The sequence below is a fragment of the Spea bombifrons genome, chromosome 11 (genome assembly GCF_027358695.1).
Source record: "Spea bombifrons isolate aSpeBom1 chromosome 11, aSpeBom1.2.pri, whole genome shotgun sequence".
Taxonomy (NCBI): domain Eukaryota; kingdom Metazoa; phylum Chordata; class Amphibia; order Anura; family Pelobatidae; genus Spea; species Spea bombifrons.
Genome location: NC_071097.1, coordinates 113324 through 174271, shown reverse-complemented (window position 1 = coordinate 174271; position 60948 = coordinate 113324). Strand labels below are relative to the sequence as shown.

The window sequence follows — 60948 nt, the reverse complement described above, 5'->3', positions numbered from 1 at the left end:
GTACAGCAGACATTCCCCAGCACTCTGGAAGACACCTGCACCCGCTGCCCGTTAACTGCCCCTATAAACCTGCCTCCTCCTCAGAACTGCTGCCTCTCGACTACTCTGACCGGTGGCTTTGGGATCCCGATATACATTCTTTTTAAGCCTTTGGACTCTGCGCCGGATCGGCCCCTGCGATGGGGTGTAATCTCTTAAAAGATCTGTTCTCTATATCACCTCCTCAGTCAGTAGCGCATCTCCCTGCTCCTAGGCTCCAGAACAACAAACAAAGCGGGCCCCTCGGTCCCCTTTAACAAACATGTTGCAGTTCTCATATGGTTGATGAAATCAGGGACCGTGAAACATACATGTAACTTTGGCTCCCAGAATAAACCGAGACGATAAACCTGAAATAACCTTTCTACTTATTACATCTCAGCAAAGTTGGCTCTTCTGTCCAAACTGTGGAGACCCCATTATAGCTGTACTGGACCCACGGCAAAGGTTACTACTTTACATGAGAAGAGACCTCCGAGGCTCTGGGAGTTCATGTAACTTTACATCTTCTACGGTGGCCCAACGGAAAGTATCGAGTTCGACTAAATACCCTACAAAAAGTATTAATAGCAGTTTCTACGCTATTGAAACATTCGTCGTATCGGGAGCGGCAGGTTCTACCTTTTGTGAGTTTTTAGATGCTTATCGAAAGCAGACTTGCGGATAAAGTCTTTCCCGCAGGCGTGGCACGTGAGCGGGGGCTTCTTGGCGTGAATTTTCTTGTGCGCTCGCAGATCGGAGTCTTGGGGGAAACACTTTCCGCAATCGGTACACACAGAAGGCTTCCGGTCTACGTGGATGTGCTCGTGTTCTGCAAGGTCGGACTTGTCAGCGAAGCTCTCCCCGCATTCGGGACACAGGAAGGGTTTCTGGTCGACGTGAATCTTCTGATGTAAGTTAAGTTCAGACTTACTGCTGAAACCTTTTTCACAAACGGGGCAGGAGAGCGGTTTCTCCCCCGCGTGAACCGCGCGATGTAGGTCGCAGTCCGCCCGGCTCGTAAAGCATTTCTCACAATCGGGACAAGGAAAGGGTTTGATGTCTGCGTGGGTTTCCTGATGAGCGACAAACTCGGACTTTGAAGTAAAGCATTGGGTACACTGAGAGCAGACAAACGGTTTCTGGTCCACGTGAATCATCTGATGGAGCCTGAGAGTGGAAACGTTAGCGAACCACTTCCCGCACTCCAGACACACGAAGGGCTTGCTGCCTTTGTGAACTTTTTGATGGGCCACGCAGCCGGACTTTTGACTGAAGCGTTTGCCGCATTCGGAACACGCGAAGGGCTTCTCTCCTGTGTGGATCCTCCGATGGGCCACGTACCCCGATTTCTGAGTGAAACATTTCCCACAATCCGAACACGCAAACGGTTTCACCCCCGTGTGGATCCTCTGATGATTTCCGAAACCCGAGATACTGCTGAAGCTCTTGCCGCAGTCGGAGCAGGCGAACGGTTTCTCCCCGGTGTGGATCCTCTGGTGAGCCACATAGCTCGATTTTTGGCTGAAGCATTTCCCGCACTCGGAACATCCGAATGGCTTCTCACCGGTGTGGACCCTCCGGTGGGCCATGTAAATGGACTTCTGCGTAAAGCACTTCCCGCATTCGGAGCAGCCGAAGGGTTTCTCCCCCGTGTGGATTCTCTGATGAGCACTGAGATACGACGAGTTGGCGAAACGCTTTCCACATTCGGTGCACGAGAAGGGCTTCTCTCCCGTGTGGATCCGCCGGTGGGCGATATAACCGCTCTTCTGGGTAAAACGTTTCCCGCATTCAGAACACGAGAACGGCCGCTCACCCGTGTGGATTCTTTGATGCGCCACGAAAACGGATTTCTGGGTGAAACACTTCCCACAGTCGTAGCATTCGAACGGCTTCTCCCCCGTGTGGATCCTCTGATGCGCGATGTAACCCGACTTCTGGGTGAAGCACTTGCCGCAGTCGGGACACTCGTACGGCTTCACCCCTGAGTGGATCCTCTGGTGGTTGATGAAACCGGAGATGCTGCTGAAGCACTTTCCGCACGCCTGACACACAAAGGGTTTCTCCCCCGTGTGAATTCTTCTATGGGCAATAAAGCTGGATTTTTGGCTAAAACATTTCCCACATTCCCCGCACGAAAACGGCTTCTCCCCGGTGTGAGTTCTGTAGTGCGCCACGAAGCCGGACTTCTGCGTGAAACACTTGCCGCAATCCGAACACACAAACGGTTTCTCGCCCGTGTGAGTCCGCTGGTGGGTGATGAAGCCGGAGATGCTGCTGAAGCATTTCCCGCACTGGGAACACGGGAAGGGCTTCTCTCCCGTGTGGATCCTCTGGTGCGCCATGTAACTTGACTTCTGAGTAAAGCACTTCCCGCACTCGGTACACGCGAAGGGTTTCTCTCCGGTGTGAATCCGTTTGTGCGCCATGTATATAGATTTCTGCGTAAAGCACTTCCCGCATTCAGCGCACGGAAAGGGCTTTTCACCCGAGTGGATCCTGAGATGGGCGTTCAGGTACGAAGGGTTGGCGAAACGTTTCCCGCACTCGGAACACGAAAAGGGCTTCTCTCCCGTGTGCGTCCGCTGATGGGCGATATACACGGACTTCTGGGTGAAGCGCTTCCCGCAGTCAGAGCACTGGAACGGCTTCTCCCCTGTGTGGATCCGCCGGTGAGCGACGTACACGGACTTCTGGGTGAAGCGCTTCCCGCAATCAGAACACGCGAAAGGCTTCTCCCCAGTGTGAATTCTCCGATGCGCCACGTACCCCGACTTCTGTGTGAAACGCTTCCCGCAATCGGCACAGGAGAACGGCTTGACGCCCGTGTGGATCTTCTGATGCGTGAGAAAGCCGGAGATGCTGCCAAAACGCTTCCCGCACACGGGACATACAAACGGCTTCTCCCCCGTGTGGACCCGCTGGTGCGTGATGAAACTTGCCTTCTGGCTGAAACGCTTTCCGCACTCAGAACATACAAACGGCTTCTCCCCCGTGTGGATCCTTCTGTGCGCGATGTACCCCGATTTCTGGGTGAAGCGCTTGCCGCACTCGGAACAGGCGTACGGCTTCTCCCCCGTGTGGATCCTGTGATGGTTAATAAAACCCGATATACTGCTGAAGCGTTTCCCGCATTCGTAACACGCAAAGGGCTTCTCCCCCGTGTGGATTCTTCCGTGTGCTATGTAGCTTGACTTCTGGCTGAAGCGTTTGCCGCACTCGGAACACGCGAACGGTTTCTCGCCCGTGTGGATCCTCTGATGGGCGTCGTAACCCGATTTCTGGGTAAAGGACTTCCCGCAGTCAGGACACTTGAACGGCCTGTAGCCCGTGTGGATCCGCCGATGCACGAAAAGGTTGGAGTTGCTGGCAAAGCCTTTGCCGCAATCGAAACACGTGAACGGCTTCTTGCCCGAGTGGACCTTTTGATGTCGGACCAGTTCTGAGCGGTAAGGAAACTGCTTTCCGCACTCGGCGCAGGGGAACGCGCTGCCTTCGCTAAGACCCTTAATCTGGGCTTCGGGGTCTCGCTTCAGCGCAAACATAAGGGATTGGGAGAATTTCTGCTCCTCGCGCGGGTCCTCGCTCTTTATGTTCACAGCTTCCTGCGGGCTCTCGCTCGGAACGTTAACTATGACGTCATCCGCTCTCTGACAACTTTGGGCGAGAGTCAAGAGGCCGAGGTCTTCCAGCAGCCATGCTGTTGAGCTCATTGGGATGGAGTCTCGGCCAAATGGTTCCTCTGCAGGGAAAAACAACAAAACTTCCTTCATTTCCATCCACACAAGGGAGAGAAGCATTTGCCCCGGAGTATGTATGTTTAATCACATATTAACCCTGACATTAGAGACAGTTACACCATGCGGTGGCATATAGCAGGGCCAATCACAGGACACGCAGCACAGTCCATGATTATATGGTCCACAGAAGCTCTGAGGTCACGGCTGCTTCCACCTTTGCAACGGGAAGGAAAAAATGGCGGCTGTCCATGCCATGAGCTACCAGAGGGGTTGGCAGGACCTCATGACCTGCCTGGACATAATATTTTAAAGATATGACCTCATTTGGACGGTGATCATGATGTCATCCCCGCTCCAGTCTCCCATTGTTTCATCCTCTGTACTCTTTGTTACTAACCTGTGAGAGTCACTACGGGCCCCGCTCTCTCGTCAGGCTGACGCGGCACGAAGGGCTCTCCCCCGCTCTCTATCACAGACACGACAGGAGGCGTCAGCTGGATCTTTCCTGTGGAAATCGAGAATCACGTAAAGAAGGCTTCCCGGTGTAACCCAATGTACTGCGCCGCGGAATATGATGGCACTATATAAAACGGGGTGGCCCCGCCAGTGGGAGATCCTCACCCAGAGAGCTGAGGGTCCGGAAATTCTCCATCATCACCTCCCTGTAAAGCTCCTTCTCTTCTCCCGTTAGACATCGCCACTCCTCCTCAGAGAAGTAAACGGCAACCTCCTCGAACTCGCACGACTCCTGGAGGAACACTGCAAATATTACCCCAGGACACACCCCTTGGGGCAGAATGACACGGGCTCCATATTATACTACTAGACCATTGGGAATAGATGGATAGTGCTGGGGGAGGGGTAAATCTGTCACGTCTTTTTACCCCAGTGATTAAAGAACCCCTCGTCACTCTGCATTCAGTAACATGCGCTGGAGGGGGCTTTAAGACATTTGGGCCCCTCCAGCAACCTTTACCCCACTCGTAGACCGCCTCTTCACACACGTCCTACCCGTCCATTCAGCTGGTAGATCATCTCCAAGACGGGATCCAGGACCCCAACGACGTCTTCTGCTCTCTCCTCTTTCATCTTCCAATGGTCCCACCAGTGGGGAGCACTCCAGTGGAGATGGCAGCTCCAGCCGCGCGGGGGTTGGTGTGTGTGTTAATATGACAGGGCAGTCCGAGACCGGCCCAGGAAGACAAATTCCTATAATACAAAACCCAGCAGGAGTTAGGAGTGGAGACACCATCGTCTGCTAAGGCGGAGTCTCTGGCCCAATGTGCAGCGCAGGGGCAATTTCTGGGGGTAATAGAGAGAACGGGAGAAGATCAGATGCCCGGCAATACAGGGCAATTCGTAGCGTAGGCTCTGTCGTGTTGTGTAGTTATGGGGATGTCTGTAAAGAGTGTGGTGTTGTGTAGTTATGGGGATGTCTGTAGAGAGTGTGGTGTTGTATAGTTATGGAGATATCTTTAGAGAGTGTGGTGTTGTGTAGTTATGAGGATGTGTGTAGAGAGTGTGGTGTTGTGTAGTTATGGGGATGTCTGTAGAGAGTGTGGTGTTGTGTAGTTATGGGGATGTCTGTAGAGAGTGTGGTGTTGTGTAGTTATGAGGATGTGTGTAGAGAGTGTTGTGTTGTGTAGTTATGGAGATATCTGTAGAGAGTGTCGTGATGTGTAGTTATGGAGATATCTGTAGAGAGTGTCGTGTTGTGTAGTTATGGGGATGTCTGTAGAGAGTGTGGTGTTGTGTAGTTATGGAGATATCTGTAGAGAGTGTGGTGTTGTGTAGTTATGGAGATGTCTGTAGAGAGTGTCGTGTTGTGTAGTTATGGAGATATCTGTAGAGAATGTGGTGTTGTATAGTTATGGGGATGTCTGTAAAGAGTGTGGTGTTGTGTAGTTATGGAGATGTCTGTAGAGAGTGTCGTGTTGTGTAGTTATGGAGATATCTGTAGAGAGTGTGGTGTTGTATAGTTATGGGGATATCTGTAGAGAGTGTTGTGTTGTGTAGTTATGGGGATGTCTGTAGAGAGTGTGGTGTTGTATAGTTATGGGGATGTGTGTAGAGAGTGTGGTGTTGTGTAGTTATGGGGATGTCTGTAGAGAGTGTGGTGTTGTGTAGTTATGGAGATATCTGTAGAGAGTGTTGTGTTGTATAGTTATGGGGATGTGTGTAGAGTGTGGTGTTGTATAGTTATGGGGATGTCTGTAGGGAGTGTCGTGTTGTATAGTTACGGAGATATCTGTAGAGAGTGTGGTGTTGTGTAGTTATGGGGATGTCTGTAGAGAGTGTGGTGTTGTGTAGTTATGGAGATGTGTGTAGAGAGTGTCGTGTTGTATAGTTATGGGGATGTCTGTAGAGAGTGTGGTGTTGTGTAGTTATGGGGATGTCTGTAGAGAGTGTGGTGTTGTGTAGTTATGGGGATGTCTGTAGAGAATGTTGTGTTGTGTAGTTATGGAGATATCTGTAGAGAGTGTCGTGTTGTGTGGTTATGGAGATGTCTGTAGAGAGTGTTGTGTTGTGTAGTTATGGAGATGTCTGTAGAGAGTGTCGTGTTGTGTAGTTATGGGGATGTCTGTAGAGAGTCTTGTGTAGTTATGGGGGTGTCTGTAGAAAGTGTTGTGTTGTGTAGTAATGGAGATGTCTGTAGAGAGTGTCGTGTTGTGTAGTTATGGAGATGTCTGTAGAGAGTGTCGTGTTGTGTAGTTATGGGGATGTCTGTAGAGAGTGTTGTGTAGTTATGGGGGTGTCTGTAGAAAGTGTTGTGTTGTGTAGTAATGGAGATGTCTGTAGAGAGTGTCGTGTTGTGTAGTTATGGAGATATCTGTAGAGAGTGTCGTGTTGTGTAGTTATGGAGATGTCTGTAGAGAGTGTCGTGTTGTGTAGTTATGGAGATGTCTGTAGAGAGTGTTGTGTTGTGTAGTAATGGAGATGTCTGTAGAGAGTGTGGTGTTGTGTAGTTATGGAGATATCTGTAGAGAGTGTTGTGTTGTGTAGTTATGGAGATATCTGTAGAGAGTGTCGTGTTGTGTAGTTATGGAGATGTCTGTAGAGAGTGTCGTGTTGTGTAGTTATGGAGATGTCTGTAGAGAGTGTTGTGTTGTGTAGTTATGGAGATGTCTGTAGAGAGTGTCGTGTTGTGTAGTTATGGAGATGTCTGTAGAGAGTGTTGTGTTGTGTAGTAATGGAGATGTCCGTAGAGAGTGTGGTGTTGTGTAGTTATGAGGATGTCTGTAGAGAATGTCGTGTTGTGTAGTTATGGGGATGTATGTAGAGAGTGTTGTGTTGTGTAGTTATGGAGATGTCTGTAGAGAGTGCTGTGTTGTGTAGTTATGTAGATGTGTGTAGAGAGTGTGGTGTTGTGTAGGTATGGGGATGTCTGTAGAGAGTGTCGTGTTGTGTAGTTATGGAGATGTCTGTAGAGAGTGTCGTGTTGTGTAGTTATGGAGATGTCTGTAGAGAGTGTGGTGTTGTGTAGTTATGGGGATGTCTGTAGAGAGTGTTGTGTTTTGTAGTTATGGAGATGTGTGTAGAGAGTGCTGTGTTGTGTAGTTATGTAGATGTGTGTAGAGAGTGTGGTGTTGTGTAGGTATGGGGATGTCTGTAGAGAGTGTCGTGTTGTGTAGTTATGGAGATGTCTGTAGAGAGTGTCGTGTTGTGTAGTTATGGAGATGTCTGTAGAGAGTGTCGTGTTGTATAGTTATGGAGATGTCTGTAGAGAGTGTGGTGTTGTGTAGTTATGGGGATGTCTGTAGAGAGTGTTGTGTTGTGTAGTTATGGAGATGTCTGTAGAGAGTGTGGTGTTGTGTAGTTATGGAGATGTCTGTAGAGAGTGTGGTGTTGTGTAGCTATGGAGATGTCCGTAGAGAGTGTGGTGTTGTGTAGTTATGGAGATGTCTGTAGAGAGTGTTGTGTTGTGTAGTTATGGAGATGTCTGTAGAGAGTGTGGTGTTGTATAGTTATGGGGATGTCTGTACAGAGTGCCGTGTTGTGTAGTTATGGGGATATCTGTAGAGAGTGTGGTGTTCTGTAGTTATGGAGATGTGTGTAGAGAGTGTGGTGTTGTGTAGTTATGGAGATGTCTGTAGAGAGTGTGGTGTTGTGTAGTTATGGAGATGTCTGTAGAGAGTGTGGTGTTGTGTAGTTATGGAGATGTCTGTAGAGAGTGTTGTGTTGTGTAGTTATGGAGATGTCTGTAGAGAGTGTGGTGTTGTGTAGTTATGGGGATATCTGTAGAGAGTGTCGTGTTGTGTAGTTATGGGGATGTCTGTAGAGAGTGTGGTGTTGTGTAGTTATGGAGATGTCTGTAGAGAGTGTCGTGTTGTGTAGTTATGGAGATGTCTGTAGAGAGTGTTGTGTTGTGTAGTTATGGAGATGTCTGTAGAGAGTGTGGTGTTGTGTAGTTATGGGGATATCTGTAGAGAGTGTCGTGTTGTGTAGTTATGGGGATGTCTGTAGAGAGTGTGGTGTTGTGTAGTTATGGAGATGTCTGTAGAGAGTGTGGTGTTGTGTAGTTATGGAGATGTCTGTAGAGAGTGTCGTGTTGTGTAGTTATGGAGATGTCTGTAGAGAGTGTTGTGTTGTGTAGTTATGGAGATGTCTGTAGAGAGTGTGGTGTTGTGTAGTTATGGGGATATCTGTAGAGAGTGTTGTGTTGTGTAGTTATGGAGATGTCTGTAGAGAGTGTGGTGTTGTGTAGTTATGGGGATATCTGTAGAGAGTGTCGTGTTGTGTAGTTATGGAGATGTCTGTAGAGAGTGTTGTGTTGTGTAGTTATGGAGATGTCTGTAGAGAGTGTGGTGTTGTGTAGTTATGGGGATATCTGTAGAGAGTGTCGTGTTGTGTAGTTATGGGGATGTCTGTAGAGAGTGTGGTGTTGTGTAGTTATGGAGATGTGTGTAGAGAGTGTGGTGTTGTGTAGTTATGGAGATGTCTGTAGAGAGTGTGGTGTTGTGTAGTTATGGAGATGTCTGTAGAGAGTGTCGTGTTGTGTAGTTATGGAGATGTCTGTAGAGAGTGTGGTGTTGTGTAGTTATGGGGATATCTGTAGAGAGTGTCGTGTTGTGTAGTTATGGGGATGTCTGTAGAGAGTGTGGTGTTGTGTAGTTATGGAGATGTCTGTAGAGAGTGTGGTGTTGTGTAGTTATGGAGATGTCTGTAGAGAGTGTCGTGTTGTGTAGTTATGGAGATGTCTGTAGAGAGTGTTGTGTAGTTATGGAGATAAATTTATTGTGTTAATACCCATGCTGGGGCAGTACAGCACTCTGCAGGAGGAGGGGGGGTCTGCCACTGAGGGGGTATCAAAGTCCTGGTAGGGGTTAATGTTTGGGCTGGGGGCACTGGGCAGGGTATTTGCCCCCCATGGGGTATCAGAATATTGGTAGGGGTCAATATCTGGGCTGGGGGCACTGGGCAGGGTATTTGCCCCCCATTGGGTATCAGAATACTGGTAGGGGCTAATGTTTGGGCTGCGGGCACTGGACAGGGTATTTGCCCCCATGGGGTATCAGAATACTGGTAGGGGTTAATATCTGGGCTGGGGGCACTGGGCAGGGTATTTGGGCCCCCTATGGAGCAGCCCAGGCAGTAAGTGCCCCACACCCATACATACCCGGCCGTCTGCTCCTAGATGCCCGGCTCCGCCTCCACTACCCCTGCCCTCACTGTCACAAAGAGCCAGATTCACGTCAAAGGGCCGAGCCGGGGTGGGAGTGGGGGGTCACGGGAGGTGTAGTCCTTCCTGCCGCGCATGCGCACCCGCGCTTTCAACGGCTCCGCGCGCAGACTAACGCTTGCGTTACCATGGAGATGGATCAGCGCCAATATATATATAGAGAGGGTCGTAAGGGTAGCAAGGAGAAAGTATGCGGCGGCCATGATTACTGTGGGCAAAACAGCTCTCGTCTCCTTACGAAGTAAGGGCAGAGCCCTGGAAATAAATGAAACTCATATAGAGAGGCATTAATGTACTGGGAGTATACGGGAACCCAGTGTGTAGATCTACCGGGAGTATACAGGAACCCAGTGTGTAGATCTACCGGGAGTATACAGGAACCCAGTGTGTAGCTCTACCGGGAGTATACGGGAACCCATTGTGTAGCTCTACCGGGAGTATACGGGAACCCAGTGTGTGGATCTACCGGGAGTATACCAGAACCCAGTGTGTAGATCTACCGGGAGTATACCGGAACCCAGTGTGTAGCTCTACCGGGAGTATACGGGAACCCAGTGTGTGGATCTACCGGGAGTATACGGGAACCCAGTGTGTAGATCTACCGGGAGTATACCGGAACCCAGTGTGTGGATCTACCGGGAGTATACCGGAACCCAGTGTGTAGCTCTACCGGGAGTATACGGGAACCCAGTGTGTGGATCTACCGGGAGTATACGGGAACCCAGTGTGTGGATCTACCGGGAGTATACGGGAACCCAGTGTGTAGATCTACCGGGAGTATACCGGAACCCAGTGTGTGGATCTGCCGGGAGTATACCGGAACTCAGTGTGTGGATCTACCGGGAGTATACCGGAACTCAGTGTGTGGATCTACCGGGAGTATACCGGAACCCAGTGTGTAGATCTACCGGGAGTATACCGGGACCCAGTGTGTAGATCTACCGGGAGTATACCGGAACCCAGTGTGTGGATCTACCGGGACTATACCAGGACCCAGTGTGTGGGTCTACCGGGAGTATACCGGAACCCAGTGTGTGGATCTAGCGGGAGTATACGGGAACCCAGTGTGTAGATCTACCGGGAGTATACCGGAACCCAGTGTGTGGATCTGCCGGGACTATACCGGAACCCAGTGTGTGGATCTACCGGGAGTATACCGGGACCCAGTGTGTGGATCTACCGGGAGTATACCGGGACCCAGTGTGTGGATCTACCGGGAGTATACCGGCACCCAGTGTGTGGATCTACCGGGAGTATACCGGGACCCAGTGTGTGGATCTACCGGGAGTATACCAGAACCCACTGTGTGGATCTACCGGGAGTATACCGGGACCCAGTGTGTGGATCTACCGGGAGTATACCGGGACCCAGTGTGTGGATCTACCGGGAGTATACCGGGACCCAGTGTGTGGATCTACCGGGACCCAGTCTGTGGATCTACCGGGAGTATACCAGAACCCACTGTGTGGATCTACCGGGAGTATACCGGGACCCAATGTGTGGATCTACCGAGAGTATACCGGAACCCAGTGTGTGGATCTACCGGGAGTATACCCGGACCCAGTGTGTGGATCTACCGGGAGTATACCGGAACCCAGTGTGTGGATCTACCGGGAGTATACCGGAACCCAGTGTGTGGATCTAGCGGGAGTATACCGGGACCCAGTGTGTGGATCTAGCGGGAGTATACCGGGACCCAGTGTGTAGATCTACCGGGAGTATACCGGGACCCAGTGTGTGGATCTACCGGGAGTATACCGGGACCCAGTGTGTGGATCTACCGGGAGTATACCGGGACCCAGTGTGTGGATCTAAGGGGAATATACCGGAACCCAGTGTGTGGATCTACCGGGAGTATACCGGGACCCAGTGTGTGGATCTACCGGGAGTATACCGGAACCCAGTGTGTAGATCTACCGGGAGTATACCGGAACCCAGTGTGTAGATCTACAGGGAGTATACCGGAACCCAGTGTGTGGATCTACCGGGAGTATACCGGGACCCAGTGTGTGGATCTACCGGGAGTATACCGGAACCCAGTGTGTGGATCTACCGGGAGTATACACTGTATATATGCGTGTTAGTATATAGTGTCGGCATGAGTGTGTGTGTTAGTATATATTGTTAGAGTGAGTGTGTGTGTTATATAGTGTGTGTGTGTTAGTATATAGTGTGTGTGTGTGTGTGTGTTAGTATAGTGTGTGTGTTAGTATATAGTGTGTGTGTGTTAGTATATAGTGTTTGTGTGTTATTATATAGTGTGAGTGTGTGTGTTAGTATATAGTGTGTGTGTGTGTTAGTATATAGTGTGTGTTATTATATAGTGTGTGTGTGTGTGTGTTAGTATATAGTGTTAGTATATAGTGTGAGTGTGTGTGTTAGTATATAGTGTTAGAGTGAGTGTGTGTGTTAGTGTATAGTGTGTGTGTGTGTGTGTGTGTGTGTTAGTGTATAGTGTGTGTGTGTTAGTGTATAGTGTGTGTGTGTGTGTGTTAGTATATAGTGTGTGTTAGTATATAGTGTTGGTCACTAAAGGCTGCCCTGGGGGTATTTGGTGACTTCTCTGTGGGGTATTATATCATTAACAGTGGCTGCCCCAGGGGTATTACCTACCTCCAATAGCCCAACTCTGCATCCACTACACCCCCTGGAAAGGTGAGGAAAAGAGCCAATGGTCAGAGGAGATACAGTCACGTGGGGAGGGGAAGACTTGGTTACCATAGAGACGAAAAGCTAAGTGACTGCTTTAAAGGGCGGCGGCCATCTTTGTTTTGGGCTCATAAACCCCCTCGGTGTAGATAGATGGGGTAAACACATTAATTCGGGGTCACTATCCGCTGCAACTCTCGACTACAACTCCCATCAGCCTCCTCATCTCCATTCCTATAGAGACAGTTCCTGAAAAATAACGCCATCGCGTGGAACGCACAACCAGGAAGTGCCGTGAGACGCAAAGGCCATCTTCCGCCTCCTAAGCTTCCTGTTTAAAAAAAAAACAAAAAACAGTACAGTGGCCGGTGGGGTATTTGGGGCAAGCTGGACCTGGTCTGATTCTTATGGTTGGGGTTATGGGGCAGGGAGGGCACGGTGTGGGGCAATTATTATGAACTGCCCTGGCTCCTGAGGTAGGTAACCTTAGCAGGCAAAGCAATGGGGGCAACTCTCAGCACCCTCAGCAGGTTTAGTCAGGGCCATTAGCCTGTGATTTGTCTCGTTACAGAGCGACGACTTAAAGCTCCCTTCCCGCCGACCATGAAGCGATCCGGAGACGCGATGGGCGAGAGAGTCCTGGAGCTCGCCCTGCAGATCGTCTCGCTGCTGAGCGGAGAGGTGAGGGCTCCGTCCGCCCGCATTACACCTACGTCCGCATGAGTGATCCTTATCCGCTTCTCCCGACATACAGGATTATATGATCGTCAGGAAGCCCGGTGACCCCATCCCCCGTGTGTCAGACGGACCCCCCAGGACCCGGAGCCCCAGCCCGGTGCCTCCGCCTCACTCGCTGACCCACGAGAGGAACCGCGAGCAGAAGATCCTGGAACTGACCAACAAGATGATGTCCCTGCTGACTGGAGAGGTGAGCGCTGCTGGGAACGGGACGTTATACAGTAACACCGAGACGTGTGTCTGGATGGTGACGGCTCATTGTGTGTCTCAGGTTCCTGTAAGGTGTGATGATGTCACCGTCTATTTCTCCATGGAGGAGTGGGAGTATTTAGAAGGACACAAGGAGCTTTACAGAGACGTGATGATGGAGACCCGCGGCTCTCCGGGTAAGAGGAGGTCACGTAGTATCAACATCCACCTCACCCCAATGTATATATATGATTATCTCGGGACGATGACATGATTTGTCTGCATGTTTTTGGAGCAGTTGGGTTAGGTGTCGGGCAGCAGGTGGAAATAAGTTTAATAACGGTGGGCTTTATCTTCAGCAGATTGCGCGGCTGAAGAGAAGAGTAACGACAGCGGCCACCGAGCGGCAAAACGCCCAAGGAAACAAAAGCGCAGGAAGAGACGAGGCAAGAAGGCGACAAAGACAACAGAGATCCTGCCCAGAGACCGTGACCCGAGCAGGGGCGTCAGTACATCCCCCGAACACCCTCAGCCGGAAGATACGCGCTCCACGATTAAGGAGGAACCGGCGTTCTGTAAGGAAGAGACCCTCCGAGACACAGATGAGAAGCCTCCTCGGACGGTCTACACATCAGCGCGCGTCAAGGAGGAAGCACCTCCACGGGAAGACGTTTATGCCCACCGAGAGCGGACGTGGACGGCGGTCCCGTCACACCGTCTCACCGAGTCGCGCTGGCTCGCTGGGCAGGACCTCCCTGACGCGTATACGTCTCCCGGCTACGTGTACAGCGCTCTGAGGGAGGAGATGGGTCTCTACGATGGCGGGAATCTCTTTGAGATGCATACCCCAGCAGGACACTCTTCTGCTCTGATGGCCGAGGACTCTTGGGAAGAGAGGGGTCCTCAGTCAGTGCACCCGGTTGCTCGCATTAAGGGGGGGCGTATGGATGTCTCTACCCCCGTAAGACTCACGCCGACAGGGCGCACGTCTCCTCGAGTAAAGGAGGAAGCTTTGTCTCCCGTAGATTCGGAGCGCTCTACGCCCATGGCTTACTTCAGGGGCTATCACAGAATGAACAGCGCTCTGCAGAAGAGAGCCAAGACGTTCCTGTCTGCGAAGGGGCAGGATCACCCCAGAAGGGGCAGTAGGTCGGCCGGCCCTCAGGAGATACCCCGGCCGGCGGACAGGACGTATAAGTGCCCGGCGTGCGAGAAGCGCTTCACGAGCAGCTCGGGGCTGGACAAGCATCAGACCGTCCACGGGGGGAAGAAGTTCTCGTGCCCAGCGTGCGCAAAGCTCTTCTTCTACAAGTCGAGCCTGGCCATCCACCAGCGGCTCCACACGGGGGAGAAGCTCTTCGCGTGTCCCGTGTGCGGCAAGTGCTTCACCAACAACTCCAACCTGGTCGTCCACCAGCGCATCCACACCGGCGAGAAGCCCTACTCCTGCCCCGAGTGCGGCAAGCGCTTTGGCCACAAGGGCCACCTCAACCGGCACGCCAGGATCCACGCTGGCGAGAGGCGCTATCTCCACGACGACGGCGGCCTGATGAGTGACTGGAGGCCGCGCAACGCGGGCTGCTGGTCTCAAAAGCTCCAGGATGTTAACCCTTTCTGCTCGGCCGACAGGAGCCTCTAACCTTGAGAAAGGACACGTCAGATTAAATCGGGGAGGAAAAAAAAAAAAAAAACTCTTTTTCCAGCTAATTTATTGAAATGTACGACCGTATCATTTTATATATTAAATGATGTCATCCGTTTTATTTCTACCCATTTTAATGGCTGATTTATTTGATAACACTAATAACAACATTTGATTTATTAATAATAGCAGTAATAATAATTAAGTTAACCCTATTAGCCTATAGCCGCACAGGTACGTCCTGAGGAGTTGTAGGAAGATCACTGATACGGGGTCCCGGGAAGTCCAGGGGAACCATTGCCATCCGGTAGACGTCGCCGACGACACCCAATGGAGGGTCGCTGTAGGACAAATTCCGTGAACAATACGGTGAGCCCAGTGATGTCACTATGACATCACTGCCATAGATAAGATGTATCTCGAAATGATCTCCATCCGTATGTAACAGTACTCAAAACAATAATAACCCCCCCTTCTGTTTACTGCCCCCAAGCCGGAACTATTAACATACTGCCCTATCGGGTGCTGTGTGGGGGACCGATGTGGCCTCTGTCTCTAACCCGTGGATGTTGGGAACATAAATCAGGGCGTCGATCAGCAGCAGTCCGGGGCGAGAAATTCTCAGAAAATTGCAAAAAAGAAACATATTATTAATTTAGTTTTTTTTTTTTTACACACCCGCGCTCACAATGATTGTTTCTGTGCGTTTCTATGGTTTCAAATAAAAGCCGTATTTGTTTGTCAGAAGAAGGAAGTGTAATTTGTGCGGGTTCATCCAACACAGAAATGGGGGAAATATCTGAATTTAACCCAATAATGGTAAAAATAGCAAAAAAAAAAGAACCACAAGCCTCACGAGCCCGTTTCCCAGTAGACCCCACCCACAGTGCCCCTCCCCGTTGACGCTCCTCGTGGGTGGCGCCCATGAAGTGTCTCGTTACTCTGTCTCTTCTTCTTCATCCTTGTGAATCTTCTGATGCCGCTGGAGGCTCGAGCTGCAGGAATAGCTCTTTGTGCACCTCAGACACGGGAAGAGCTTCTCTCCGCGGTGGACGCTCTCGTGCTTCGCAAGATCCGACTTGTGGGCAAATTTCTTCTCGCACGTGGAGCAGGCGAACGGCTTCTCCTGCGTGTGGATCCTCTGGTGAACGACCAGGTTAGACATGTGTATGAAGCACTTCCCGCAGACCGCGCATGCATACTGAGTCCTCCCCCTGTGAGCGCTTCGATGTATGGCCAGCTCGGCCTTGGCAGCGAAGCGGTGGCCGCAGTCCCGGCAGCGGTAGGTCCTCACGGCGGCGTGGCTCTTCTGGTGCCGGGCGAGGTGGGCGCTCTGTTTGTAGGACTTGCCGCAGTCGGCGCAGGCGTACGGTCTCTCGCCGGTGTGGACCCGCTGGTGTCGGAGGAGGTTAGAGTATCTGTCGAAGAACCTCCCGCATTCGGTGCAGATGAAGGACCTCTCTTCACGGTGGGACCTCTGATGCTGCTCAAGATCGGACTTGCAGAAGAAGGCCTGGCCGCACTCCTGGCAGTCCCAGAGTTGGTTTCCAGCTGTGTGGCTGTAGGAAAAACATTCAAAATGGCCACCATAACCATAGGATCCCCCCATGGATTTCTCCGCAACCTCGTGGCAGCTCGGTGGCAGCTCTGCGCTGTCCTCAATAGTCTCCTCCTTAATACAAACGGTCGAGTACTCGATCACACACTCGTCTTGGCCGGTACACGCCACGGGGTCTGGGGCATCTTCATCCTCCACCTTTACGGTCACTGACTCTTCCAGATGGTGGGGGGTAATGCTGGCACTTTCCATCCTGCCCCAGGTGGGGTAAGTACTCGGCCTATCGGATTACTGCCTGATGAGGGGTATTTCTTCTCAGGAAGGCATCTGTTGGAACAGGAAATTTGGGGATTTCTCAGACTCTTTAGCCAAGAAATAGTTAATTAATTCCTCCCCAGCCCCGGCTGAGACTTACATGACCCCAGCAAGCCCTTAATGTATTACAGGCTTTTACCCCCTCATACCCCAATATTACACGCTTTTACCCCTCATACCCCAATATAACAGGCTTTTACCCCCTCATACCCCAATATAACAGGCTTTTACCCCCTCATACCCCAATATTACAGGCTTTTACCCCCTCATACCCCAATATTACAGGCTTTTACCCCCTCATACCCCAATATTACAGGCTTTTACCCCCTCATACCCCAGTATAACAGGGTTTTACCCCCTCATACCCCAGCATTCCAGGACTTCACCCCCCTCATACCCCGCTATAACAGTGTTTTACCCCCTCATATCCCGCTATAACAGGGTTTCCCCCATCATACCCCAGTGTATCAGGGCTTAACCCTCTCATACCCCAGTATAACAGGGTTTTACCCCCTCATACCCCAGCCTACCAGGACTTCACCCCCCTCATACCCCGCTATAACAGGGTTTTACCCCCTCATACCCCGCTATAACAGGGTTTCCCCCATCATACCCCAGTGTATCAGGGCTTAACCCTCTCATACCCCAGCATTCCAGGCTTTTACCCCCCGTATAGCACACTGGATGGTGGGATTTAGAGGAATAGAGGGCATTCAGACTACAGCTCCTATCACCCTCAGCCCCACCTGGAGATTGTGAGGTGATGTCCCTGCACCCCGGGCACAGCCCTGGGCCCTCAACGACACAGTCAGCTCCCCTCTGGCGTCATTCACAGTCCCATGACGTCACTAGCGCAGTACGAACACTCCATTATCATAAATACGGGTCTGCAGCACGTCAGGCTCCTCCTCTCATCAGTCCTAAATCCCGCCCCCTAAACGGCACTCTACGACGTTAACTCGTCTCACAGTCGCAGGCCATTTGCCCTCCTCCAATATGGCGCCGTGCAGTCTGCTTTGTCCCGTGAGGTCACATCCGCCTCCGACGGCATTACTGACAGTCTGACTGGCAGAAGTCAATGACCTCACAGTATCTGCATCATTGGGTGTAACTGACTGACTTCTGCTTTCTACATTTTCACTTACAGAGTCTGTAGCGCAGTACAATGGACCCTCACTCCCCCCCAGAGCTTAAAGTCTAGAGGGGCCGGGGTGCTGAACGCTGGCTGTTAATTATTAACCCCTTTATTATAGGCGACAGGTGGTATGGTCCAGACACCTGGTGCGTGCGTGGGGGGTAATAGTGATTGCCCTCTATCAGGGTCCGGGGCACGGAACGGTCAGGCTGCGGCGCATGCTGCTTAGGGCTGGGCTGTGTAAGAGGCGCGCTCCCAGTCCGTGCCACCGCTGGTGATGTCAGGGGTGTCTCTACAACGCAGTGGTGGACCCTCCGCTCTCTGGGGGAGGATCTCCCACCCGCGGGGCAGGAAACACCCCGGGGTAATAAAGCTCATTAAATACCTCTCGTTATACCCAGGACTGGTCAGGGGGACCCCTCCGATTATCTTCGGCATCGAGAGGGGCCACCAGCAGCCCGAGGAGAAGGATAGGCCGGGTATATATATACAGGACAGTTATAAATGCGGCGGTATCAGTGACTTTATACCCCATGGGGCGGGGCTATAAAGTGGAGTAATATGTCTGAGATTGGGTAAATTATGTGTTAAATTATTTTCTACCGTAAATGGTGCGGCGTAACGGGCCCTCCGCTCCTCACTCCTGCCGAGGGAGCCAATCACGGTGTAGGAAGTACGCCAAATGTACACAGGGTGTCTTTTTAGAGAAAATCTTGCGGGAGAGAGAGTGCTGGAACTGCATGTGTCTCCTGCTAGAGAGAGGAGCGGGGGGTGGGGGGTTAATTATACAGAGAGGATCCCAGAACCCCCTGACTAGGGTAACACCTTCTAACCCGTTCAGTCCCCTTAGGACGTATAGGTACGTCATAGCGGCAGGGAGATGCCAACTATCTCTTCCGTAACTGGTCGCTGCTGACACCCACCCTGCTGGCTGATTGCTATTATTGCGATCTGTGGGCCCTTGCTCGCTGATCGGACCCCTGCTCGCTGAGCCCCTTAACCCTGTCACTATAAATAAATAAAAAAAATCACTACCCCATGGGGTATTAAAAAATGTGTGATATGGGGTAATATGTAAAGCAGATCGCTGTTCTTTATGTATGGGGTTAACTTTCTGTTTATTTGCTGCGAGGGTTCTGATTGAATCAAAATAGTGTGGCATTGAGAGGGTTAATGAAGCAGACCAAAGCCGCTGCTGTGTTGCCATGGTAACACGCAGAGAACACCTGATGCTGGTGTTACTTTACCGCGAATGCTGCACTTTCCATACCGTTCACGCGTTACCATGGTAACCGCCGATTCCCCGTGTAAACTGTTACACGGCATACGTTCCTGCCCTCATCCAACATGGCGCCGAGCGGGCGCTCCCATCCAGTGACGTCGCATCCGCACTCAACAGCGGGGCTCGGGTTCTGCGCGCCCGTCTCTATGACGACTGAACACAGCGACGGCCGCAGAAAAGGAGTAGTGGAGACGGGGCCGAAGCGCGGAGGTTAGTGGCCTTCTGCTATACAGCTGACGTCACTGGCTGATTTCCTTCAGGGGCCGGATGGGCCCGGGAACGAGCAGTAAATATATAACTAATAAACGAGCTAATGTCTCCACTGCAGGCTGTCTCGCAGTGCGCACGGGAATACAGATATAAGTGCTCTGCTCCCAAGAGCTTACGCTCTAGCCATATGACCTGATAGACACTCAGGGTGCACTTAGAGCCCGTTACTGGTGTCCGCAGGGGGCCCCAGGCGGACAGTAGGGGCACCTGTCTGCGGGAGGGGATCAGTGTGATGTCTGTGACCGGCAGCCACCTCGCACGTCGGGTACCGTGCCGGGCCAGTGATGTCTGTTACCGGCAGTCGCCTCATACGCCGGGTACCATGTTGTGTCGGTGATGTCTGTCACCGGCAGCCACCTCACACGCCGGGTACGGTGTCGTGTTGGTGATGTCTGTCACCGGCAGCCGCCAAACACGCTGGGTACCATGTCGGTGATGTCTGTCACCGGCAGCCGCCACACATGCCGGGTACCATGTCGGTGATGTCTGACACCGGCAGCCGCCTCGCACGCCGCGTACCATGCTGCTGAGTGAGACATCTCCGCGTTTACCCCAGTGTGATGCATACCTGTGATGCGTACGTGTGATGCGCTGACGTTATTTGGGGTAATAACCGCTGGTTACAACACGCAGGGCCCGACGATGAGACGCCTCCAGCCATGTCTGCGTTAGAGCGAGGAGAAGAGCTGCACGCTAGAGACCACCAGGCAGCGGAGAGCCCGACGGATACCTGCGTAGGTCAGTAGCAAACCCTCTCACTACACACCTCCTCTGGGAGACAATTCTCTATACCAACTACACCTCAGGGAACAAGATGCTTACGTAGAAACCCAGAAACTGCTGGACATTCGGCCCCATCCGGCCCATCTAGACAGACATTGGTCTCATCTTAGATTCAGGAGCCGTATGTCTATGCCATACATGTTTAATACCCGCACTGTATCACCATCTACCACTTCTGCCAGGAGGCTGTTCCACTTATCTACCACCCTCTCAGTAAAGTAAAACTTCTGTCCATTCCATCTCAGCCTCTGACCCTCTAATGTTAGATTCTGGCCACTGGTTTCTTATTCCTCCACGTACGCAGCGTAGAGCGTAGTGGAGGTAATCTGGAGCGTGACGTAAGGGATTTAACGCTCGGACATTGTCTTTCAGATGCCTCCGGAGGGATGTATGACGGACATCACGTGATGCAGGACGTGGAATGTGTGGTGATAAAGGCAGAGGAATCGGATATAGAGGAGGAGGAGTCCCCTGGAGTCCCTCCCCCGCGGATCCCCTCCCCCGAGAAGCCGTTCTCGTGTAGCGACTGCAGGAAGCGCTTCATCATGGAGTCGCGGTTCCGTAGACACCGGTGCCAGGCGGAGAAGGCCTTCGCGTGTCCGGCGTGCGGGAAGCGCTTCATCACCGAGTCGCGGTTCCTCGGCCACCGGTGCGTCCCCCCCGGAGAGAGGCCCTTCTCCTGCCCCGAGTGCGGCAAGCGCTTTGTCAAACATTCGCACTTCCTGCGACACCAGTCGATCCACACGGGGGAGAAGCCCTTCGTGTGTTTCATCTGCGGGAAGAGCTTCCGCACAAAGAGTTACCTGGTCACGCACCAGCGCACACACACGGGCGAGAAGCCCTTCGCATGTCCCGAGTGCGGGAAGAGCTTCCGCGCCAAGTGCTACCTCATCATCCACCAGCGGATCCACAGCGGGGAGAAGCCCTTCCCCTGCCGCGTCTGCGCCAAGTCCTTCGTCAGCACGTCGGACTTCGTCAGGCACCAGCGGGTCCACACCGGGGAGAGGCCGTTCGCCTGCGTGGAGTGCGGGAAACGCTTCGCCACCAAGTCCAACCTGGCCAAACACGAGCGGGTCCACACCGGGGAGAAGCCCTTCTCGTGTTCCGAGTGCGGCAAGTTCTTCACGTGCAGCACCAACCTGGTGATCCACCGCAAGATCCACGCGCGGGAGAAGGACAGGAGTCTCGCTTCCCACCAGAAAGCTCACGCCAAGAGACGGCTCATCTCCGACAGTCCTGGGGGGGAAGGACCGGGCCACGATCCGGACGGGGACAGCGGCGTGACGCCTCGGACCGGCCAACGGGAGCCTGGCGAGAACCCGGACGCAACTAGCCTCGTGGTGAAGGAGGAAGACCTCGGCCACTCGTCAGGCCCTGCCGTGGATACCAAAGATAATCGGAGTCCGTGGGCCGCCGATACGACGGAGACCGGCGACAGTCAGAGCCTCACAAACGCCAGAACCCTCCCGGAAGAGACGTCCTTCCTGTGCTCCGACTGCGGCAAAAGTTTCAAGTATCACGGAAGTCTCATTTTACACCAGAGGTCTCACGAGGAGTACCGGCGCGCCCGTGGTTTGCGTGTGGGGGGCTCGTTAGCAGGGGGCGGGATAGGCGCGGGAGGCCCGGAGAGGGAGGTCCACCCGTGTTCCGTGTGCGGAAAAGGCTTCAAGTACAAAGCCAACTGTGTTCGGCATCAGATGACTCACGCCGTAGTGAAGCATTTCGCCTGCGCCGAGTGCGGCGCGTGTTTCGGCGAGAAGCTGCACCTCCTTCGCCACCAGAGGAGCCACGCCGGGGCCAAACCGTTCTCGTGCCCCGACTGTGGCAAATGTTTCAAGTTCAGCGCCAGTCTTCTGAAACACCAGAAGCTTCACGCCGGGGAGAAGGCCTTCCCCTGCCCCACGTGCGGCAAATGCTTCTTTAAGAGATCCAACCTTCTCCGGCACAAAAAAAAACATGGGGGGGAGGAGCCGCTGCCCTGTGCGGGGGAGGAGCCGCTGCCCTGTGCGGGCAGCAGCTCCTCCCCACTTAGTCAAAAAACCCAATCTGGAGACTGACCAGCATATTTTTGCCCGGGGGAGGAGCGCTGCGATGCGAGCGAGAGCCGTCTCTGATGGTAGGGCCCGGAGTGCTTCCTGTACCCCCCCACCCCGGGTGTTTGACACTGTAACATGTCATGCGCTTATTACATCATCAATCGACGTGACGGGGATGGAGCTCCAGCATAGAAGATGCTTTTCAGGGACTTTCAGTTGACTTTTTTCAAAGTCCCCCGATTATATATTAAATAATCATGACATCATGTTTCTGGATTCTATTTATTTGACATCATAACCACACCGAGTGCTTCCTAATACCCAACACCTGCCCTGTATAATATATAGTTCAATGGGCGGGGAGACTGATTTATCTATACATTATACAGGGTTCCCGGCTCGCTGATTTATCTATACATTATACAGGGGGCCGGTCACTGATTTATATATACATTATACAGGGGGCCGGTCATTGATTTATCTATACATTATACAGGGGCCGGCTCGCTGATTTATCAATACATTATACGGGGGGCCGGTCACTGATTTATATATACATTATACAGGGGCCGGTCACTGATTTATCTATACATTATACAGGTGCGGCTTGCTGATTTAACTATAAATTATACGGGGGGGGAGGTCACTGATTTATCTATACATTATACAGGGGGCGGCTCACTGATTTATCTATACATTATACAGGGGGCCGGTCACTGATTTATCTATACATTATACAGGGGGCGGCTTGCTGATTTATCTATACATTATACAAGGGTATACATTATACAGGGGGGGGGCTCGCTGATTTATCTATACATTAAACCGGGGGTGGCTTGCTGATTTATCTATACATTATACAGGGGTATAGATTATACAGGGGGCCAGCTCGCTGATTTATCTATACATTATACAGGGACCGGCTCACTGATTTATCTATACATTATACAGGGGCCAGTCACTGACTTATCTATACATTATACAGTGGGCCGGTCACTGATTTAGCTATACATTATACAAGGGCCGGTCACTGATTTATCTATACATTATACAGGGGCCAGTCACTGACTTATCTATACATTATACAGTGGGCCGGTCACTGATTTATCTATACATTATACAGGGGGCCGGTCACTGATTTATCTATACATTATACAGGGGCCGGCTCGCTGATTTATCTATACATTATACAGGGGGCGGGTCACTGATTTATCTATACATTATACAGGGGGCCGGTCACTGATTTATCTATACATTATACAAGGGCCGGTCACTGATTTATCTATACATTATACAGGGGCCGGCTCGCTAATTTATCTATACGTTATACAGGGGGCGGGTCACTGATTTATCTATACATTATACAGGGGGCCGGCTCACTGATTTATCTATACATTATACAGGGGGCCGCTCACTGATTTATCTATACATTATACAGGGGTATACATTATACAGTGGGGGGGCTCGCTGATTAATCTATACATTATACAGGGGTATACATTATACAGGGGCCAGCTCGCTGATTTATCTATACATTATACATGGACCGGCTCACTGATTTATCTATTCATTATGCAGGGGCCAGTCACTGACTTATCTATACATTATACAGGGGGCCGGCTCACTGATTTATCTATACATTACACAGGGGGCCGGTCACTGATTTATCTATACATTATACGGGGGGGGAGGTCACTGATTTATCTATACATTATACAGGGGGCGGTCACTGATTTATCTATACATTATACAAGGGCTGTCACTGATTGATCTCCCCTGGCAGCAACCCCTTTACCATCTGAGAGTGACTCCCTTACCGTTCATTCTTTAAAATGCCCTCCTCCTCCGTGGTCTGACGATTCTTGCCACTGATTGGCTGCTTGGCGCTCTGGATGCTGAGTGGGGATGAGTAGATCACGTGAGTGTGATGAGTTCTGCTGGCGTGTGTCGGTTAATTTAAAGGGACGTCGCAGCTATTGTATGCATGAGATTTACCTTTAACAGGTTATGCATTGTGTGTCGTGGGAAGGATGGAGCAGGACCACCAAGATTATAAAATATATATAAAACTATGTTTCCTGTCAACTTGTGGCTCAAGGGGTGGGGGTGGGGACCCTGACCATGGGGCATGAGGGGACGACTGACTGCATAAGCTGACCTTCAACTTCTTTGACTCAACAAAACCTGCCACCAAGACCATGTCTCTGCTCATTGGTGGATCAGGAGGCGTTCACCGTAACCCGCCACCAAGACCACGTCTCGGCTCATTGGTGGATCAGGAGGAGTTCACCGTAACCCGCCACCAAGACCACGTCTCGGCTCATTGGTGGATCAGGAGGAGTTCACCGTAACACGTCACCAAGACCACGTCTCGGCTCATTGGTGGATCAGGAGGAGTTCACCGTAACCCGCCACCAAGACCACGTCTCGGCTCGTGAGTAGACAGGGAGGAGTTCACCGTAACGCGCTGCATGACTCAGTTCGTCAGAGGATGGCGACCTATCCACCCATGTCTCTGCTGCTTGGTGGATAGGAAGGAGTTCACCATAACCCACTGTCCACATGCAGAGCAGTTTTTTTCCCTGTAACTTTATTTATAAGAGACGGACGTACAATACTAGGAGCAGCAGAAAGACACACGTGGGGAGGCCACACCGACGACGACGGCAAAGCGAGCCACATAAATTCTTCTTATTACAATTGTTATTACAGGAAAGACATGAGGAGGATGCGGAGGAGTCCACGGGGCACAGACACAGATAAATAAGACATAAAGTAACTTCCTCCAGAACCGGACATGCAGCTGGCGTAAAAGTGATCGTGGGGACCCACTAACCAAAGCCATAAAATCCTGTAGGGGCCACGCTGCTCACATGACCCCGGCTCATCCAGTGGCCCTGGATCTGTCTGTTCCATACACATATTGGACCACACAAAGAACAGCGATAACAATACGGCTGCTCCGAGGCCACCCCACGGGGCTCACGCGATATGGACGTCCACCATGTTTCTCCTTTGATCGGATCATTTCTGATCAGTATACGAGGACGTACTTCCCTTCGGCGTGAAGCCGCGCGTGCTTAGAGAGCAGCGAGTTGGTAACGAAGCACTTCCCGCATTGCGGACACGCGAACGGCTTCTCCCCCGTGTGGCTCCTCTGGTGGCGGAGCAGCTTGGAGACGTAGCTGAAGCCTTTCCCGCACTCGATGCACATGAAGCGTTTCTGCTCCTCGTGGAACTGCTTGTGCGAGGCGAGACTGGCGTGGCACTTAAAGCACTTTCCGCACTCGGGACACGAGAAGGGCTTGGGCCCCGCGTGGAGCCTCATGTGCGTGACGAGGTTGGAGTTCCGGGTAAAGCATCTACCGCACTCGGGGCAGGAAAACGGCTTCTCCCCCGTGTGGATCTTCTGGTGCGTGACCAGGTTGGAGTTGCGGCTGAAGCATTTGCCGCACTCGGGACACGGGAAGGGCTTCTCCCCCGCGTGGCTCTTCTGATGCGTGACGAGCTCCGCGCTGCAGCTGAAGCACCTGCCGCACTCCGAACACGTGAACGGCATCCCTGCCCGGTGGATTTTGCGATGCGTGACGAGGTTGGCCTTCTGGCTGAAGCTCTTCCCGCACTCTGAACACGCGAACGGCTTCTCCCCGGTGTGGATCTTCTGATGGGCCACCAGGTTGGTGTGCTGGGTGAAGCACTTCCCGCACTCCACGCAGGAGTACGGACTCTCCCCAGAGTGGACCTTCTGATGGGAGAGGAGATTGGCCTTCCGGCTGAAGCACTTCCCGCATTCGGGGCAGGGGAAGGGCTTCTGGCCCGCGTGGGCCCCCTGATGCGCCACCAGTTTAAAGCTGCACCGAAAGGCTTTGCCGCATTCCAGGCAGGGAAAGGATTTCCGCATGGCGCACGCTTTTCCGTTTCCTGTTTTCTCTCTGATCGCCTCACTTTGGTTCCGGATGATTCCTTCCCCTCCAGCCGCGAATCCGCCGATGACATCATCTGAAAGCAGATTGGTTGGAAGTTACACGGAAGCCAAAAACCCAGGCATCAGCCCTATCAACCCCCTTCACTAATAGGTATAATATATGGACATATTACCCCACCATAAAGCCCCGCCCCCTGGGGTATAACCCTCTGCGTGCCCCGGATTTATTACTGACCTGCGAATATATACCCCGGCCTCTCCTTCTCCTCGGGCTGCCGGTGGCCCCTTGCGTACGGCTCTTCCCCCCTCTCGATGCCGGAGATGATCGGAGGGGTCCCCCTGACCAGTCCTGGGTATAAAGAGAGGTATTTAATGAGCTTTATTACCCCGGAGTATAAACACCAAAGTATTTCCTGCCCCGCCGGTGGGAGATCCTCACCCAGAGAGCTGAGGGTCCGGAAATTCTCCATCATCACCTCCCTGTAAAGCTCCTTCTCTTCTCCCGTTAGACATCCCCACTCCTCCTCGGAGAAGTAAACGGCAACCTCCTCGAACTCGCACCGGCCCTAAATGGAGAGGAGCAATTAAGAGCCTGTGTATGGGGTAAAGGGGGGGCATGCAGGGCAAAGGGAGGCAGTGAATTCTCGGGGCATCATACAATATGCTTTGGGAGGGGTATAAACATGGCGTATGGATGGTGTAATGAGTGAGGACAGGGGGTATTTTCCTGTTACCTGCCCCCTCGCGGTGTCGTCCATCTCTGCGGGGCGGCCCCAGGTTTTCCCAATCATCCTCTCCGTGCTATCGTGAGATCGACTCGGGGCCCCTCCGAATACCGGCCCCTTGCAGGAAACGCATCAGGGCAGGCTGCTGCCTCATACAGGAGAAATGCCCCATAGACGCAGCTCTGCTGGGGTAAGAGACATCAACACACACAATACACAATGGGGGCAGGTAGTGGCATAAATGGGCAACTCAGAAGAATTTGGGGGCGGGGCGACACAAATTACATGATCGAGGAGAGCTCCGGGTTATACTGCCAGCCGATTGGTTGAATGGTTGAACATACTACCCTGCCCTTCTCCCCGTCCATCCCTCTTTACACGGCCCCTCTCCCCCGCCCACTCCTATTTACCCTGCCCTTCTCCCCCTCCCCACTCCTATTTATCCTGCCCTTCTTTCCCTCCCCACTCCTATTTACCCTGCCCCTCTCTCCATCCACTCCTATTTACCCTGCCCTTCTCCCCCTCCCCACTCCTATTTATCCTGCCCTTATATCCCTCCCCACTCCTATTTACCCTGCCCCTCTCTCCATCCACTCCTATTTACCCTGCCCTTCTCCCCGTCCACTCCTATTTACCCTGCCCCCCCACTCCTATTTTCCCTGCCCTTCTTTCCCTCCCCACTCCTATTTACCCTGCCCTTCTCTCCATTCACTCCTATTTACCCTACCAATCTCCCCATCCACTCCTATTTACCCTGCCCTTCTCCCCCACACTATTTACACTACCTTCTTCCCCCACTCCTATTTACCCTGCCCTTCTCCCCCACACTATTTACACTACCTTCTTCCCCCACTCCTATTTACCCTTTCCTTCCCCCCCACACACTTCTTTTTACCCTACTTTTCTGCCTCCATCCACTCCTATTTACCCTGCCCTTCTCCCCATCCACTATTTACCCCACCCACTCCTATTTACCCTGCCTTTCTGCCCCGCCCACTCCTAGTTACTCCGCCCACTTCTAGTTACCCTGCCCTTCGATCCACCCTCTCCTGCCCCCCCCGAACACCATTAGAGAACTCCCATCACTCTCAACCAACATGGCCAGCGATTATCATATCGCACATCATTTCAATGACCTCATTAGTAGCGGACTGTGACGTCACCCAAAAGCACCGAGTGATTACTGGTCACAGTTTGCCACTTCCATAATAAACCAGAATATTAACTGTCCCCTAATTACCCCAGCGACCAGTGCCCCTAAACTCCTCTTACCCTCCTATGCTGGAGGCTTCGCTCCGTCTTCACCAACACTTCTATAGCCGGGGGCGGCGCTCTGCGATGACGCCAGTGAAGTCGCGGTGATGGAAGCCGGAAGTATTAGAAGTGAAGTAACATGGAGCGCATGCTCATCGGCGCCATTTTGGATGAGGGCAAACCGCCAGTGGCTAAATCAGAAGAGCAAAAGGGGGCATAAAAGGACGTGTAACCATGGCAACGTGGGATTATTATGGGAAATGGAGCAGAGGTTTTCTGTAATGATAGCATACTTGCCAAGTATCCCTGTTTATCCTTTCCAGTCCCACCATCTGCCAAGACTTCCCATTCAGGTTGGGCAGTCTCACCATACATGCAGAGTGTCCCTTTAATGTGTGAAGTCCCTCTCTCAAAGCCCTGAGTCTCTTTCCACCCTCCGATACCCCTCTTTCCTCCCCTGCTGCCGCTCCCCTTGTGGCCCCATCAGCACCGCTCCCGAACAGCTCTCCATTAATATTAATCGAGAAACTGTTACCATGGCAGTGCTGGCCATTAACCCTTTATAACCCGCCCAGAGAACAGGGCATTTAGTTTCACTTTTTCAGGACTGGAGGGGTCTTACACCGATTACAGGGATACCCCACATACCTCCTCGACAGGGTCACATCTACCCCTCGCTGTATTCTTTTCATACCTCCCCACTTGCCCAGAGCAGCCCCGATTTTCCCTCTGCGGGGGAGGGTCTAACGAGACATACCGGGCGGGTTTCATACACTAAATATCAGGGGCATTAGAAGAATATGACATCACACACACCAGTGTGATGCCACCATGCAGCTCCGCCCCTGTGGTAAAGGGCAATGCAGTATGCTCTGCCCACAGGAGTGCAGCCTGTGAGACGCTGTCGGCCGGACGCTCCACCCCCGGAGACGCCTTCATTCACGACGCCCGCAGGGCAGCAAAACTATTACAAATGTGCAAAATCCTAAGTATTTGAAAGAAATTTTTTTTATTAAAAATCCTAATTTTCAGTTTCTCCGGGTGATTTATTAACGTTAAGGAATCCCACCTCCTTCTTTTAAGAACGCCCCCCTTAAATACGTCGCTATATGTCGCCTTCATTTGCGGGCTCCTGTAGCCCAAGCAATTTCTCATTGGGTTCTCTGACTTGTGACATCATCAGCGGCCTCTAGAACGTGCTGCGGACATTTCACTAGATAGGAGAGAGAGAGACTAACGTGTCCATCAGGCTAAAGTCCATCTCTTTCGTACATACGGAGATGTCTCGGAGTGAGAGGGAGCATGCAGGGAGAAGCACCGTGGCTGGAGGTTCTAGAGCCAGAGATCAGGAGTGAGTATCCCGTCGGGGGGTGGGGGTGTATTTGAGGCGACGGGGTAGGGGTAAAATTGGCGGAACAGCGCCTCGCTAGAAAGTAGCAGGGTGTCTGCCTTCCATGAGGTGAAGTCTCCTTGCCTGTCTATATATGGGCCTGGAGAGGCTTCTCCGATGTCCACTTGTGATCCCAGCTTCACGCAACAAGGCCCCCCAGCCACAGTACAGTCACCCAAAGTGGTGCACCTTCAGCCGGTCGGTTTCATCCAGGACCCAGTAGATGGGGCAATTAGGAAAGGCCGGGGGGGGGGGGTTGGCTTGCGACCTGCTTTCCGCGCCGGCGGTTATTTCTCCCCGGGCTCCTTGTGGATCTGCTGATGTTCCAGGAGATCTGCGTAGCGCGTGAAGCACTTCCCGCACACGGAGCAGATGAAGGACTTCTCCCCGCTGTGGGTCGCTTGGTGGGCGTCCAGGTCGGGTTTCTGGGCGAAGCGTTTGCCGCATTCAGAACACACGAACGGCTTCTCCGCCAGGTGGATCTTCCGGTGGGACACGAGACAGGAGCTCTGGGTGAAGCATTTCCCGCACTCCAAACATGAGAACGGCTTCTCTCCCGTGTGGATCCGCTCGTGCGCCACCAGGTCGGATTTGCGCGTGAAGCACCTCCCGCACACCGAGCAGCCGTACGGCTTCTCTCCCGAGTGGACTCTCATGTGGGCCACCAGGATGGTGTTACTGATGAAACATTTCCCGCATTCCGAGCAGGCAAAGGGCTTCTCCCCCGTGTGCACCCGCTGGTGGATCACCAGATGGGAGTTACACACGAAGCGCTTGGCGCACACGGAACACGCGAAGGGCTTGTCGCCGGTGTGGATCCGCTGGTGTATGGCCAGGTTGGAGCTCTGGCTGAAGCATTTGCCGCAGTCCGGGCACGGAAATGGCTTCTCCCCGGTGTGGAGTCTCTGGTGTCGGACCAGGTGGGAGTTGCAGAAAAAGCCCTTCCCGCACTCGGGACACGCGAATGGCTTCTCCCCCGTGTGGTTCTTCTGGTGGGAAATCAGACGGGACTTGCTGACAAAGCACTTTCCGCATTCCGGACACGCGAAAGGCCGGTCCTGCCCGGATTTTGTCTTCTGGGGGCCGACGCGAGACTTCCTGGTACGAGGAGACTCTCCCGGTGCTCGAGAACCTTGTCTTCCCGCGTTCTCACGCGTTTGGCTACCTGGAAGGAAACGAGAGAGCCATGATGGGAGAGGGTCCCCTAATTCCTGATGGGATGTCTAGAGAGTCTTCCCTCACCTGTGCCGATGTCCATCGGGATCTCCTCCTCCTTCACCTGGACTATCAGGAGCATCTCCTCGTCCTTCGACGCAACCTTACCTTCCTGCTTTATCTCCGACTGAATGGGAAACCAATGAGAGTTAAGAGCCCCGGAGAAGCCGGATAAACCCGTGGCTCACATCAAATACAGCCAATGCCGCCACATTCACGGCCCCACTATGCAGGGGTGGGGCGATGTGGGGGAGGGCAGTACTTCTGCTGGGAGGGGAGGTCTCCTTTTTACCCCACCGCTAAGCAGGACAATAAGGTGTTAAGGTGGGTTAAATTGTTGGCCATTTGCCCCGCCTGACATCATCAGGATTATTGCCTGTTATTGGACTAGCAGAAAGTACGATGTTACATCATCACCCGTAGACTCCTCCCCCGAGGGGTTGCCGTTTACCTCGCTTTGTCTCTCGTCCTCCGTTTCAGAATGCCGCTCCTTCCGTTTGCTTCCTGAAAAGTAAAAGGTTCTGTAAGAGATCCCAAGTCCGGAGTTGACGCGATAAACCCTGGAACCGGGAACATGGCGGCTCCTGATAGGGACCCCCGGTCACCAGATACCCTTCCCATGGCATGCCCCTCGCTAATGCATGGAGGGGATTGTCCAGAACCTTTCTCCACCCCCCAGCAATTGGTTGTCCAAGAGACGAGTTTGCAAGGGGGATGTCTCCATGTGAAACCGTCCGGGGGGGGGGGGGTCTCCCTGAGGGTCTCACCCAGGAGCCCAATGTTAACCCTTTCATATGAAAGCTTCTACGGCTCCCGGACACCCTGAGGTTTTCACCTGAGCTGATACGCGTGGGAAGCTCCACCGGCGGCTTCCCGCTGGGCGGCGGATCCTCTGCGTCTTCTGCCTAAACCACACAAAAAAAAAGTCGCTGAAATCGGGGCTGCAGGGATACGTGGCCCCGACACGGGCAGCTCTCCGGTGTTACCCTGCGATGCACGCGGCGGTAGAGGTCATACGAGCCGAGACAGCAGGGAACGGCAGAGAGACCCGGGGCCTCTGAGAAGAGACAGACCCGGGGCCTCTGAGAAGAGACAGCCCTGGAAATGCACAGTATGGGTCCCCTCATCTGAGTGCAGCGAGACACGTGGGCCTGACCGGGAGCGGTCTCTTCCAAAACACTGTCCCCGAGCAACGTGTCCGTGCCTCTACACCCTCAATCATGCTTTAGAAAAGTGGAACAGCCTCCCAGCGGACGTGGTAGAGGGTAATACAGTGAGGGTATTAAACATACATGGGAAAGGCACATGGCTCCTGAATCTAAGACGAGACCAACCAAGGGGGGGCGGTCTACTGGCAGGTTCTGGGTTACTACGAATTGGTTGGCCTTCGGGGCCACTCTCTATGGTTATTTACTGTGGGAACGCATTGCGTTACCTGATCGCCGGGTGCATCGCTGTCATCTTCGTCCGAGGACGCGGGGCCCCGCGCTTCTTTCTGAGGGCCCGGCCTGTCTATAGGAACCAAAAGTGGGAATAATCAGGAAAACGCGTGAGCAGATTCCATATTACATCTTGCGGCCAATCACAGACTGCCCCTGCCCCATGTGAGCGGGGCCCTCAGGAGCCCACCATTCTGGCCAGGAACGCTGTATAAATTCACATTCGGCTAGATCGTCAGCTCAAAGGCCGACTCTTCACCTCCTGCTGCATTTATGAACCCCCACAATTAATTCAATCATCCCCCCCTAGATGGGACAGGACGGGCCACCGGGCCGTGTACGCACTACTGACCCGAACAGCGACGCGCGTGGCTTCTATTGGTCGTGGAGTCTTCGCCGTCGGAGCTGCTCTGCTCTGATTCGCTCTCCTTACCCTCTGATCGAACAGGAAACGACAGGTTAATATTAATCAAATTACCCGAAAGGGGCGTGAAGTGACGCGTCGGGGTAACCCAGGAACGGCCTCTAATGCTCCCGGAGACGCGCTGCCATCAGAGACACCGTGAAGGAGAATGACTGCAGGTGGCCCCTGGGAGCCACTCGCTCACCCAGGGGTCACAACCGACATCCCCGCCCCCGATTACTCGTTAATGGCCTCCTAATACCATCAGGGCAGAAACGTAAGGATCGTCGGCCAACCGCCACCCGAGTACCGTTACCTGGTGTACTGAGCGGCAGCTCCTCATCCTCTACCTTGACCACATTGAGAAAGTCTTTGTCATCATCCAAACTCTGCCATTCCTACAGACAAACAATGACATCATCACCACCACAAAAGAACCTGAGCAACGGCATCATCACGCGGGAGCCTGAGCGACAGTCACCACCACCCCACAGGAACCTGATCAATGACATCATCACATGGGAACCGGAACAATGACGTCATCACCACATGAGAACCTGAGCAATGACGTCATCACACCTGAGACACACAATGAGCCGTCGCCATCCAGACACACGCCTCGGTGTTACTGTATAACGTCCCGTTCCCGGCAGCGCTCACCTCTCCAGTCAGCAGGGACATCATCTTGTTGGTCAGTTCCAGGATCTTCTGCTCGCGGTTCCTCTGAGAGGTCCTCTGAGAGGTCCTCTGGCGGGTCCGGGGGGTCGGGCTTGGGCTCCGCGTCTTGCGTCCGTCCGGGTTCTTCACAACGATGTAATCCTGAATAATGATTAGGAGGAGAAGCTGATAAGCATCACTGGTGGAACAGACCGGGTCACCGCTTCGCGCAGGTCCCGCTCAGACCAAAGCAATCCATCCCTAAACCCCACGAGCCGCTGGCTGGTCGGCAGGCGGAGACACTCGCCTCTCCCGTCAGCAGGTAGACGATCTCCAGCATGAGGTTCAGGATCTCCTCAGCCATGCGGCTCCTGTCCAGCTGGGCCGGGGAAGGCGGAAGACCGGAGGCGGACGTCTTAGAAGTCATGATTTGCTGCATTCAGAAAGAGAAAAAGATACTTAGGAGACCCAGGGCACGGACGAGCCGTCACTGGAGACATCTCCCGGGGCAGATCTTCACGGAACCCCCTGGAGGGTAATAACTAGAAGACGTTTATATGGGGCGTGCGGGGCGGCTTCACCCATCTAATCGTTACGGATCAGAAACATAATGGTGCCACTTTTAACCCTTTATAGTCATTTCCACTGCGCTGCTCCTGGATTACCCCCTGCCTGCCCCCCTGGCACTCTTGAAGGGACAGTCACATAAATGCCCCAGGCACCAGCTGGGGAAAATGGAACCCATACAAATCATATGTTAATTAGATTAATTAATGAGGATAATAGAATAGCAGCAGAGCTTCATCTCCATGCATCATGCCAATCAACAATGACGTCATCGTGTACTGCTCTGAGACCAACCACCTCAGGGGCTGACTATAGAGCGGTACTGAGTATAACCTGTCTTACTACAGCTCCTGCACACACCTGGCAATCTTCTCCCGGTGGCAGAACCCTGCCTCCACTCCTCTAGCTCGAGAGAATGTAGAGCCGAGTCCCGGCGAGCGTAAGAAAACGAGGCCTAGAGAGCCAAGAGCTAACGGCTTCACGCATGCGCGGCTCTGGTTGGCTGCCCTTTGGAGGATGCGCGGACCTGGTTGGCAGCACACTGCGCATGTGGCCGACGGAAGACTTTTACTATAGAAACGAAGGAAGCACTTACATGTCACCGGAATCGGATGCTGTGTCCGCCATCTTGGATAATGGCAAATCTCCTGTAATTATGCCGACAATATAAAGGCAGGGCTAGGAGATATAGGCCACCACCGACCGTGCAGCGCTGACCCTGACCGGGAATGCGAGGCCATCCATAGTGGCTGCCTCCGGGCCTCGTTATGTGGCATATGAGTTATTAACAGCCATTGTACCACAACAAATAATTGCCCCGGGGCAGATGCATCGGCGTACTGCTTAGTTAACATGTGTTTCTGAATATTGCGTTTTATCTCAAGGAAGCTGCAGCTGGGGCCGCAAAAATGTAACTCTCAGACGGCCGCATTCACGTCATCAGGAGGCTGCTGGCCTTAAAGGGACAGGAGCAACTCGCCATCGTCCATCCAGCCCTCGGGGGAGAAGCCAGGAAATTAAAGTGAGAGGCAAAGGGACAATTAGACAGGGGAGAGGGGCAACAACAGCAAAGAATATTAAATACGTTAATGTGAAAAATCTGCCACTCACGGGCTGGAGCGAACCATCATCAGGGGTTAAACAATAAAGATTTGTTCCAGCCTTCTGTGCTCATATTTGCCGATTCTAGCTCCACACTTGCTCACCCTAACCCTCCTTAGTAAAGGCCTGAATGACATCTGTGCCCCCAAACAGCTTGTTTGTATCATCAGTGCCCTAAAATAGCTGTTCTGTGCCATCTTTGTCCCTAATTGTTTCTGTGTCACCTTTCTCTGCAAATGGCTTGCCTGTGCCCCAACAGCTTGCCTGTACCATCTTTGTCCCCAAATAGCTTGTCTGTGCCCCAACAGCTTGCCTGTACCATCTTTGTCCCCAAATAGCTTGTCTGTGCCCCAACAGCTTGCCTGTACCATCCTTTTTCCCCTAAGTTTGCCTGCGCCATACATAACCCCCAAAGTGCTTGCCTGTGCCCCAACAGCTTGCCTGTGCCATCTTTGTTCCCAAACAGCTTCTCTGTGCCCCAACAGCTTGCCTGTGCCATCCCTTTTCCCGTTTGCCTGCGCCATGCATAACCCCCAAAGTGCTTGTCTGTGCACCCAACAGCTTGCCTGTACCATCCTTTTTCCCCTAAGTTTGCCTGCGCCATACATAACCCCCAAAGTGCTTGTCTGTGCCCCCAACAGCTTGCCTGTACCATCCTTGTCCCCAAACAGCTTGTCTGTACCATACATGCCCCCAAACAGCTATGCCATCTTTGCCCTCAACTACTTGTTTGCCCCCAAACCGCTTGTCTGTGCCATCTTGGTGTTGTGGAGGGGGGATCTATAAAGGCCCGAGGTGAATGGTTTGGGAATGAGGTGTGACAGCGTGTTAGGCCGGCTATAATAACATCATATAGTCACCTCGCACACTGATTATTATTACACGGGCAGAATGGCGTCCATATTACGCACAGTGCGTCCTAAAGCATTACAGAAGAACTCACATTATGGAGCGTTCGGCATATGGGAAGAAGGGTAGCGGGGAAACGGATGATGGGAATTGTAGTCCTTGACGGTTAATTAGCTATGGCAGCGCCTACACATAACAGCGGAACGGAAACCGGGCGAAACCGTTCGAGCGCAAGCTGTGAGGTGAAGTGAAACACTGGTTCGGGAAGTGACGTAACTGGAACGCATCGTAACCTGTACAGTGTGGAATGCAAACTCCGGAAGCGCTCTGAAACGCATGCCCTGTGCTGTTGTACCGGGGAGAATAGAGAGGGATTCTGCCACCGGGGTAGAGGGGATGTCTGTCAGCTGGCCGTGGGGTGTAACTGGGGGATGGATGCGAATTGGGTGTGGGGTAACTAGGGAGTGACTGCCTCGGAGTGTGTAGGGGATTCTGCCTCCTGGGTGTGGGGTAACTAGGGAATGACTGCAGCAGAGAGTCTAGGATATTCTGTCCCTGGGTCTGGGGGGGTTCTGTGACCCAGGTGTTGGATAGCTGGGGTTTTTGTGACCTGCGTATAGGCTAACTGTGGGTTCTGTGACTCTGGTATAGGGTAACTGTGGGTTCTGTGACTCGGGTATAGGGTAACTGCGGGTTCTGTGACCCGGGTATAGGGTAACTGAGGAGTTTACCACCTGGATATAGGAGGTCTAACTGGGCGATGTTGTTTTCTCTTTAGGTTGATGTTGCTGTGAACAGACAACATGATGGTCATGGAAAGCCACCCAAACACCAGCCATTTTTCCAAAGATGTAGATCCTGTTGCTGAGAAGATGTTAACCCTCGCCGTGGAGATTATCTGCCTGCTGACTGGGGAGGTGAGGGGTCAGGGCAAAATAGCACATTTAACCCAGGGAGGGGAACCGGTGACAGGCTGAGATAATTTGGCATACGGAGGGCCCTATAAGAAGATGTCATTTAAGAATTAAGAATGAGGCACTAGACATTGGGCTCATTCTTCTTTGCATTGAGATATTTATTTTTACAAACAGGATTATATGATTGTGAGGAAGCCCGGTAACCACGTTGCCCGGGGACCCCCCAGGACCCGGAGCCCCAGCCCAGTGCCTCCACCTCACTCGCTGACCCACGAGAGGAGCCGCGAGCAGAAGATCCTGGAACTGACCAACAAGATGATGTCCCTGCTGACTGGAGAGGTGAGCGCTGCTGGGAACGGGACGTTATACAGTAACACCGAGGCATGTGTCTGGATGGTGACGGCTCATTGTGTGTCTCAGGTTCCTGTGAGGTGTGATGATGTCACCGTCTATTTCTCCATGGAGGAGTGGGAGTATTTAGAAGGACACAAGGAGCTTTACAGGGACATGATGATGGAGACCCACCAGCTCCGCGGCTCTCCGGGTAAGAGGTTTAATCCCTGCGGTCTGTGTGTAGATATTAAGGCATCGTCACTGTAACAAATAACATGTAAAATGTGAGGTCCGTATAATAAATACTCGGCAATAAGGCAACCGCGAGAGATCTCAGGAGCTGGGGCCGCTGTTACCCAACAACATGTGAGAGTCACGCCGGGGAGACAGCGGGGAGCGAGTTTATGATCATGAGAACTGTCACTGATTAAAGCAGATCTGCCCCTTTCCTCAAATCCTCCATGTTTAATCTCTATCCGCTAAACCCACGTAATCCACAGATTACAATGAGAAATAAGACATTTTTTATTTCTACTATCAGATTACATAATAAAGTAATTTAGGTTGAAAAAAGATCTATTTCCACCAAGTAAAAAAACAAAAACCCAACCACCGATTCTTTCAGTTTTTAATCCAATTTAGCCATTTTTCTGATTTTTTTTTTTCCTCCCCTCTCAGGGGGTAAAAAATCCCTTCCTTTGCTGTGTATGAAATCTTCACTCTTCCCATCTCTGAGGACGACCTCTCGATCTATGTGCATTTCTGTCAATGTCATTTGGGAGGTATTTATATCGGCCCAGCATTTATACAGCGTTATAATATTCCCTCTAAGACGCCATTTTTTTCTAGCTTATACAGATGCTGCTTTTTTAGTCTCTCTTAACAACAAACCTCTTACAAACCCCTTATTCATTTTGTGGCCCTCCTTTGCACCAGTTCCATAATGTCCTTTTGAACGACCAGTGCCCAGAACTGCACGGCATATTCGAGATGAGGTCTTTCTATGCAAAGATGGTATCCTCCTCCCGTGAATCAATTCCTCGTTTTATGCATTCCAATGCCTTATTGGACGTTGCAGCTGCTGACTGGCATTGTGCACCGTTTCCAAGTCTGTCATCTACTATTATTCCTAAATCCTTCTGTCAGGGAGATACCATTTAAAGTATATGATGTGTTATTATTCCCATAATGTATAACTTTACGTTTGTCTGTATCGGACTTTGTTTTCCATGTGCCTGCCCAGCCCCCCACCACGTGCCTGCCCAAATCAACTTGTTTGGGAAAGCGGCTGCTTCACTTAATTTGATCATTTCTCTCCGACAGACGCATCCGAGGTCAGTGATCGAGCCCCTAATTCTCTGCTGCACTGTAAGACGTCTCATTCTATTAACGATGACGGATCCCCCTCAGACGGAAATGCCTCAGCCACAGAGCACGACGGGGGGGATAATACGTCTGTCCACGTAAAGGAGGAATCTGCTTCCAATGAAGATTATTGGATCCCAACCGAACACAAGGAATCTACTTCTACTGATAAAACCCAAACCAGTAACACACATTTTCGGCGTGAAACACCCCCCGATGAGGGTACATATAGCTGCCCCGAGTGTCAGGAACGGTTTACCAGTGACTCTGATCTTATTCAACATCAGACCATCCATAATAGATCAGCGGCCTCCTCTCTGGACTGCGGTGAAAGTTTTACTTCCAAATCCGAACTCTTGTTGCACCATCAAATTCAAACCTGGTTGAAGCCTTTTTCCTGTGCAGAGTGCGGGAAGTCTTTTAGCAGGAACGCTCACCTTGTCCGACACTTTAGAACTCACACCGGGGAGAAGCCCTTTTCCTGCGCCGAATGCGGGAAATGCTTTAACAGGAACACACACCTTGTTCAGCACTTCAGAATTCACACCAAAGAGAAGCCATATTCCTGTCCCAACTGCGGGAAACACTTTAACAGGAACTGTCACCTTGCTCGACATCTCAAAAGTCACATCAGGGAAAAGCCTTGTTCGTGTTCCGAGTGCGGGAAGTCTTTTAACAATAAGTCGTACCTCACTCAACATCTTAGAGTTCACTCTCGGGAAAAGCCTCATTCCTGTTCCCAGTGCGGGAAATCTTTTAACAGGAAATCACATCTTGTCCGTCATGTCAGTATTCACACCGGGGAGAAGCCTTATTCCTGTTCTCAATGCGGGAAATGCTTCAACAGGAACTCAAACCTCCTTCAACATCTCAAACTTCACACCGGGGTGAAGCCGTACGAGTGCGCGGCGTGCGGGAAATGTTTCGCTAAAAAATCAAACCTCGTTAGTCACCAGAGAACACACACGGGGTAGAAACTCTTTCTCGTGTAATGAACGTGAAAGGCGTGTTACCCAGAAATCAGATCTCATTAGACATTAGTGGGTTCGTGTCGTAGACAAATCGTATCCAAGTTGTACATCATTAAAAGGAAGAAAGAATAATAGAGATGGGTTATGGGCTTGAACATCAACACTTCACCTTACAGAAACAAGTGATTTTATGGTCTGGCTCACACAGGCAGGTTTTGTTTCTGATTTGAACCGATTACATAAAAAAAGGAATTAAGAGCCTTTTTTGCCAATTGAAGAAAAAAAAAACGAGTTGCAAAGTGAAAAAACTGCTGTGCGTAAAAGAACTTGCTGTTATAAGGTATTTTCCATTAGATCTGTGTTCTAATTTCAGAGAAATTGTTCAAGCCTATAAAATAAAAACATTCAATATGTCAGGGAAGCCTCTGGGCTCCTGGAGGGCCAGCCTCCTCCCTACAGACTATGGGCCCTGGCCTTGGAAGGGGTTCTGTTTTTGGGATGGTGGGTACAGGTATTAGGACTACTTCTTCCCCCTGGTACAGAATGCCACGTTTCCCCAAGTACAAGAGACTCTGGAGAGGGCGGAGCTCGGACATTTGGGGTACCTGCGTTTTGGGAGGGGGTTTATGTCCTGACCTTCATCAGGGGCGCAATACAAATGTGGGACGATGTACGATTTATATCAATGGATATCGCCTGTATTCCCATAAGGCTTGCGCTCACATTCTACAGAGTCTTCAAAACGGTGCATATGGATTAGAAATCCCAAACCGGATGAGGGACGCTAACAGAAAGAACACAAAGAGGGAGACCGGACATGGCGTAAAAGAAAATATCATAACACCTTTACTATCATACTGCGCGTGGTCAGCCCTAGAACACTTCAGTCTTAATCACCCAGCCAGACGTAAGTCTATGGAGGAACAGACTTCATTTACATTGCCATAAAGCATCAGCTCAGTGTGGTGTTTCAGCCAGGATATATCACGTGATTGACAGCAATGGTGGTCTGCAGATAGAGGATGCTCCTTTTTGTGGTCACATGTTGCAGTCAGTAAGAGACAGCTGACTCTATTCTTGTAAGGAAAAATTCAAGGTTCAGAGTTAATGTGTCAGGATCCACAGCCTGCAGTCACGGGAGCAGAGATATCCTGCAGGCAGAAGCTGGGATCTGTTTATGGCAGTGTGTACGTGTATGCGTGTGTATGTGGGGATATCTGTGTATGAGTGCATGCAGTGGTGCCTATTAAGTGTGAAGTCATTTTTCAGATTAAATGGTTAATTAATCGGCTCTGGTGTTTCTTCTCCAATACAGACTGACTCCTCTGAACGCGTCACCAAAGGGTTAATCATAAATGTCTAACATTACTAAGGGGTATGATAAGAGTGTGATTATGGTTAACAAACGTGCTGAAACCTGGCTAGCTGCCCGCCTTAAGTATTCATGCTGCCAGCAGTATGGAGTCTACACATCTCTTGCACATCCATGCTATCACACCCATTAATTCCCTTATTCACAAACATTCATTGCCTCGTTCACAGGTACTCATTTACTCCCTCATTCACAGATACCTATCATTCACATATACTCATTCATTCCATCAATCAGATACTAATCATTATTCCCCCATTCACAGTTACTAATTCACACATACACATTCATTCCCTCAATCACAGATACTAATCATCTATTCCCTCATTCACAGATATCAATCATTCAGATACTCATTCATTCCCTCAGATACTAATTCATTCCATCATTCAGATATTCATTCTCCCATTCACAGATACTAATCATTTATTCCCTCATTCAGATACCAATCATTGATTCCTGCATTCAGATCCTCATTAATTCACATTGATTAATTCCTACACAGAAAGAAAGGTTGGAATGCAGCACTCAGTAGTGAGATGGTGCAGAAGCCAGGGTACCACCAAGTCCTTCAATAAATCCAAAATAAAGAAGCAGAGGCTCAGCACTCAAATGATAAGGTGAGTTTATTTCACGCAGGCAACGTTTCGACACACAGGTCTTTCTCAAGCGAATGTATTTGGATAAGAGGAACAGTGGTAAAGAAAGCTTAGTCTGTCCGTGGTGTTGAGGATCAGTGAATGGCAGGAGACGGTTAGTAGGGTTTGGGTTAGGAGGAAATTGCAATTATCCAGGCGGGAATTCACAAGGGGAGCGGGTTACCTCAATAACAAGACAGGACTCGTAGTGAGGTAAAACAGGGACTCCTTATTTGGGAAACACACAAGCATATATACAGGTTAGGTGAGAAACAAACCGTAAATCATGTCCACATCTTCCCGCCCAGCCAGTCCGGCGCCACACTCAGGCCACGAGCCCCGCAATGTCCATACAGCTTTGAACCGTCGTTTTAAGGCTGATCCCGGGTTACTGATGGAGCTCGGGGGTCCTGATGATTTCCTAACCCCGAGTGGCAGCCGTTCAAAGTTCCACCGGGACGAACCGCAAGGTAGCCATGGGCGAGTTCCGTAACTGCGCCGGCTAACCACCGCTCTCCTGGAAGTCCCGTCAGCAGGGAATCTACAGCCGGCTCTCTCCCCGGGCCACCCCTGGTCGGCACCCCCACCACCCGTGGGTATAAATATATATGCTTGTACGCAATACAATCAGAGATCTTATTATACAAACACGCCTGTCTGCGTGTCTGATTTCTCTCAAGCCGCTCGATAAAGATATCATATAATTTGGAACCCCACGGTATAGAAGTACTCGGAAATTCCTCGGCAGTAAATTGGTGCTGAAACCAGGGACCTGGTGATATCCACGGCATCCGGACCTCGAGGAGGGAGAACAGGAAAGGAGGATGATTTTTTTTCTCCATACAATTTAAAATATCATTTTAAGTTTCTTTCTTCCACTTGCTTTTCCCCCCCTTCCCGAATATATAAACATTCAATAATCCTTCACAGAAATTCTTGATACTACTTCATATATTTAGACCAATAGCTTTTTCCAACTTCTAGCCACCCCGTGTCAGTTTTTTCATTTGACCATAGTTTGTCAGATACCTGATTTAAAGCATTCATACAAGACTCGGCCTCGTCTTGACACTCTCTGCCAAACATTCGTCTTTGATTCCAGACCATGGTCTCTCAGCCAACTCTTATTGTTTCAATTGAACTTTTTCCAAATAATAATAGTTGACAGGACCCAGCCTTTTTAACCAAACACTCACCTGAACTGAAGGTAAACTCCCAGTGAGGGCAAAACAAAGCGGAGTAAGAATAAAGTCTCTTACTGTGCTGCAGCTGATTCCCCGTCACTGCTAAAGGCAATCCAATGTGTGGAGAAAATAACAAGGGGAAACATAGAAAATCAGTAGAAATAAATAATTTTCAAGAAAAAAGGCTCGGCCAGTGAGTCAGGAGCAGGAACAATTCAGCTGAGAGCAAAAAAATAAAATATATCAGCATTTCCCACACTCTGAACAGGAGGCTTCTCAAATTCTGAGATATATAATGAGGCCTTTCCTACTGCTAATAACGTTTTCCACACATGTCCAAACTCACAGAAATGATTTCTCTCCCCTATGAGTCCGCTGGTGGGCTACAAAATGTGACTTTTGTTTGAAACATTTCCCGCACTGGGAACATGAAAAAGGCTTCTCCCCGGTGTGAATTCTGAGATGTTGAACAAGATGCCACTCACTGTTAAAAGATTTCCTGCACTCAGAACATAGAAACTGTTTCTCTCCTGTGTGAGACCGCTGGTGGAGGGCAAAACTCGAAGAGTGTGCGAAGGATTTCCCGCACTCGGAACAGGAATAAGGCTTCACCTCGCTGTGAATTCCGACGTGTCGACCAAGGCTTGACTTACTGCTAAAACATTTCCCACACTCAGAACATGGAAACGGTTTCTCTCCAGTGTGAGTTCGCTGGTGGTAGGTGAAACTCGAGTAATGTTTGAAACGTTTCCCGCACTCGGAGCAGGAATAAGGCTTCTCCCCGGTGTGAGTTCTGACATGTTGAACAAGTTCCCAGTTACTGTTGAAACGTTTCCCACACTCTGAACAAGGAAATGGTTTTTCACCTGTGTGAGTCCGCTGATGGCGTACAAAATGTAACTTTTGCTTGAAACATTTCCCGCACTCAGAACACGAGAAAGGTTCCTCTCCAGTGTGAGTTCTAAGATGTTGAACACGATGCCAGTTACTGCTAAAACGTTTCCCGCACTCAGAACAGGAATAAGGCTTCTCATCTCTGTGAATACGCTGACAAGTTTTCCCACTGTCCAGAGAGGAGACCGCTGATCTATCATGGATGGTCTGATGTAGAAGAAGATCAGAGTCACTGGTAAACCGTTCCTGACACTTTGGGCAGCTATATGTACCCTCATCAGGGGGTGTTTCACACTGAAAATGTGTGTTACTGGTTTGGGTTTTATCAGTAGAAGTAGATTCCTTGTGTTCGGTTGGGATCCAATAATCTTCATTGGAAGCGGATTCCTCCTTTACGTGGACAGACGTATTATCCCCCCCGTCGTGCTCTGTGTGTGTATCGGGGGCTGAAACATTTCCGTCTTCATCTGAGGGGGATCCGTCCTCATTACGAGTCGATGTGAGCTCTGTCTGTGGAGACTCCGCCGGGTCACAAATGTCTGTCTCTTCACATGAGGCGGATAACTCCTTAATAAAATGAGACGTCTTACAGTCCAGCGGAGAATTAGGGGCTCGATCTCTGACCTCGGATGCGTCTGTCGGAGAGAAATGATCAAATTAAGTGAAGCTGCCTTATCGCCGAGTATTTATTATACGGACCTCACATTTTACATGTTATTTGTTACAGTGAAGATGCCTTAATATCTACACACAGACCGCAGGGATTAAACCTCTTACCCGGAGAGCCGCGGGGCTGGTGGGTCTCCATCATCACGTCCCTGTAAAGCTCCTTGTGTCCTTCTAAATACTCCCACTCCTCCATGGAGAAATAGACGGTGACATCATCACACCTTACAGGAACCTGAGACACACAATGAGCCGTCACCATCCAGACACACGCCTCGGTGTTACTGTATAACGTCCCGTTCCCAGCAGCGCTCACCTCTCCAGTCAGCAGGGACATCATCTTGTTGGTCAGTTCCAGGATCTTCTGCTCGCGGTTCCTCTCGTGGGTCAGCGAGTGAGGTGGAGGAACCGGGCTGGGGCTCCGGGTCCCGGGGGGTCCGTCTGACACACGGGGGCCGTCGCTGGGTGGGACACAGTCACTGGGCTTCCTCACGATCATATAATCCTGTATATCAGGAAAGATATTAAAATATCGATGAGCAAAGAAACATCTGAGCTGCAGTTTGTGGACATAACGCCATCCATGTTCCGGCCCCAGAGACACCGACCCCTCACCTCTCCGCTCAGCAGGGAGATGATCTCCAGGGTGAGGCTCAAGATCTTCTCAGCCACCGGATCCTTGTCCATGTTCAGTCCTAAACCGGACTCTTTCCTGGGACACCGTGTTTGGCGCTCAGACGCCTCCCTGTACCACAAATTCTAATAACGTGACGGCAAAAAGACAAAACCCCCAAAGAGAGGGCAGCAGCCGTCACATCACCCGGCACAGGGTCACTGTATAGGACTGCCCCTCCCCCAGCATTTACCTGCGCAGACCTGCCAGGGGTTACAAGGAGAGTGTCAGCTCCTGGGGCAGGCTGACCACCCTCCTGTCAGGATTGCTGGGATTGGAGTCAATATAGGGGTTGTATCTGTGTCCACCCACTCGGATAATGGGCATTAGAGTCATTGTTTAATTAGTGATTATCATTGGCTGTCAGAGCCCAGTACATGATGGGAGGCAGACAAAGGGGCACCTGGATGATAAGGATTGCACTCTTAATTTTTCTTTTGTGTGAAAGGAGACCGTTGTGTGATGTGAGTTGCAGTTACTTTGTGTATTATGAGGTAGAAGCTGGGTGTGTGTGGATTATAATGGGGTGGTGAGGATTATAGGAGTTGTATTTCTCTTTCTACAGCAGTCATGTGACATCTCCAGACCCTAAGCTATTTGTGCAAATCAGACACTTGGGTCCAATCCACCTTCACCCATTACGCAAGGACTCCAATTACCACTATCCTAACGATTGGACAAAGAGACAACTCCCATCACTCCTACAACCGCTTCACCTAACAACCAACAGGCCAACAATACCTCCAATCGGGGGGATCGTCACGGGAGAACATACGGTGATTACGGTCTGCAACTTCTCGATGCACAGGAAATACAGCACGCGTTTGCAACGCAACTGGAACGCAAACCCGGAAGTTGTCTGAAACGCGGAAGTAACGTAAAACACTAAAGACCGTAGCAACGCATCCTGTGGAAGTTACCAACTCGCTTCCGGTTGTCGGCGCTTCTGGAGCTGCGTAACCGCAGGAGCTGACGCTTTCCCTGTAGCCCCTGGTAGGTCTGCGCAGGTTAATGCTGGGGGAGGGGCAGTCCTATACAGTGACCCTGTGCCGGGTGATGTGACGGCTGCTGCACTCTCTTTGGGGGTTTCTCTTTTTGCTGTCACTTTATTAGAATTTGTGGTTCAGGGAGGCGTCTGAGCGCCAAATGCGGTGACCCAGGAAAGAGTCCGGTTTAGGACTGAACATGGACAAGGATCCGGTGGCTGAGAAGATCTTGAGCCTCACCCTGGAGATCATCTCCCTGCTGAGCAGAGAGGTGAGGGGCCGGTGTCTCTGGGGCCAGAACATGGATGGCGTTATGTCCACAAACTGCAGCTCAGATGTTTCTTTGCTCATCGATATTTCAATATCTTTCCCGATATACAGGATTATATGATTGTGAGGAAGCCCAGTGACTGCGTCCCACCCAGCGACGGCCCCCGTGTGTCAGACGGACCCCCCGGGACCCGGAGCCCCAGCCCGGTGCCTCCACCTCACTCGCTGACCCACGAGAGGAGCCGCGAGCAGAAGATCCTGGAACTGACCAACAAGATGATGTCCCTGCTGACTGGAGAGGTGAGCGCTGCTGGGAACGGGACGTTATACAGTAACACCGAGGCGTGTGTCTGGATGGTGACGGCTCATTGTGTGTCTCAGGTTCCTGTGAGGTGTGATGATGTCACCGTCTATTTCTCCATGGAGGAGTGGGAGTATTTAGAAGGACACAAGGAGCATTACAGGGACATGATGATGGAGACCAACCAGCCCCGCAGCTCTCCGGGTAAGAGGTTTAATCCCTGCGGTCTGTGTGTAGATATTAAGGCATCTTCTCTGTAACAAATAACATGTAAAATGTGAGGTCCGTATAATAAATACTCGGCAAGAAGGCAGCCGCGAGAGATCTGAAATCTGCTTGTTTGGGAAAGCGGCTGCTTCACTTAATTTGATCGTTTCTCTCCGACAGACGCATCCGAGGTCAGAGATCGAGCCCCTAATTCTCCGCTGGACTGTAAGACGTCTCATTTTATTAAGGAGGAATCCGCCTCATGTGAAGAGACAGACATTTGTGACCCGGCGGGGTCTCCACAGACAGAGCTCACATCGACTCGTAATGAGGACGGATCCCCCTCAGATGAAGACGGAAATGTCTCAGCCCCCGATACACACACAGAGCACGACGGGGGGGATAATACGTCTGTCCAGGTAAAGGAGGAATCCGCTTCCAATGAAGATTATTGGATCCCAACCGAACACAAGGGATCTACTTCTACTGATAAAACCCAAACCAGTAACACACATTTTCATTTCTGTTCCGAGTGCGGGAAATGTTTCAACAGGAAGTCAAACTTTGCTCAGCATCTCAGAACTCACACTGGGGAGAAGCCTTATTCCTGTACCGAGTGCGGGAAATGTTTTAACAGGAAGGCACACCTTCTTCGACATCTCAAAACTCACACGGATGAAAAAGCTTATTCTTGTACCGAGTGCGGGAAATATTTTAAGGACAACACAAATCTTGTTAAACATCTCAGATATCACAGCGGGGAGAAGCCTTTTTCCTGTTCAGTGTGCGGGAAACGGTTTACTGTAAATTCAAGCCTTGTGCAACACCTCAGAATTCATTCTGGAGAGAAGCCGTATTCCTGCTTGGACTGCGGAAAGTGTTTTAGGTTTAGTTCGCAGCTTCGTCGGCACCGAAGAATTCACACCAGCGAGGAGCCGTAACCGTGTGCGGACTGCGGCAAATGTTTTACCAAAGAGTCACATCTGATTTGGCTCCGGATCTCACAGGGGGTAGAAATGGTCTCATGCTATGAATGTGAAAAGTTTTAGCCAAAAATCAGACCTCATTAACCTCTTGAGGACCAGACCTATTTTCCTTAAATTGTTGGTTAACGAGAAGAGCTCTTTTTGACATTTCTGGTCTGTGTGTGTTTAACTTTAACTTCCCTCTTTCTCGTTTAGTTCACAAATCATATATTGTTTCTCCAAGGAGAAGTTAGGCTTTCTTTTGATACCATGATTTCTTTTTATTTTTTAAGAACTATTTTTATACCCAGAATTTTCTCCTCACCCATTTAGTGTACCCACACATGTTATACATTGTTTTTTTTCAGGGCAAGATGGGCTTTCTTCAGATACCATATGTTTTGATCATATCATCTTATTTACTATAAAAAAATAATAAAACATGGTGAAAATTTGAAAAAAACACCTTTTATGACTTTTCTTTGAAAAATCTTTTACTCACCTACAAAAGGAAGTAAAAAAACTAGCTAAATAGATTCTACTACTTGTCCTGAGTTTAGAAATACCCAATGTTTTATTGTTTTTTTGCTGTTTTTTGTAAGTTATAGGGCAATAAGTACAAGCAGCGTTTTATGATTTCCAAACCTTTTTTTTTCCAAATCTGGTCGTTCTGCCTCCATCTCCTCTTTGGAACAACTTTGAAGCCGGTTAACTCAATTAATCCCCATCAAACCATATATTTTTGAAAAAAAGACACCCCAGGGAATTTCAAATGCTGGTATTTTAACCCTTTCTATGCACTAATTATACAACCACACTTTGTCAAACTTTGTAATAGTAATTTTTTTTTATTTTTTTTTTCACACGAATTGTAATTTAGTTATAAATATAAAGGTCCTGGTATATGTCACTGTCAAACACCCCAATATGTGTTCAGCAACATCTCCTGAGTACAGCGATACCCAACATGTATAGGTTTGTCAGATTGTTTGGCTGGTAAAAGGCTACTTTTGGGGCATGCGTAATTCTGGTAGTCATTTGGTCATTCTGCCTCTATCTCCTCTTTGGAACATCTTTGAAGCCGACTACTTCAATTTACCCCATCAAACCATATATTTTTGAAAACTAGACACCACAAAGTATTTCAAATGCTGGTATTTTAACCCTTTTATGCATGAGATGCATAAAAGGATCCTGCCTTTCCCAAAATTAAATTTTGTATTTTTTTCCACACAAATTGTGCTTCAGGAATGAATGCATAGCTCCTGGTATCCATCACTATCAAACAACCCCCTAATGTGTGTTCAGGAACATCTCCCGAGTGCAGTGATACCCCACACGCATGGGTTTGTCGGGTTGTTTGAGATTTAAAATCCCACATTTGGGAAGTGTGCTTTTTTTCTCTATTTTGGTCAGTCTGTACCTACGCCCTATCTTTGAGCCCGGCCACTTGGTTATTTGAAGTGCTTTTATTTTAACTCTTTCTATGTTGAGATTTTTTTTTAGAAATTTTAGCACTTGCTCAAAATAATAAGCTTTTTTTTAATTATTTTTTATTTATTTATTTTACACATTTTGATGGTACTGGATGGTTCCTCTGGTGACATCACTGCATAATTATTTTTAAATGTTAGCACATTTTTTTTCTGTGCTTTTTTTTAAAATATTTTACTAATCACATTGTGATTAGAAAGCTCGGCTCCATTGACTTGCATGGTTGAATGCAGTACCTTTATTCAACCTGCAAGTGGAGCCAGAGTTCTCTAGAGGGTCTGGAGACCATCTAGCGAACTTTTTCAACTTTATTATTTTTTTTCACATGGCGGCCGCCATCTATTCCAATCTATATCTGGGTAATTAAAATCTCCCGTGATTAAAACTTCATTCCTATTTGCAGTCTTTTCAATGTGAAGTAGCATAGACCAGGGGGAGAGCATTCCAGATGATAGGGGCAGCCCTGGAGAAATCTTGTAAGCGGGCATGAGAGCTAGAAATCAGAGGAGAGGATAGAAGGAGATCATTGGATGAGCGGAGAGACCGGTTAGGAGTGTATTTAGTGATGAATGAGGAGAGCGGTTAGGGGTGTAGTTAGAGATGAGTGAGGAGAGACCGGTGAGGAGAGTATTTAGAGATGAGTGAGGAGATGTAGGGAGGGGAACCGCTGTGAAGGGCTTTGAAAGCAAGTGTGAGGATTTTTATATGAGTCCTGAAGCGCACAGGCAGCCAGTGAAGAGACTGACTGAGGGGAGAGACGTTAGTAAAGCGATGTGAGAGGAAGATAAGTCTGGCTGCAGCATTCATGGTGGATTGTAGATTACTCTGTCCCTTCTAAAACCCTGTAACCTTGTAAATTAACTGACTGGTCGTAGGTATCATCCCACCACGTTTCTGAGATACCGATCAAGTCGTATTGTTCGTCATTTACCAATATTTCCAGCTCCACCCAATTTCTTTGCCAAGCTTCTCGCATTTGCTAAAAGTCATTTAAGGTTACTACCCATTTTTGGTTTATCGGTTGACAAATATTTAATGACAGCAGGTTTTGTACTATGCAGCTCCGTATTGTTTATGCTAACCCCACCACTGTTCTCACTCCCTTTTCCCATAGTTAGACCCCCTTCCCAGTCTACTCCAGCTAGCACTTAATTTCTATGTTTACCGCCCCCCCAGAACCTAGTTTAAAAGATCATCGACACCTCTAGCCATCCTCTCCCCTAGCACTGCAGTCACCTCTTCATTGAGGTGCCGTCCATTCCTGCTGTAGAGTCTGTAGCCGACTGCAAAGTTCTCCAAAAACCCAAACCCCTCTTTCTTACACCACGCTCTTAGCCACGCATTGATCTCCCTAAGCTCCCGCCGTCTCCCTGATGTAGCGTGTGGTACCGGTAATCTTCCAGAGAACATTACCTTGGAGTTCCTTTGCCTAAGTTTCTGACCTAGTGCCCTAAAATCATTTTTAAGGACCCCCCACCTGCCCTTAAGTTTGTCATTAACAGCCCCTCCCAACAATCTGTCTACCCGGTCTGCACTATATTTAACCCGAGCACCCGGGAGACAGATAAAATGACATCACAATAATATGCTGGGGGCGGAAACACCTTTCTCATCATATAGGATACATATAACATAACAATACGCTGGGGAGCGGAGACACCTTTCTCACCATGCAAACCCACACAGAATACTAATTATGACATCACAATAATACGTGGGGGAACGCGGGTTTCTGGGTGATTACGGCACCCCCCCCGGATCCCGCCAAGGCTCTGCGCAGAATGCAGTGTCAACCTGTGTAACCCCCGTTATACCCTGTAGCTCAGCGGTGTCCAGTTCTGGCCCCGAGGGCCGCAGACAGAGCTGGGTTTTTAGTGATTTCATTAAATGATATTAATTATTTGGATGGCGCTGCCTGTGAATGATCTGCAATCCCCACTGTAAATATGAAATTTAAATTAACACCATTTTGTATTAAATATACATGTTGTTGTAGACGCTTTTGCCAATGTAGACAAGTCTTGTTAATGATTTCTTTCTCATCCTTAAGTAACGAGATAACATATGTTTACCTGTCTGTATGCTAGGACGATATTTACTCTGTGTAAATAAGAACTTTTCACCTTAGTCTGTGTTTGATGTGGATTAGTTGTACCCGCTATATGCTGCGTGTTACATTTTTCTTTGTGAATGGTTTTGTAGCAGTCTACCTGAAATAGTATTTAAACGGCTCGCAACAATGAATAAATTGAGAAGTGACTGAGAACGAACACCTTGTGTATGTCTGAATGATTTACTTCTCCCAGATATCTGCGCTGCCACTCTGAAGGGTCTGCAGATTTACTCAAGAGCTCCCGGGAGGCTTTCGGCTCAAGAGAGGTGTCCCCCATAAGAGGAGGGGCGAAACATTTTCACCCACAATCCCTATCTGTGCAGCTCAGGGCCTGGAGATGTCACATGACTGCTTTATAAATAGAACTACAACTCCTATAATCCTCAGCACCCCTTTATAATCCACACACACCCAGCTTCTGCCTCACAATACACACAAGGTCTGCAACTCCCATCACACACCGGTCTCCTCTCACATAAAAAAGGGAAAATTAGTGCAATTCCTAACATCCAGATAAGCCTCCACTTGTCTCCCATCATGCAGTGGGCTGTGACAGCCATCAACAAGGACTCCAACTCCCACTATCCGTGTAGCTGGACAGAGAGACAACTCATTCCGCCAACAATGACTCAAATCCCAGTAATCCTCTCAGAAGAGCAGCCGGTCTGCAGCTTCTCAAGACACAGGAAGTATTGCAGGGGCTTGGAACGCAAACCCGGAAGTTAACTGGAACACAAAACCGGAAGTAATGTACTACATTGATGCTTGTTGAAACGCAGGCTGGGGAACCTAAAATAATTCTCTAACTTACTTCCGCTGGATTTGGGCGGCAGCAGCCTGACCCCGGGAGCTGACACTCGACCTGTAACCAGTGGCAGGTCTTTATGCGGGTAAATGCAGGGGGTGGGGCAGTCTAGGCCCAGGAGCTGACACTCTCCCTGTAACCCCTGGCAGATCTGTGTGCTGACAAATGCTGGGGGAGGGGCAGTCTGGGCCCAGGAGCTGACACTCTCCCTGTAACCCCTGGCAGGTGTGTGTGCAGGTAAATGCTGGGGTTCTGGTTATACTCAGCTTTGTAACCATACTCAGTAGTGATCTCCGGTGTGGCCACTTTCTCCTTGATTTCTCTGTTTCCCTCATTCCGGGGCAGGATATAGCGGCCGGAGCTCCGTCTGAGGTCTCTGTTTTCTTCCAGTTAGACCCGGCCAGTCCCAGAGGCAGCTGCCGAGGGCCCTGATCTTGTCGAGGGGCCAACACTCCATCCTCAGTAACCCGGAAGCTGATAGGTGAGTGTCAGTCACGGAGGAGACCGTCCTATACAGTGACCCTGTGCCGGGTGATGTGACGGCTGCTGCGCTCTCTTTGGAGGTTTGTCTTTTTGCCATCACGTTATTAGAATTTGTGGTACAGGGAGGCGTCTGAGCGCCAAACGCGGTGACCCAGGAAAGAGTCCGGTTTAGGACTGAACATGGACAAGGATCCGGTGGCTGAGAAGATCTTGAGCCTCACCCTGGAGATCATCTCCCTGCTGAGCGGAGAGGTGAGGGGCCGGTGTCTCTGGGGCCAGAACATGGATGGCGTTATGTCCACAAACTGCAGCTCAGATGTTTCTTTGCTCATCGATATTTCAATATCTTTCCCGATATACAGGATTATATGATTGTGAGGAAGCCCAGTGACTGCGTCCCACCCAACGACGGCCCCCGTGTGTCAGACGGACCCCTCGGGACCCGGAGCCCCAGCCCGGTGCCTCCACCTCACTCGCTGACCCACGAGCAGAAGATCCTGGAACTGACCAACAAGATGATGTCCCTGCTGACTGGAGAGGTGAGCGCTGCTGGGAACGGGACGTTATACGGTAACACCGAGGCGTGTGTCTGGATGGTGACGGCTCATTGTGTGTCTCAGGTTCCTGTGAGGTGTGATGATGTCACTGTCTATTTCTCCATGGAGGAGTGGGAGTATTTAGAAGGACACAAGGAGCTTTACAGGGACGTGATGATGGAGACCCACCAGCCCCGCGGCTCTCCGGGTAAGAGGTTTAATCCCTGCGGTCTGTGTGTAGATATTAAGGCATCTTCACTGTAACAAATAACATGTAAAATGTGAGGTCCGTATAATAAATACTCGGCAGTAAGGCAGCGCGAGAGATCTCAGGTGCCAGCCTGGACTCTCTGCTTTTGGCAGAACCCAAAATCGCTTGCATTTTGGCGAGCAGTTGTGTGCAATGGCATTCAGTATAACAAACAGAGTTATACAAGGAATGCCCTATTACGCAATCCGGTATTCCCTTCCTGTAGGTGTCAGTGTTGACACATCCCGGAAGTTTCTTGAAACAAAGGAGGCATTCTGCTGGGCGTTCCCATTGCTCCCCCGGCTGGCTGATCACACGTATTGCAATCAGCAAAGCAGGGTTTTGGAGCTGTGCTTACTGACCAGGAGGAGAAGTGATGTCACCCAAAGGGTAAAAACAATTAAAAAGATAAATTAATAATACTAATATTTAATAATAATAAAAAGGTATGTATAAATAGGACATATCTAAAGGATGGATGTGCCCCCCCCCCCAAAAAAAATCTCTATGTGGGGTGTGACTGTAATAAGATGTTGCTGGATATAAATCAGGTCTTTGTTCAACTGCTGCGCCCACAGTATAGAAGATTTTTTTTTTTTTTTTTTTTTTACGCAAAATTGAAAGAAAATTCTTTTAGTACATTTTTGTGTATTATTACTAATAATTTCCCACTTCTCCCGAACAGAATGATGTGTGATCTGTGCAGGTTCTTTAAATATGGAGAATGGGAATTATAGATTAACAAACATATGGTAAAAATGAGAAAAAGTGACCCTGGTTCTTCTGGTTATGAAATCCCCACTACTGATTGGGTTTGTTTTAACCCAGGACTGTGCACGCCTGTGTGGGCAGGCAGGGGTCATCCGATCCAAGGATACAGAAAAGACACTTTCAGTCAATGGATGATATCATGCATATATCATTGGTTAATTAACCAATCAAAATACATGCATAATAACCAGCAATAAAATAATCTGCTTACCTTGTGCCAGCGATGTCATCAACTACAACACTGGGCTGTTTATTTATAGGTTCCTTTTTTGTTGTAAGGAGGAGAAGCTTTATTTCCTCCTCCCTCTGATCTGTCTGTACTGATCACACCGTCATCAACCAGCAGGCCTCCTTAGAATTGCATTGCTAATCGCAATATGTGTAATCGGCCACCAGGGGGAGTAATTGTAAATGCCAGCAGGGTCTGTTCTCTCCTTTCGTCCAGTGACCTTCTGGTGGGTATCGGCTTTGACACCTACTGGAAGGAAATGTCCAATGACATGATTGAGGATTCTACAGGCTCTTGTGTCAAGTACCACTCTTACACGATGGCTTCTGCCAACAAGTCACTTGACAGCCTGATCTGATGTGACAGTCAAGAAGTACTGGTATGTCCTAAAGAGAATCCTGCACCTGCCTTGTGGATGTACCTGTACTTCCATAGGGGATAGAGAGGGTTAAAAGCATTTGTTGCTTTTCTGAAATCCTCTTGTTAAATCTCTGTACGCTAAACCCACATAATCCACAAGTTGAAGTAGCAAACATATATATATATGCGTATGTGTGTGTGGGTGTATGCATTATATAGGAAACCCCTTGTGACGGAACCCTCCATCACTGGGGCCCCTGGAGAGGCCTGACAGCCAGCCTCCTCCCTTTTGACTATGGGCCCTGACTTTGTGAAGACTTCTGTGGCTACTCCAGCAGTATCATCTCATCACTAGCTGAGGGAATTATCACCAGCAGACAGCCAGGATCTGCAACCAGGGAGTGACCGCCATTGTTTTAGTTTAATGTTGTATAAGTCAGTCTCACCCCCCCCCCCCCAGTTCCATCACCACAGACATTTACCCCGGCCATTCCTGGAACTGATTTCGGCCTTTATCTGAAAGAGACTCTGAAATCTACTTGTTTGGGAAAGCGGCTGCTTCACTTAATTTGATCATTTCTCTCCGACAGACGCGTCCGAGGTCAGAGATCGAGCCCCTAATTCTCCGCTGGACTGTAAGACGTCTCATTTTATTAAGGAGGAATCCGCCTCATGTGAAGAGACAGACATTTGTGACCCGGCGGAGTCTCCACAGACAGAGCTCACATCGACTCGTAATGAGGACGGATCCCCCTCAGATGAAGACGGAAATGTCTCAGCCCCCGATACACACACAGAGCACGACGGGGGGGATAACACGTCTGTCCACGTAAAGGAGGAATCCGCTTCCAATGAAGATTGTTGGATCCCAACCGAACACAAGGGATCTACTTCTACTGATAAAACCCAAACCAGTAACACACATTTTCAGTGTGAAACACCCCCCGATGAGGGTACATATAGCTGCCCCGAGTGTCAGGAACGGTTTACCAGTGACTCTGATCTTCTTCAGCATCAGAACATCCATAAAATAACGGTGGTCTCCTCTCGGGCCTCAGGGAAAACTTCTTATTTTAATCCTATGCCCATTAAGCATCCACCTATTCACATCGGGGAGAAGTCTCATTCCTGTCCCAAGTGTAGGAAATGTTTCAACACTAACTTGCAGCTTGTTCAGCATCTTAGAATTCATGTAGCAGAGAAGCCTTATACCTGTGTTGTGTGTGGGAAATTCTTTAATTCTAGCTTGAACCTTGATCAACATCTCATAAATCACATGCGCGTGAAACCTTATTCCTGTACAGAGTGTGGGAAATGTTTCACCAGTAACTGGAACCTCGTGCAGCACCTCAGAATTCACACCGGCGAGAAGCCTTATTCCTGTTACGAGTGCGGGAAACGTTTTACCGTGAACTCAAACCTCGTAAGACATTTCAGAATTCACACCCACGGGAAGCCTTATCCCTGTCCGGAGTGCGGGAAATTATTTAACTGTAACCCACAGCTTGTTCAGCATCTCAGAACTCACACTGGGGAGAAGCTGTAAGAGTGCTCGGACTGCATCAGATATATATATTACAAAAATAAAATCGCAGGTGACTCAGCAGCAGAGAACACGCAGGGCAGAAAACCTCTTGGGTTTCAGTGAAGCACCGCTTCTCCGGGTCGCGGGTGCGCTCACCATCACCGGCGGGTGCGCTCACCATCACTGGCGGGAGCGCTCACCGAGGTCAGTGGGCAGTTGCGGCCGCATCCCACAAGGGAAGGCTCCAGGCAGCCGGAGCGCAGATGTTCCCAGGTTCGATAACGAGGATCATTAAGGTTCTGGTTAAACTAGAATTTTCCAAATAAATCACATCAATCTAATCAAATCCTCACCCAAACAGCCTCTCCTACTGTCTCATTTCCCTCTCAACTTATTAATAGACTGTACGCACCCAGAGTGGGACTGTTTGTGATTTATTATCCTTCTTTCTTTTTCTTCGTTATTAGTATTAGGTTAAAAAAAAAATTCAAAAAATATTGCACAGTTTTCTAATATGAAACCAGCTTGGCTTTTTGCTCTATTTTTATGAAGGTTGCGGTGAGTATTTGACGGCATTGCAGGGGGCAGGGTCTAGACCACGCGTAGAGGGGCGCATCCTTTGCACAGTTCTTTGAACTTCCTCTAGAAACATAGAAAGTGACGGCAGATAAGAACCATTCGGCCCATCCAGCCTGCCCAACAATATCATCTATATTATCTCTCTATGTACGTGTAATACCATACATGCGGGGAATCTGCTTCTGGTGTGTAACCGACTGCCCTGCTGTGAGAGAGGCTCGCATAGTGGAGATCTTGTCTGTGAAAAGTCGGGGATACGCATGCATGCGGGTTTACCTGACTGGCTACAACCCCTGGCTGCTTCCTTCTCCCCCTATGGCCACCAGGAATGCAGACCCCCTATGGCCACCAGGAATGAGGTGAAAATAGTGTTGAAGACAGCAGGGAGCTCGTGACGCTGTAACACAGCAATACAGAGCTTTACAGTCCTGACAAGGACAGCACTGAGACTCACCCCGATAACAAGACAGAACTCGCATTGAGATATAATAATCGTATCAGGAGTATAATCCCATCAGCTAGCGGACAGCCCGGCGCCTCCTCCAAGGAAACCCTTCTCCTGAGCCAAACAATGGAGGAAGTATTGGAGAGGGGAAAGATTAATTAACGGCAGGCCACTAAAGGTCTAAGCATGGTGCACTTTATGCCCCGCCCATCACGATTACCATGGTAACCGTGCATTTTGCTTTAGGGTGTAAACTTTGTGGAGTTTAGTAAATTAAAATAAAAAGGTTTAAGAATTTAGGGTGAGCTCCAAGGAGGAAATTTTGAAATATCTTGTCCTGGATGAGAGATGGGAGTAAATGGACTGGATTGGGTCAGCGCTCCTCATAAGGGTCAACGTCCAAAATGTTTTAATCTCACGGGGGGTCGGAGGGGTGCCAGGCCTGACCTTTGCCCCCTTGGTCAGCTGCCTCACGCAGGGCAGCATAAAGGTTAGTTTGAGCTGCTCAATAAAGTAATCTAGGAAAAAGCATAAAATGATCGGCTCACTGGCATAGGAGTCGCAGTAAAAGGGGGGTTTCTGGGTCTGACATATTTGGGGGCTCCCAGCATTAGTCGGGTTCCTTATGTTAGCAGGTGAGACCTGGGCATCGTCATCCGTCACCGCACACTATGCCCGACCTCTCGCCTCCAGATCACAAACATGGAGGAGAAAGGCAGAACATCTCAGCAGTGTCCAGTTCTGGCCCCGAGGGCCGCAGACAGAGCGGGATTTTAGTGATTTCATTAAATGATAAGAATTATTTGTTATTATTACTCCTTTATAATCCCCACACACCCATCTTCTGCCTCATAAAACACACAAGGACTACAACTCCCATCACACACTCGTCTGCTTTCACATAAAGCAAAGGAAGAGTTTAATTCCTATCATCCAGATAACTCTTCACCTGCCTATCATGCACTGGGCTCTGACAGACATTAACCGCCAAACATGAAGCACTAAATACTCCAACTCCCACTATCCGCGATTCTAGTAAAACAGACAACTCCCATCATCCGTATGCCAGTTTGGGCTGAAAACCAAACGGCCACCAATGACTCTAATCCCAGTAATCCTCACAGGAGAGCAGCCGGTCTGCAGAGTCTCGACACACAGGAAGTACTGCAGGGGCTTGGAACGCAAACCGGAAGTTAACTGAACCGCATACCCGGAAGTAACGTAAACTCTGGCGACTGCGGCATCGCATCATGGGGAAGCTCCAGGAAGTTTCCAACTTACATCTGGTATCGCAGCTTAAGGAGGAATCTGTTCCCAGGAGCTGACACTCTCCGTGTAACCCCTGGCAGGTCTGTGTGCAGGTAAATGCTGGGGGAGGGGCAGTCTGGGCCCAGCAGCTGACACTTTTCCTGTAACCACTGGCAGGTCTGTGTGCAGGTAAATGCTGGGGGAGGGGCGGTCCTATACAGTGACCCTGTGCCGGGTGATGTGACGGCGGCTGCACTCTCTTTGGGGGTTTTGTCTTTTTGCCGTCACGTTATTAGAATTTGTGGTACAGGGAGGCGTCTGAGCGCCAAACGCGGTGACCCAGGAAAGAGTCCGGTTTAGGACTGAACATGGACAAGGATCCGGTGGCTGAGAAGATCTTGAGCCTCACCCTGGAGATCATCTCCCTGCTGAGCGGAGAGGTGAGGGGCCGGTGTCTCTGGGGCCAGAACATGGATGGCGTTATGTCCACAAACTGCAGCTCGGATGTTTCTTTGCTCATCGATATTTCAATATCTTTCCCCATATACAGGATTATATGATTGTGAGGAAGCCCCGTGACTGCGTCCCACCCAGCGACGGCCCCCGTGTGTCAGACGGACCCCCTGGGACCCGGAGCCCCAGCCCGGTGCCTCCACCTCACTCGCTGACCCTCGAGAGGAACCGCGAGCAGAAGATCCTGGAACTGACCAACAAGATGATGTCCCTGCTGACTGGAGAGGTGAGCGCTGCTGGGAACGGGACGTTATACAGTAACACCGAGGCATGTGTCTGGATGGTGACGGCTCATTGTGCGTCTCAGGTTCCTGTAAGGTGTGATGATGTCACCGTCTATTTCTCCATGGAGGAGTGGGAGTATTTAGAAGGACACAAGGAGCTTTACAGGGACGTGATGATGGAGACCCACCAGCCCCGCGGCTCTGCGGGTAAGAGGTTTAATCCCTGCGGTCTGTGTGTAGATATTAAGGCATCTTCACTGTAACAAATAACATGTAAAATGTGAGGTCCGTATAATAAATACTCGGCGATAAGGCAGCCGCGAGAGATCTCCGGAGCCGGAGCCGCTGTTACCCAACAACATGTGAGAGCCGGGGAGACAGCGGGGAGCAAGTTTATACTCATGAGAACTGTCGCTGATTAAAGCAGATCTGCCTCTTTTCTCAGGTCCTCCATGTTGAATCTCTATACGCTAAACCCACATAATCCACAGATTAAAGGAAGCAATATATATATATGTAAAGAAACCCCTCTTACACGTAGACTATAGGAGCGGCCATCTTAACTTAATGAGGAGGAATAATAATAATGCAGTTGTTAAAGAGAAACTTTGTAACTTAGTGTTAGGAGAATGTAGACCTCATCAAAACAGGGAATTTACATCACACAAGCTGTAGGCAGTTTACTTATTGATATTAGTAACGCATAAAAGCGGTGATGGCCGCCGTTCTCTACGACAATCTGAAAATATTAGTATAACAGAGAAGCAGATTCTGCCAGACGGGGAGCGTTTAGAAATGGCGGCGTCTCCGCAGGTAGAAGACTTTTATCTGAAAGAGACTCTGAAATCTACTTGTTTGGGAAAGCGGCTGCTTCACTTAATTTGATCATTTCTCTCCGACAGACGCGTCCGAGGTCAGAGATCGAGCCCCTAATTCTCCGCTGGACTGTAAGACGTCTCATTTTATTAAGGAGGAATCCGCCTCATGTGAAGAGACAGACATTTGTGACCCGGCGGAGTCTCCACAGACAGAGCTCACATCGACTCGTAATGAGGACGGATCCCCCTCGGATGAAGACGGAAATGTCTCAGCCCCCGATACACACACAGAGCACGACGGGGGGGATAATACGTCTGTCCACGTAAAGGAGGAATCCGCCTCCAATGAAGATTATTGGATCCCAACCGAACACAAGGGATCTACTTCTACTGATAAAACCCAAACCAGTAACACACATTTTCAGTGTGAAACACCCCCCGATGAGGGTACATATAGCTGCCCCGAGTGTCAGGAACGGTTTACCAGTGACTCTGATCTTCTACATCAGACCATCCATAATAGATCGGCGGCCTCCTCTCTGGCCTCAAGGAAAAGTTTTCGATCTAAATCTAAGCGCATGAGGCATCAGCGTATTCACAAAGGTGAGAAGCCTTATTCATGTTCCGAGTGCGGGAAATGTTTCACTAGCAACTCACAGCTTACTCGACATGTGAAAATTCACACCGGGGAGAAGCCTTTTTTGTGTTCTGAGTGTGGAAAATGTTTTAACAGGAACTCAAACCTTCTAAAACATCTAATTATTCACACCGGGGAGAAGCCTTATTCCTGCTCGGAGTGCGGGAAATGTTTTAACACAAACTCAAACCTTGTAAAACATCTCAGAATTCACACCGGGGAGAAGCCTTATTCCTGTTCTGAATGTGGGAAATGTTTTAACCAGAACTGGAACCTTGTTCAGCATCTCAGAATTCACGCTCAGGAGAAGCCTTATTCCTGTCCCAAGTGTGGGAAGTGTTTTGCTGTTACCTCACACCTTGTTCAGCATCTCAGAACACACACCGGGGAGAAGCCTTATTCCTGTTCCAAGTGCGGGAAACGTTTTAACAGGAACGCAATCCTTGTTCGACATCTCAAAATTCACACTGGGGTGAAGCCATAAGACTGTATGGACTGCGGCAAATGTTTCAACACAAAATCCCATCTGATTAGGCACCACATCACACCCAGGGCAGAAACTCCATGTGTTATAAGGGCTGATATGTGTTACCCAACAATAGCTAAGTCATGT

General features: G+C 50.1%; 2 protein-coding genes and 1 pseudogene across 2 annotated transcripts in view; 2 read left to right on the top strand and 1 right to left on the bottom strand.

Annotated features, from left to right (window-relative positions):
• Positions 1–424: 424 nt before the first annotated feature.
• Positions 425–34398, bottom strand: LOC128469217 (uncharacterized). The gene is made up of 28 exons (XM_053451042.1): positions 33974–34398; positions 33354–33479; positions 33050–33208; positions 32706–32787; positions 32339–32422; positions 31983–32059; positions 31383–31452; positions 30999–31051; positions 30575–30674; positions 29621–30497; positions 27998–28133; positions 26698–26805; positions 26403–26529; positions 26199–26312; positions 25082–26037; positions 21709–21855; positions 20818–21336; positions 20407–20774; positions 19567–19745; positions 18952–19102; positions 15599–16497; positions 14898–15000; positions 14072–14657; positions 12660–12827; positions 4773–4850; positions 4383–4509; positions 4159–4266; positions 425–3763 (listed from the first exon to the last, which is right to left on the bottom strand). The coding sequence occupies exons 2-28, from the start codon at positions 33471–33473 to the stop codon at positions 657–659; spliced, it is 9603 nt and encodes a 3200-aa protein (XP_053307017.1). The 5' UTR covers positions 33474–33479; positions 33974–34398; the 3' UTR covers positions 425–656.
• A 2262-nt stretch (positions 34399–36660) lies between these two features.
• LOC128469216 (zinc finger protein 250-like) lies at positions 36661–47389 on the top strand (annotated as a pseudogene).
• Positions 47390–52715: 5326 nt separating this feature from the next.
• LOC128469215 (zinc finger protein 383-like) overlaps positions 52716–60948 on the top strand; it is an 8254-nt gene continuing 21 nt past the window's right edge. Inside the window, exons 1-7 of the mRNA XM_053451041.1 lie at positions 52716–52739; positions 52821–52965; positions 54937–55888; positions 58487–58583; positions 58694–58882; positions 58964–59087; positions 59783–60948. The exon at positions 59783–60948 is cut by the window's right edge and continues 21 nt beyond it. Coding sequence (XP_053307016.1) covers positions 52716–52739; positions 52821–52965; positions 54937–55888; positions 58487–58583; positions 58694–58882; positions 58964–59087; positions 59783–60819 — 2568 coding nt within the window. The 3' untranslated portion in view covers positions 60820–60948. The remainder of the gene's footprint in view (positions 52740–52820; positions 52966–54936; positions 55889–58486; positions 58584–58693; positions 58883–58963; positions 59088–59782) is intronic.

Coding starts and splice junctions, on each gene's coding strand:
- LOC128469217 (XM_053451042.1), bottom strand. CDS start 33,473: ATGACTTCTAAGACGTCCGCCTCCGGTCTTCCGCCTTCCCCGGCCCAG. Junction 19,746..20,406: donor CATTCCACGTCCTGCATCAC/GTGATGTCCGTC, acceptor TGTCTCACTCAG/CAGCATGGTACGCGGCGTGC. Junction 4,267..4,382: donor CCGGACCCTCAGCTCTCTGG/GTGAGGATCTCC, acceptor CGATTTCCACAG/GAAAGATCCAGCTGACGCCT.